The 62,674-nt window shown below is 40.6% G+C and overlaps 1 long non-coding RNA gene and 1 other non-coding gene across 2 annotated transcripts; one reads left to right on the top strand and one right to left on the bottom strand.

Annotated features, from left to right (window-relative positions):
- The first annotated feature begins 11,828 nt into the window (after positions 1 to 11,828).
- On the top strand, positions 11,829 to 12,038 carry LOC112615005. The gene has a single exon (XR_003117246.1). It is a non-coding gene; the product is annotated as a small nucleolar RNA U3 (small nucleolar RNA).
- A 15,822-nt stretch (positions 12,039 to 27,860) lies between these two features.
- Positions 27,861 to 44,516, bottom strand: LOC112613151. The gene is made up of 3 exons (XR_003116923.1): positions 44,425 to 44,516; positions 30,767 to 30,879; positions 27,861 to 28,453 (listed from the first exon to the last, which is right to left on the bottom strand). It is a non-coding gene; the product is annotated as an uncharacterized LOC112613151 (long non-coding RNA).
- Positions 44,517 to 62,674: the final 18,158 nt, after the last annotated feature.

Consider the following 62,674-nt stretch of genomic DNA (forward strand, 5'->3'; position numbering starts at 1 on the left):
GTAGAAACTAAATGTCTTTGTGAAATGAGGGGTAACCTAGGTTTGGGATGACTGTTACAAGGAAGGGTTGTGGGTAGAGTTGATGACAGGACACTCAAAGGGAAGAGGGATGGTGAATGGTTTGGAAACTGCAATGAGAAGCAAGGAGGTTGACCATCCCACCTCCAGATGAGTGAAGAAAACAGCCACTATGTGAAAGGACACAGAGGAGGCAGTGAAGTCAAGAGAGAGCCTGGGTTTAATTTAGAACCAAGAACTGAACATCTGGAGGAAATATGGAGTATGAATCCTTGAAAACTCAAAAAAGGGCAGTGGGTTCCGAAGGGCAAAGTGGAAGGAGTGCAGAGGCTAGGAATATGTAACAGAGAGGACCTCATGCAAGTTAAAGAGTATGGGAGTCTGGGACTTACCACAGTGACTGACATAAACAGCCGTAAAGGAATATAATGACTTCTTCCAGGTGAATAATGGTGGAGAGTGTGAGTGTTATGGGACAAAGAAATGTGGGTGTCTAAGGTGGGGGTGGTCCTCCCTCTTTACTTCCATTGAGGGAGGTTTGGAGACAAAAAAAAGAAACAGTTCAACTTCCTTCCACAGGGGAATTGATGAATGACATTAAATGTTTACATAATGAATATTACAGTTCCGTAAAGGAATGAATCAGGATTATGTTTTTCAACATGGCTAAAACAAACACATAATGTTGAGTGAAAAAAGCAAGTCACATAAAACAGGTTAGTTTTGAGATCAAAAATGCAATTTGATAATACTTATGTAAAAAAATTGAAATATAATGAATAATAGTGAATACTAGTAATGAATATATGAAGATATAATGAATACATACCTTCTTTAAAAGTTCGCAATTGATATTCACTATTTTAGGAAATTGGTTACCTCTGGAAGAGAAACAAGGGGAAGAGGAAGATGGAGTTTTAGCTCTATTTGTAGGGCTTTTTTTTTTTTTTTTTTTTTTTTTTTGAGACAGAGTCTCGCTCTGTCACCCAGACTGGAGTGCAATGGTGCAATCTCGGTCCACTGCAACCTCCGCCTCCCAGGTTCAAGTGATTCTCCTGCCTCAGCCTCCCAAATAGCTGGGATTACAGGCACGTGCTACCACATCCAGCTAATTTTTTTTATTTTTTATTTTTAGGAGAGACAGGGTTTCACCATGTTAGTCAGGCTGGTCTCTAACTCCTGACCTCGTGATCCACCTGCCTCAGACTCCTAAAATACTGGGGTTATAGGCATGATGTAGGGCTTTTTAAAAAATAAAAGGAGAGCCAGGCGCGGTGGCTCACGCCTGTAATCCCAGCACTTTGGGAGGCCGAGGCGGGTGGATCATGAGGTCAGGAGATCGAGACCATCCTGGCCAACACAGTGAAACCCCATCTCTACTAAAAATACAAAAAAAAAATTAGCTGGGCGTGGTGGTGGACGCCTGTAGTCCCAGCTATTCAGGAGGCTGAGGCAGGAGAACGGCGTGAAGCTGGGAGGCGGAGCTGGCAGTGAGCCGGAGCTTTCAGTGAACCAAGATCACGCCACTGGACTCCAGCCTGGGCAATAGAGCGAGACTCCATCTCAAAATAAATAAATAAATAAATAAATAAAATAAAAAGATCTGAAGCAAAAGTATAAAATATTCACATCTGTTCTTTGGGCACACATGAGTGTCTGTTATAATTATTTGAAGTGGTTTTCATTTTAAAATATTACACTAAAATGATAGATAATGGAGAAGGGATTATAATTTACCACTGAGCCTTGGAAGATAGACATTGAGGTTCTTTCAAAATAATGACATGGTCATTTTATCCAGCTACCACTTCTTTAAGTTATAGCCATACAGCCCATCTCAATCCTCCCATGTTTGTCTCTCTTCCTCTCCTTCTCCAGAAGTGTTAAACAGGGTAAATCCTTCATATTTTCTTATGCAGAGCAATTAAGCTTTTAAGGTGTTCCGCCCTCTCCTTCTAAACTCTTCCTGGGACATATTATTTTACAACTAAATGGTATTTTACTATATAAATGGTATTTTGCCTTACCTAGACAGTTTCCTTCCTGAAAAGGAATTTGATGCCATTTGTTAAGTGGTAAGGGGAGGGGGAAGGTAATAACTATATAACCACAAAAAAATCACAAACACATATGTAAAAGCCAAATGTTCCATCCTTTGCAAACAAACATACTGAAACCACTTCTTCCGTCTCAATAGGGTGTCAGATTTTGAGCTTATTTTTCGGTGATGGTGATGATAGAGTTGAGAAATATTTGAGAGACCCTTTGCTGGAACTAGTCATGGCCACAGGACTTACTTTTTTCTCAGTACAGCATCAGGGATGAAATACATGGGCTTATAAGTCAAAAACCAAAGTCAAGTGAATTTATTAATCTGCCTTTGTAGGCATTCACACAGAGCACAGCTTATAAGCTGAAAGCCCCACATCTGCTGAACAAAATTCCCCCCTTTGCCTGGCTGAAACTGTCCTTCAGTATCAATCATGGAACTGCAAATGCCAGCCATTGAGATTTATCGACATGTCACAATGCAGAATCAACTACTTTAGTTTGAAAACATTTTTGTCTGTTTCATCACAACCCAATAATCAAATTTCTTTAATAAAACTTATGAACTTTATGTAAACCCAAAATATGTGCAGTATGACAGCCAAAACAACAAATGCAGTTTTGACCTGCATTAATATGGTGTCCAGATCAAGGAGCAATGTCATATAGCAGTGTTTCTCAATTCTTTTGTCATTATCACTCTCTAAGGAGCTTTTTAATACACGTCTTTATAATTGTCACTTGTCCCATGAAATGTTTTGTGTATATGTCTGGGATTTATATTTAAGAAGTATGTTTTTTTGCCCACCAAGAACCAATTTTTACCCCCTTGGGAATGATAGCTCCCCTCTTGAGAATACACGCTGAATGGCAAGGCCTCCAATTATATTAAACTTACAAATTGATTTTAGAACCTATATTTATCCCCCTTCTTGTTTAATTCTCATGCAACAAAATAATTAATATATATTATATTATAGAGCTTAATATTTAATCACAATGAACTAATATTTCAGGCAAATAGAACCAATTGAGTATTTTCTTCATCATCACTGGTGATTTGATTATTACCTTAAAGACAGAATGTTTTAAATGTGCAGGCATATGCATATGAACTTTCCTTGTTTTGCATTATTTAGTCAACATAATGGCTCTCAAATTTTAATGAGCAGAAGAATTTCTGGACAGAATTATATACAATATCTTATGTACTCTCTATTATGAGTCAGTTAGGGCTTTTTCAGAAGTAATTTTGGTTATTCTCAATTCTCACCTTCCAGGCTAATTTTAGAACCAACAATTACATGATTCCACACAATTCTATACATTCTTCAGAACTTAGTGGAGTCTGGGTTCAGTTCTGAGCATGGTTTTAAGAGAGACGATCACAAACTAAATTATGCTTTCCTAGAAGATCACAACCATGGGATGAAAAAAAAAAAATGATTGCATTAATTAGAGACAGTTAGCCTGAGAAAAGAATGCTTAGGGAAACCCTAATAACTGTCTTCAAATATTTGAATAAGCAGCAAGAGATATTAAACATTAGAGTGAACAAGTGAAAGATAGCACAATATGCTACCCCAAAACTTGCTACTTTGGCATAAGGATTATTAAGAAGCAGATACAAGAAAAGCTCTTGCCCTTCCATTATTTGCCTAAATAGCAAGACATAAATTTGTCAAGGTGTCCTCCTTCCCCTCTCTACCACAAAGGAAGAAGTTAATCATCAGAGACAGTGCTAGACCCTTCTCAGTCCAAAGGTGGGCACCAGAAAAATTTACATCACCAACTTTGCTAACCTTAGCCCTTACTTACTACTAGTTTCCCCCATATATTTGTGTTCTCACCATTTATCACCTCGGGAAACTCAAAGTCCTTTTCCTTTGTCTTGTCACTTCCCTCAAAAAACATGTATTGTGTTTTGTTAAGGTGCTACATAAACCCAAGTTCCACCTCCCGCTTTGAGTTACTCATCACTGGGTGCTCCCATGTATATGCACAATGCACATACTAATAAACTTATGTTTATTTTTTTCTTGTTAATCTGTTTTTTTTGTTTTTGGACTTGTTGTTGTTGTTTTTGAGATAGAGTTTCGCTCTTGTTGCCCAGGCTGGAGTGCAATCTCGCCCAGGGCGTGATCTCGGCTCACTGCAACCTCCACCTCCCAGGTTCAAGCGATTCTCCTACCTCAGCCTCCCAAGTAGCTGGGATTACAGGCATGTGTCACCACGCCCGGCTAAGTTTGTATTTTTAATAGAGATGAAGTTTCTCCACGCTGGTCAGGCTGGTCTCAAACTGCCGACCTCAGGTGATCCGCCTGCCTCAGCCTCCCAAAGTGCTGGGATTATAGGTATGAGCCACCATGCCTGGCCTAATCTGTCTTTCAGTAGTCTAACTTATAGGACCCAGCAAATGAGCCTGAAATGGGTAGAAGAAAAACCGTTGTTCCTTCTCTACACTAGTTATGAGCTGATACTAGAGTAAGACCACCATGGTTCAAATCCTTTGGCCTTACGAAGGTTACATAACCAACTCATGCCTTAATTTCCTCATCTAAAAAATGTGGGCATTAATAGAACTTACTTTGTTATGTGGACATTTTATCCATGGAGTTAAAGTGAAGATTATATGGGTGAATATCTCTAAAGTGCCAAGAACACTGGCTAGTAGATATTATGCACTATCCCAGGAAATTGCAACAGCTCTAAGATACTGATTACTAATTTCAGGAAAAACTTCCTTGCAGTGTAGTGAACGCCCCTTTGCTGGAAGCTGTCAAGGAGAAACCGGTTGATTATCTGTCAATAATAGAGTGAAACAGAATAGATCATAGGCCGAGGGCCAGGATACATGATCTCTCAGAACTCATCAAGTCTAGGACTCAATGCATATGAAGAACCACCTCCCTAATTTTCTCCAAGCTTAAACTACTTCAATATTTGGTCTGAGGGAAGTTGTTTGCAAAACTGACCAATAAACAAAATCCCACATGGCAGTGGCCTGAAAATCTTCCCTATGCGGTTAGTGACGTGTCCCCATTCCTGTTCAACCACATCGCTGAGCACATTGGCTACCTGAACGGTGGAGCTGACTGACTACCCCCCTTCGTCCTTACACTGAAAATTCTTTGTTAGCCACCCAATGACTGAACAACTGCCAGTTCCTGCTGAAAATATGCCTCGACCTTAGATGGACTATGTTTCCCTTGATGCGAACAATGAAGAGCCTTCACTACTAGAAAAGAAACTATATCGCAATCCTTGTTGTGATACAGCTACCCAGGGTCCATACTCCATACAGCATATTAAAAACAACAGACCAAGCAGCTTTATTTTACAGTATATACATAGCTCCAACTAACTGGGGGCAGGCAACTATTTCCATTTAATTTCTAAAACTGATCTGACTAGTTATTAATATGTCACCTATTCATGACCGCAGACACAAATTTTATAAATCCAGTTTGAAAATGATTAATCTAATGAACTTTTCTTGTTTTTTTTTTTTTTTTTACCTTTCTTTGGTACTTGACAATTCTTTCATTACCTGCCTATTGAAAACTCTCTTCCCCCTTGACTTAGTGACTCACAAGTCTTATATTCTCCATCCTTTAACTGCACCATCTCTGTTTCCAGCCCTCCCTGCACTCCTCCTGTTGTGGTCATTAGGCTTCTGCTCTTTGCACTCTTCTCCCTGTGAAGTTATCCCTTTGTCTTAACTCCAAACACCATCAGTCTCAAGCAATCTAAAAAGGCTCCTTAGGGAGTGATAATGACAAAAGGTTTGAGAAGCAATGCTATGCAATATTGCTCCTTTCTTTGGATACCATATTATTGCAGTTCAAAATTGCATATTGTTGTTTTAGCAGTCACATTGCAAGCATGTTTGGTTTAAATAAAACTCATTAGTTTTGCAAAAGAAATTTGATTATTGAGATATGATAAAACAGACAAAAATGCTTTTTTTAACCTAAAGTAATTGATTTTGCATTGTGACATGGCAATCTTAATGGCTGACATGTGTACTTCCAATGATTGATGAATTGAGGTACTTTTAGCTCTGGCTTTGACCCAGACACCAGTTGGAGAGTTGTGGTTTCAGGATGTCTCCATGCAAAGGCTTCTCCCATGACCCCATCCAAACATGCCTAAAAATAATACCATTCCTGCTTACTTTCCACTATTTGAATACTCTTTGTACTCAGATCTGAAAACCCAACTGTCTTTGACTCTTTTCTTCTACTTCATCTTAATAGTTTCCCTGTAGCCAATGAGCTACAATGTCTCACTGACATTTCCCATAAGCCACCACTTCCCTGCCCTTTTCCTTGTATTCTCATTTAAACTTTCACAATCTAAGGTCTGGATTACAACAAAAGTTCAACTGTTCTTGTTGCCTCTGGCCTTCTTCCTCTCAAATCCAGCACATTAGCCTCCTAAAACACAAGTTTTTACTAATTCATTAATTCTTCATCCAATAAATATTTATTGAACACCAACCTATATGCCAGGAAGACACTCCAGAGTGGTAGCCACACAAGAGGTACCCAATAAATCTTTGTGGAAAGTTTGTAAAATTCTTATATTTATTTAGATTTAGTGAAGATTCTTTGAGCAACTTGACACTGCTGATGCTTATTAGAGGGGATTGAGTCAAATGACCTGGTTTGCAAACTTTCTTAGCATAACAGTGTAACATATTGAAAATTGTTCCTCAGGGGCCACTGTGAGAGGCTCACACTCCATATTAATGCTTCAATGTCCCCTTCCAGTTTGCCATGGTACAAAGGACAAAGTCAAGGGAATGTGAGAGGAATAAAGGTGTTCTTATTCTTGTTATTTATTTGCCTAGTCAATACTCCCACATGGGGTCAGGCTTACAAATGAAAGAAGTATGGAGTTGTTATTTCTTAAGGCTCATCAAAAAAGCCTTTGACCAAAAATATATCACGTTCTGGGCCAACTTCATAGTGAAATTTCACAAGTTATTTTTTGGAATTAAAACATCAAGAGCACAGCCTAAAATGTTCTTAGGGAAACTACATATTAAACCATGGTCTGCCTTTAATTTCTTACTACCCAATAAGCTATGTTCAACAACACTTCAAATATTTGTAGTCTCTTGCACATCTTCACTTTCTTTTCATTCCTGCTGCTGCCATGTGAGGTCAGGCTCCACCAGGACTCCCATGCAGATTTGTACAGGTTGAACACTGGACATCTCCAGGGTATACCATTACCATAGACTACAAAACAACCTATACTTCTCAATCAGCCTTTTCTTCTCTCATTTCTATTGTAGTTTAAACAAAATTTACTTATCTAGCATATGTATAAAGTATAAGGCCCTTCTTTTCCAAACAGAATTTCCATAATATAAAACTTCAATCCTCTTATTCCATATAGCTCCACTTGCTGTTCACCTACTGGCCTCATGTTGAACATGATGACATTTGATCAATCAGTTCCTCTAACCCAAATATTCTTTACTTCTCTTTGTTCTCTCCCAATTCATATCTGTCCTCTAAGTTCTAGTCTAAATCCTGTCTCTTCCATAAAACCTTCCCAGACTATTCCAGCTCAATGTTCTCTCTCTGCTGTACTCTTCCAACAAATGCCATACAGTCTACTTATTTCACACATGTTTTTTGCAGAATAATTTTTATGTACATATTTTCTTTTAAAGAAGCTGAAAAATTATCAATGACAGAAGCATGATTTACTATTATTTTTATGTTTTTTATTAAAAACCAGACAATGTTGATGTTGAGAAAACTCAGTGAGCTGCACATTTTAAAGCATCTTTCTGTGTGTGTAATATAATTCAATAATTTAGGCCAGGCACAGCGGCTCACGCCTCTAATCCCAGCACTTTGGGAGGCAGAGGCGGGTGGATCACTTGAGGTCAAGAGGAGACCAACCTGGCCAACACAGCAAAACCCCATCTCTATTTTAAAAAATAGAAAAAGAATTAGCCAGGTGTCATGGCACATGCCTGTCGTCCCAGATCCTTGAGAGGCTGAGGTGGGAGAATTGCTTGAACCCAGGAGGCAGAGGCTGCAATGAGCTGAGATCATGCCACTGCACTCCAGCCTGGGCAACAGAGTAATATGTCTCAAAAAAAAAAATCAACAATTTGACAAACAGAACAATATTCGGTTATCATTTGATGGTGTCTCCCAAAAGTTAATATGTTGGAGAGAATCTTTCTCCCTTGATGAATGGACTAATATCACTAACACTGGAGGGTTTATTATTACAGAAGTGGCTTTGTTATAAAAGCGAGCACTCTTTGGCTCTCTTGCTTTTGCCTTCTCACCATAATATGCCCTCTGCCTTGCTATGACACAGCAAAAGGCCTTCACCAAATGCCAGCACAATGCTCTTGGACTTTCCATCTTCTAGAACCATGAGCTAAATAAACTTCTTTTCCTTATAAATTACCCAGTCTATAGGATTCTATTGTAGCAACAGAAAACAGACTAAGACAAATACATATAACTGATACCAAGTAACTGATTGTTAGTTCAAGTCAACGGAATAAATATGAAGGCATACAACACAAAATTGAAAACATTCAATTGAAGTGGGTGTGAGACTCATGAATTGAACATAAAAAGTTTTTGAATATTAGTTATTGCTAGGAGGACAATATCACTTGAACTGCTAAATTGGAAAAATTAGATAGATAATGGGAAAAATTTATTGCAAAAATATTTGTTGAGTATCTACTATGTATAAGTTCTGTTCTAGGCCCTGAGCAAAATATCTATAATTAAATAGCCCTCATGGAACTCACAAGTTAATGGGGCTTTGTGACAGTATATGTTACAGAGTTTCAATCAATAACTGTCTTTGGGTTCAGCCAAATTGTGTATTCAGACATTCACAATTATCTAGAAGTTTCAAGCCAGTTTTACAAAATTGGTAAGGGTTTAGACTAAAATTTGCGATATAACAACATAAGGAACAAAAAGTAACAACTTGATTGCTATTCAGAACTGTTTCAATTTATGAGAACTGAAGGAAACCATTGGCTTCCAAGGACAGATTTGAAGCTGCCAAATATGAAAGAACCTACGTTCTCATTATACCTCAGACTCAAACTGGCTGTGAGACGCTGGGAAAGTCACCCAATCTCTCGGAGCCACATTTCTCTCTACGTAAAAATGAGGATACTGGACTACATGATCTCAAAGAGAACTTCTATTTATAGTGTTCTAGGAGTCTTTATTTGCTGTGGGCTGGCATTTAATATAAGGCTGCCCTGTCTTGGATCTCACTCATTAGAAGTTAATAGGGAGCCAAAAAAATCATCCTCCTTGAAGATGAGATTTCCCAGGAAGTCAAGCAATGTGTGTCTATCAAGGGCCAAAGACTGTGCTTTCTCCTCTACAACATGTTTCCCTCTATCAAGTTTGATAGATAATGTTTGATAGAGATAGTTTTGAATGCCTAAAAGTAAGAATATGCACATCTTATTTCTACAATCTCCTGAGGTGGTTCCAAGGTGCCCCTGTGGTTACAGTTTGAAGAAGACCAAAAAGTGCTTATAATACTTGTAGCATCGTTTTCAGGGGTTTTCTGTGTACCCTCAGCAGCAAAGACATGGCAGGGCACATCTTCAGTTGTGGACATGCTGGTACCAGAACTGTCACAAATGTCCAAGTACACAGTTCTACAGAGACGCTTTGAACCAAGGGGAAGCACAAGGCCTGACAAGGCTAGGGGGAATGCCCCCATATAACTCCCCTGTATTTGAAAAACAGAGATCCAAAAAATGAAACTTCTGCTCATAAGTTGGCAGCAGAGCTGTGGGAAAAGTTTTGGATGGAAGGAAAGCCAGTGAATATTGATCTTTTGGCTCTTCCTTTTCATAAAAGGCAAAAATGACTCTTCTCTTAATGAAGGATGGCTGGGAGAAGCTTAGAAGATGCACTGATTTGGTTTCATTCTAGTCAGTTTATCTAAACCAGATCCAAATGATCTAAGACTTTCTGGGTTATAAAATGGGACTGGAATTCTTAGGGCAGACATGTACAATTTCCAAGGCTCCCTATTTCTTGTCATCCTTTCAGCAGTGTGGTGCCAGCAAAAACCAGCTAATAGACTCTTATGATCCAAAATTAATTTGGAAAAAGAAATAACCCGCCAGCATTTTTTAACCTAAAAAACCGGGCGGCAATTTAGGTTGGATTTGCATTTTCGGCAAAGGTTCACATTAGTCTTATTTTTATGTTTGTGGATTGACTCAGGTCTAATCTTAATAAGGACAGTTTTAGAGGCCTGGGCAGATTTTGAATGACTGATGGGCACCAATAAAGCTGGAAGAGTGCTAGAGTCCACCGGAAGTTCCGGGAGAGTCGTTGGAATCATCTCCTTAAACACCCAGGTTTCTACCTAGAAGTGGGTACCTTCCTCATTAATTACCCTCCTTTTTGGAAAAGGAGAAACTGAAAGGACAGGCTGTTTTGTTAATAAGATTTATTTTTTACTAAACTCTAAAAGGTTTAACTTCTACCATGGAGCCTACCCTGACTCTAATTCATTTTATTATTTTGCTTCTCTGAACTACAATATTTACCAGACACTTTACTTTTAAAATTGGTAATATCACTCTTTTTGTTCCCTTATAGTCATATAAGAGACAGGCTAATAGAAACAAATTGATCCAAGTTTGTGTTTAGTTAGATAAAACTTAGGTAGCAAGATGAAGCTTAGGTAGTTAAGATGAAGATAGGTAGTTTGCATCTTTCAACGATAACATTTGCCAGAAATTTTACTTTTAAAATTGATAATATCACTTTTTGTAGCTTATAGTGACAGGAGAGATAGGTTAATAGAAATAAATAATCCAAGTTTGTAGTTTAGCAAAATGAAGCTTAAGTAGTTAAAATTAACACTCAATTAGAAATTCATGTTCAATTGACATACAACTCATTTCATTACATTTGCTAAACATGATTTTCATAACAGTTAAATCAGTCAGCTTTTAAATTATGTTCAAACAATAATCTATTATTAAGTTGTTAGTGTTTTAAAGAGAGGCATGGATTTATTTTTGATTTTTAAAATAACATCTTAAAGCCAACACTTATGTTAATTCCCACTTTAGTTTCTTCTAAAATATTTCTACTCTGATAACAAATTGGGGCATACAAATTTGGTAACATTGTTTCTTATTTTTAAAAACTTAAATGTGAAATGGTGTGATTTATAATAATAAAGAAATACCAGTAAAAATGTAATTTTTCATTGGTACACATAGTAGCTATTTTATTTTATTTTATTTATTTATTTTTTCAAGATGGAGTCTTGCTCTGTTATATAGGCTGGAGTGCAGTGGCACTATCTCAGCTCACTGCAACCTCTGTCTCCCGGGTTCAAGCAATTCTCCTGCCTCAGCCTCCTGAGTAGCTGGGATTACAGGTGCCCAACACCAAATCCAGTTAATTCTTGTATTTTTAGTAGAGATGGTGTTTCACCATGTTGGTCAGGCTGGTCTCAAACTCCTGACCTTGTGATCCACCCACCTTGGCCTCCCAAAGTGCTGGGATTACAGGTGTGAGCCACTGTGTCTGGCCTAGTAGCTAGTTTATTTTTAATCACATTAAAACAGCATTTAAATGATATATATTTAAATTAATCTTAAAACAACCATCCTGATATACCTAGGATCTACCTACATTTTAGTTACAACTTAATTATCAACCAGATGGACAAGTTATCTGTCTTTGTGGAATCAATAAAACTATGCTAAGACTATACTTTCAGGGATTATTTCAGATAAGCTTCTAGAGTTTTTCTGAACCTGTAGAGCACCAGAAACCATGAAAAGAGGGTGTAGCATTCTCTCCTGAGTGTGAGGCCGGCTCTTGGTGCTACCTCACTGAAACCACCATAGCCACTGATGATCATTCTTCTCTTACTCTGAGAGAGTAAGGAAGAGATGACACAGTCTGAGTGGTTCTCTTTCTTTTCTTTTCTTTTCTTTTCTTTTCTTTTCTTTTCTTTTTCTTTTTCTTTTTCGTTTTCTTTTTCTTTTTTTTTGAGATGGAGTCTCGCTCTGTCGCCCAGGCTGGAATGCAGTGGCGAGATCTCGGTTCACTGCAAGCTCTGCCTCCTGGGTTCATGCCATTCTCCTGCCTCAGCCTCCCGAGTAGCTGGGACTACAGGCGTCCACCACCAGGCCCGGCTATTTTTTTGTGTTTTTAGTAGAGATGGGATTTCACCGTGTTAGCCAGGATGGTCTGGATCTCCTGACCACGTGATCTGCCAGCCTCGGTCTCCCAAAGTGTTGGGATTACAGGTATGAGCCACTGCGCCCCACTTGAGTGGTTCTCATTTTAAAAATAAAATAAAATTCGTAAAGAAATAAAAGTGTGCTTTTGTCTACTTTATAGAAAATCTAGTTCTACTGACAAATTCATACCTATATCTTTAATATACATGGACATATCCACATATGCATGCACACACACACACACCCCCCACACACACACACCAATCAGTAAAACTCAAGTAAGGGAATGTTGCTTTGTAAATGGTTTATACTCAATATTCCCTACTCAAGTGAGGCTTTGGTATAAAGCAGTAATCTCAAGATATCATTCCAAAATATGCAGGAAAACAGTAAGAAAATAGATATGTTTATTTACACGAATATGTAAATATTTATATTTATTATAAAGCTGCTTAAATATTGAAACCTCAGAATTTTGTGCTATAAAGTACAGAAGAGGTAGTTAACCATGTTTTCTTGTTGTTTATTTTAATGCATTCCTTCATTCTCTGGACTATATTTTTGAGGAGTTTTTGTGGTTGGCAACTGATAAATTGTATAAAACTTCATAGATAGGCCAGGTGCTGTGGCTCATGCCTGTAATTCCAGCACTTTGGGAGGTCGATGTGGGTAGATCACTAGTTCAGAAGATCGAGACCATCCTGGCTAACACGGTGAAACCCCGTCTCTATTAAAAATACAAAAAATTAGCCGGGTGTGGTGGTGGGCGCCTATAGTTCCAGCTACTCAAGAGGCTGAGGCAGGAGAATGGCATGAGCCCGGGAGGCAGAGCTTGCAGTGAGCCGAGATTGTGCTACTGCACTCCAGCCTGGGTGACAGACCAAGACTCCATCTCAAAAAAAAAAGAAAAAAAAAAAAGAAAAGAAAAGAAAAAAAAAACTTCGTAGATATCAGAATGTCAACTTAGCCCTTTCTAGAATTTTTAGATCAGCTCACTTTTTGAAAAGGCTCTGTAGCTATTGCCACATAATTGGTTGTTTCAAAAAGATTCCAGAAGTCACTCTCTTAGTTTGCTTGGACTGCTACAACAAAATATATTAGATTGGGTAATTTATAAACAATATAAATTTGTTGCTTACAGTTCTGGGAGCTGTAAAGTTCAACATTAAGGCACCAGCAGATTTGGTGTCTGGTGAGCAGTCATTCGTCATTGTTGGAGAACAACAGGGCAGAAGGGTAAAAGGGTAAATAAGATCCCACCGGCCTCTTTATAAGAGCATTAATTTCATTCACGAGGGCTGATGACCTAGTCACCTCTCAAAGCCTCCACCTCTTAATAACAACACGTTGTAGAGTAGATTTGAACATGCAAATTTTGAAGAAACGCAAGCATTCAAACCATAGCATCCCACCCCGGCCTTCCAAAATGTACGTCCTTCTCACATAAAAAATACATTAATTCCATCCCAATAGCCTTAAATGTCTTAATTCATTCCAGCATCACCTTGGAAGTCTAAAGTCCAGAGTCTTATCTGACTATCATCTAAATATGATATGTGTGAGACTCAAGGTACAATGCATTCTGAAGCGAATTGCTTTCCAGCTGTGAACATGTGAAATTAAACAAGTTATGTGCTTCCAAAATACAATGACTGGCATAGGATAGACATTCCCTAAAGGGACAAATAGGGAGGAAGAAAGGGGTAGCTGGTCCTAAGCAAGTTCAAACCTCAACAGCGCAAACAACATTAAATATTGAAGTCTTGAGAAACATCTCTGACTCCATGCCCTGCCTTCTGGACACATTGGGGTAGGAGTTGGGCCTTCAAGGCTCCAGGTGGTCCCACCTCCATTACTTTACTAGGCAAAGCCCACACTGCAGCTCTCACAGATTGGAGTTCAGTGCCTGCAGCTCTCTGAGGCTAGAATTGCATGGTTGTGGCTTTATAAGAATGGGGTTATGGAGGAGCCCTGCATCCCCAGTTCCACTAGGCATTGTTCTAGTAAGGGCTCTCTGCTGTGGCCCTACCCCCATGGCTCCACTAGGCATTGTCCTGGTGAAGGCTGTCTGTGGTGGCCACACTCCTGTGGCAGTTCTCTGCCTGGGTCATCAAGCTTCTGGGTCATTCTTTGAAATCTTGGTGGCTCCAGGTGGCCCCACCTCCGTGACTTTGCTAAGCAAAACCCACAGTCACACGCCCACGACCAGTGCACTCTGTGACTGGTGGAGATGAGACTGCATGGACACCACCAAGATTTCCACTTGGAGGAGCAGCCAAGGCTGCACCTGTACCCACTACAGTTGAACCTGGGGTGACTGAGGAGAAATGCAGGGAGCAGAGCCTTGGGGCAGTGTAAGACAGTGAACCGCAAATGTCCATAGATACCCTGGGACCCTCTTTTGAAATTGTTCTTTTCCAAAGGCCTTGGCGTTGGAGACTTGTAATGAGCAGGGGCAGTTCTGACAATCTCTGAAATGCCTTTGGGATTATACTCTGATTGTCCTGATGAATAACATCTGGCTTCCTTATATCTGTAGTAATCCTCTTATCAAATGTCTGCTTGATCATACCTTTGGTGTTCTCTCCTGAACACATTTTATCATTTTTTATAGGCTGAGAATTTTCCAAAGCTTTAAGTTCTGCTTCCCTGTTAATTATAAATTCCATCTTTAATTCATTTCTCTCTTCTCACGTTTTACTGTCAAACGAAGCCATGCTATACCCTCAACACTTTGCTTAGATATTTCTTCTGCCAAATATTGTGTTTCATCACTTGGAAGTTTTATCTTCCGTAAAGCACTAAGACTTGGACAAAATTTGCCAAGTTCATTGCCACCTTATACCAAGGATCACCTTTCCTTCAGTTTTCAGTAACAACGTCTTTATTTCTGTTTGAGACCTCATCAAAATGGCCTTTAGGGTCCATATTGTTTATGACCACTTGGGTAATTTCTAAGAGGACTGAAGTCTCTACATCTCTCCTATTCTGAGCCTCCACCAGAACCATCCTTAATCCTCCATTCACAGAAATGTAGGTTGTTTCTAGCATGTACCTCCAAACTATTTCAAACCCTTGCCATTACCCAGTTCCAAAGCCACTTCCACATTTTTAGGTATTTGTTACAGCAGCACCTCACTTCTGTCTCAGTCTGTTCAGGCTATTATAACAAAATACTCCAGCTAGGTAATTTATAAACAACAGAAATGTGTTGCTCACAGTTCTGTACCCTGGGCAGTCTACATCAAGAGCAAGATGCCAGCAGATTCGATGTCTGCAGAGGACCTGTTCCTCGTAGGGGGTGCCTTCTGTGTGCTTACATTGCGAAGGAGTAAACAAGTTCCTTCAGGTCTCTTTTATAAGGGCACTAATCTCATTCGTGAGGGCAGAACCTCCCAAGGGCCCCACCTCCCAAAGGCCCCATCTTTTAATATCAACATTTTAGGGATTTGATTTCAATATGTAAGTTTTGGAGGAACACAAACATTCAGATCATATCAGTCACCTAAGACCACTGTAGATTTTTTAATGGTAAGCATTGTTTCCTCTTTAGGGCAGTTAGAATCTTCCTTTATACTTGAAGCTTCTGAATATGTATTTACACACACATTTTATTATGTGAATCTCTGTTTGCTAATGCAGACCAAGAAGGTAAACCTATTAGTATCACATAATCTTTTATCTCTGGGAAGGTTTCTTTGTGTTTTTTGTTTCTTTGTTTGTGAATGAAAATACTTATTATTCAGGAGTTGGATCTCCATGAATTGTCCTTCATATGTGCTAACAGTTCTCTCATATTTTTATCTTTATGCTAATTTATTCTGAATTCTGAGATTGTTTCTAAGTTTATTGTTTAATTCATTCTTTAAATTTTCTGTAATATTGAGTCTATTTTTTCCCTATTTTAAGACATATTTTACTTTCATTAGAGTTTTTGTTTTGAAAAAATTCTTATCTCAGCCTGTTTCAAAATACATGTCCTCACTGAGAACAAGATGTTTTCTAAATACTTCTTATACTTCATTAAATAAACCTATTTAGGAGGAAGCAGACTTCTGAGTAACTAATGCTTTGCTCTTCTCTCTTGTTGCAACATATTTTCAATGTCTCATATCTTTCTGTTTACTCATTCTTGAGTAATGTAATGACCATGCTCTGAAATGCTGGTTTAAAACACTCATTCGATATTCTTTTCATATATAGAAAAATACTTAGGCCTGGTGTTGAAAAACAATACATTTAAAGGACTTTACTCTCACCAATGCCTACCTGTTGGCCATTTACCTCCATGCTAAGCTATAACTGGAAAGCAAATTGTTGCCCAGTGGGTTCGAAACAAATGCAAAATCCCTCACCAGAGCAGAGGTCTTTATTCTCATCTTTTAAGCCATACAAATAGATTCAGCCTGAATTCCAAAAGTAACAAAAGAAAGATAGGAGAAGCATGCAAGTGTCAAGCTCCTGTTGTGTAGGAGAGAGTTCTATGCTTTTCATTGTCCCCTATGCCTTACTTACTACAAAGATGTTTTATGATGAAGTTTGTAAGGCTTAAACTTCAAGATCTCTCACTTTCACAAGGCCCTTGCAATGTCTGTGAGAGTCTCTAACAAAGTGATTAGCATGGTCAAATATTTTTGTAAAATTTGTAAAACTTAGATATTTGATCCACTCAATCTTCCTGTATGTCAGGTGACTATGAAGTAGCCATAGTCACCCGAGATCCTAATAAAAAATTAAGTTTGAGATAAATTTAGTTTGCTTTTGGTGGAATATATTTGTGTAGATCACAGACACTTTCCTAAACAGTTAAATCATTGCTAGCCATGCACCAAGACGGTGAATGACTTGGAAATAAACCCCACATCACTCCTAAACAGAGGTCAAACTTTTGTTAACTCTCCAATTACTATATCACAGGAAAGGTGGAGTTCCTTCTATAGCTTACAGTTGGTAACTTCCTCAAACTCTTAGGGATTTAGAGGAGCTCACACTCACTTTTGCCATTGGTTCTTCCTGAATATTAACAATCTCTGTTGACTTTAAAGAAAATGTACTCCATATGTTTCAGAATCATTTGTGCTTAAATCACCACATGGGAGACATAAATATTCAATATACACATGTAGAAATGTATTTAGATGTGGAAGAGACTACTTTTTATTTTTAAAATGAATAGTTCTTGTATTGATCTCTGATGAGGAAAAAAGAAAAAAAAGATTCTTTCCCAGGTGTGGCTGCTCATTCTACAGGTGATTCAGGCTCTGGGAAGGTGTCCTCCCATTGACCTTGAGTCATTATAGCAAATATTCTGGCTACAGCTGTACAAGAAGTTAATTTAGCAGGAAGGAGTTCAGCCTCTTAGTTCCATGCTCTTTAGCCCCACTGAAGACCAAGGCATCATGTCTTCTGTGTCTTAATCCAAGGCCAGGAACCATATATTTGGTCTAAAAGTAGTGAGACTCTGTTCTTCTCCTGACTCTTCTACTAGGCAGCCATTCAACTTTGAAGAAGCAATCTACTGAGATTCAGCCTGTTTAATCACAAAGGAATGATGCAGATACTTCTATCTTAATCTTTTTAATGTACATATTGAGAAAAAAAACTTTTTTTTTTTTTTGAGATGGAGTCTCGCTCTGTCGCCCAGGCTGGAATGTAGTGGCGCGATCTTGGCTTACTGCAAGCTCTGCCTCCTGGGTTCATGCCATTCTCCTGCCTCAGCCTCCCGAGTAGCTGGGGCTACAGGCACCTGCCACCATGCCCGGCTAATTTTTTGTATTTTTAGTAGAGAGGGGGTTCACCATGTTAGCCAGGATGGTCTCGATCTCCTGACATCATGATCCGCCTGCCTCAGCCTCCCAAAGTACTGGGATTACAAGCATGAGCCACTGCGCCCGGCCCCGAGAAAACAAACATTTTTTAAAAAGAGCAAGGCCAGGTGTGATGGCTCACACCTGTAATGCTAGCACTTTAGGAGGCTGAGGCAAGAGGTTCACTTGAGCCCAGGAGTTTGAGACCAGCCTGGGAAACATGGTGATACTCCATCCCTACAAAAAATACAAAAATTAGCCGGGTTTGGTGGCATGCACCTGTAGTTCCAGCTACTTAGGGGGTTGAGGGTGGGAGACTCGCTTGAGCCCAGGAGGTTGAGTTGGCTGTGAGCCGTGATCACGCCACTTTACTACAGCCTGAGTGACAGAGTGAGACCCTGTTTCAAAAATAAAGGGGCAAAAGGCAAAACAATTTCTATCTCCCTTATATGGTTTTCTGGTACATTTCAATAACTATAATAATAAGGCTCAATAAGGGTTTATGGATGGAATGCCACTTCAAGGAGAAGCTAACACTCGAACTTGCAAAAGAATAGTTCTGATACACAAGCAACAGCATAAAGGTCCTAGCAGTCATAGAATGAAGCCCCAGGAGACCCACTGCTCACACCCAGCTGCCTTTACCCCCGCCTTGGATTAGTCTTATTCTCATTTAGTGCTGTGTCACTCCACAGGGCGTAAATGGATCTGGCCGTCGGTGCGGTTTCATCTTTCTCCTAACACCTACCACAGCCTCTTTTTTTCATGCTTACCAAGCAGAAAGGTGGTATAGCCCTCTGTGCCTTTTAGTGCTAGGGGATTTAACCACATAGAGATCCAGATGGATAAATTCTGCTTGACATCACTTAAATTTCTCAAAGGCACCAAAAATCAATATATCAAAAATGAACTCTTGATCCTACCCCAAATTCTAGCTTTCACCCAGTGTTTTCTATCCCAGAATATGTGACCACCTTCTATCCCCTTGACAGAGAAAGCTACAATCACATAGATCTCCCTTTCCCTCAAAACCCATACTCCATCAGCAGATCCTGTTGGCTTTGCCCCCTACATAATTCTAAAATAGTCTTTCCCCTAACATTTTCAGGGTCCAGAGCAAAGGGAACACATAACATATGTGGAAATAATTTAAAGGTATAAATAAAGTGAACATGCTGTTAGGTGAGATAGTTCTATGTCTCCACCTTACCTTCATAATGACGAGGAGAGCAGGGTTCAAATTAAAGATTCTCCATCTCCTTGGAGTTCTGTGACCTTAATTAGAGACTAGGGATTGCTGGACCACATGTCATAGATGGCAGACAACAGGCTACCCCTTATTGTCCCATCCCAGCTCCAAGAGACCTACTGTGAGGGACCTTGTGAACACACACATGGGCACTCAGGCTACATGTCCAAGTTCTGTAAGCTCTCTTCACAACCTCTGTACATAGCTGCTGCTTGTTGCCTACTAAGTCCGTTCAAGCTGCTATAATACAATTCCATAAGTGGCTTATAACAACAGAAATGCAATTCTCACAGTTCTGGAACCTGAAAGGTCTAAGATCAAGGTGCCAGCAGATTCAGTGTCCGGCGAGACCTGCTTTCTGGTTCTTACAAGGTATCTCATTATGTCTTCACATGATGAAAGGGACAAAACAGTTTTCTGGGGGCCTCTTTTTATAAAGGCACTAATCCCATTCATGAGGGCTCCACCCCTGTGATCTAATTATATCCCAAAGGCCCCACTTCCTAATAATATTATATTGTGATTAGGTTTTTGACATGTGATTTTGGAGGACGCAGACGTTCAGACTGTAGCAGAAACTCTGGAGGCTAGGGCCAAATACATACTGGGGACCAGAGAGTGGTCTAGAAGCAGTGGGGGAGGGCGGCTCTCTGTGAGTTAATTCTGTTGAGAGGGGCAACAGGAAGAAATAGGCCAGAATGAGACCTGTGAAGTGAAAGGATCAGGTAGGGCTTCCTTGCCTGTCTAGGGATATTCCTTGGTTCTATTCATTGTCCCTTCCTTCCACTGCCACCATCCTGGGCTCTTGCCTAAACTTCTTCAATAGCCTCCTAATTAATCTCTGAACATCAACTTTGTCTCTGCAGTACATTCTTCACATTATAGCCAGAATGACTTCTTGTTTTAGTGATTCAAACATCCTTGGCTTAGACTTTGGAAAGTCTAATTACCCTTGAAGTTTAGGTAAATCCTTTAATATGGTCTACAAAGATACCCCAGTTCTGGCACCTACCTACTTGTCCACTCCACTTGTCCTGGCTTTCTCCCAGTCCCTTATACTCATCTTCCTCCCACCACAGGTGTCTGTCCTCTTCCCTCTGAGTGAAATGTGCTTCTCAGTTCCCCCATTGCATCAGATTACTCCTATTTGGCCTTCAGAACTCAGCCTCCACAGGAAAACCCTGACCTGTTGGCTGTGCCCATCTCATACCACCAGGCACCCCTTCTGAACTTCCACAGTTTTATCTTCACATTGAATGGTGTAGAGTGTAGGTGCAGGGTGCTCTTGGGTCACTTAGCTGCACATTGTATCTACTGGACCACTCTCTAGCCAGGACTTCTGAAGGAAGTGTCTAAATTCCCACTGCCAGCAAGACCAGCCACATTTCTAAAGTGGGAATGACAATATCACTACACTACCTCATAAAGCTGGAAAGGAGATTAAATAAAATAATACATGTAAATCACTTCTGATGATGCTTGGTACATTTTAAGAACTAAATAAAATTTGTTATGCAACTCCCCTTTCTCAGTCTTAACACACACACAAGACTGTATGCTCCATAAAAGCAGGAGCCAGGGCCGGGTGCGGTGGCTCACACCTGTAATCCCAGCACTTTGGAAGGCCCAGGTGGGCGGATCACGAGGTCAGGAGATAGAGACCATCCTGGCTACAGTGAAACCCTGTCTCCACAAAAAATTAGCCAGGCGAGGTGGCGGGCACTTGTAGTCCCAGCTACTCAGGAGGCAGGAGAATGGCGTGAACCCAGGAGGCGGAACTTGCAGTGAGCTGGGATCACGCCACTGCACTCCAGCCTGGGTGACAGAGCGAGATTCTGTCTCAAAAAAAAAAAAAAGAAAAATCAGCACTGGCCAGATCAGCTGATTCATAACAGATGAATGAATGGATGAAGAGTCCCTGGCCTAGGTTTAAATGCCCTTAAAGCAAGACGAGATATTGATTTATAGGTAATTAGGAAGCCCAATATCTAGCAAAGGCCTGAATTTTACTTGGTGTTTCATTAATATTTGATAAAAGAATTATCATTAAATTAATGAAATTTCATCTTTTTGTCAACCCACAGTCAAACTGGCATGCCTTGGCCCATTGCAGGAAACAGTGCACTCCTGTTGGCATAGAATGAAACACACTCAGTCCTAGGCCCTGTCCTGTTGTACCTTTCACAGAATGATTTGGATAGAAGCAAAGGGAATGTGTTTGTTGAATTTAAAGATGATACAAAGCCAAAAGGTATGGGAGGCGCTAATAGAGTGTGTGCCAGAAAAATGATTCACCATTGTCTGCAACGATGACGTAAAATGATTCCATAAAAGCAAAAAGAGGCTTCATTTAAATGACCACTGGCTCCACTTTTGTGTAAATCCTTCCAAGATTTTTTTGTTCATATTTATCTCTCTCTCTACCCTTATATAAATATATAGAGAGAAAGACAAATATGCACTTTTATTTTTTAGAGAATAAGCATCACATGCAATTGTAAAGCTTAATTTTTTTCTGACTAATGCCACGTTATTAAATATTCTTCTATAATGTCACTTTTCAATACCACAGTAGGCATTCTGTAATTTATTTAACCATTGCATGATTGGTTGCAATTTTGTTATTTTTGACATTGTTGCCATGAACATTCTTATAACTGAATGTTTGCCCATAACCATTAATTCCTTAAGATAGTTTGTGAAATATGATTGTTGACATGTATATATATGTTGCTAACTTGCTTTCCAAAAAAGCCATATATATATTACTCTCCCACAGTGGTATGTGAGGGTCCTTGTTTTCCTGCTCCTTTGCTAAAATTCTTGGTTTCATCTTTTGTTAGTCTTTACTCATGTATACGTTCTAAGTGATATCTCATTGATTTAACTTACTCTTTTTATTGCTGCTAAGATGGAATTATTTTGAAAATTTTATCAGCTATTTGTATTTCTCCTGACAAAATGAAATTTAACAAACGTAAATATGAAGTTCTACATTTGTTTTCCAAAAACAATCATATAACTGTAAAATGGGGAAACTTGGCTTAACTGAAGGGTACATGAAAAGGAAAATTAACAGAAAAAAAAGCAAAAGGAATGTGATAACTGTTTTTAAATGTTTGAACAGTTATCATATAGAAAAGAAATCATGTTCAGTTTATATTTTTCCAAGAGGAAAAAGTAGGGCAAGCAGATGGAAAGTTATTGCTTGGCAGATTTTAGCTCATCTTAAGAAAGAACTTTTTAACTGTCTCAGCTAGCCAAACATGGAATGGGTTGCCTCATGTAGTGAGATCCCCACCGCTGGAAGAGATCAAGAGTATAAATGGTCTACTGTGTGGAAATTGTAGAAGGGCTTTCCGAGTTGGGTTAGATGGATGACTTCGAACGTCACTGGAAACTCCATGATTCTTTGTTTCTATGAACATGAGCTCACAGTAATTCTCTTAAAAATGCATTATTATTCACTCATTTGCTGTCAATTCCTATGTAAATGAGAATAAAAATACCTTTAAAAGTACCATTTTTATATCACCTAATCAAAAGATTATGAAAGTTTGTGTTTTTGGGGTTTTTTGTTTTGTTTTGTTTTTTTCACTCTTGTCTGAGCACAAAAAACTGAAACTCACTACATTTTCATATCTAGTCAACTTAAAGTATGTTTATATTATATTATAAATAAGATTACTATGGTTATTACACTTTAAAGTAAATCATTTTATAGAGCATAAACAGTTTAATAACAGACTAACAGAAATGAAAGAATTGCCTGGTTAGCAGGCCTGCTAGAATTTGGGAGCATTTCACTGACATTTAGTTTAAGTAACATGTGCTCTTAAAAGGAATACACTTATGTTAAATGAATCTATAGATTTTCACTGTACTAGCTGTGTCTGCAACAGAGTTCAAAATGTCTAGTTATGGAGGGTTGGCTTTATTTGAAAAATACAGTTGATTCGATCAAAATTATGAAACATTTTCATCTTTCCTTTAGCTATGTTCCCTCTCCTTTCCACTCTTGGTTCACTTAGTAAAGTAACACCTATATTTCTTTCACTGTTTTCCAAGTTCTAAAGAAAGGACTGTACTGAACACCTCTCATGCCAACCCAGAAAAGTATAATCATTCCATAGGGCAGCCCACTTTGCTGCATTAAGCTGCAGAAATCAGTCTTCACGTTTGGTTTTATGAGTGAGGGCATCACATTGCAGAGCCCAGGGATTTAGAGTCAATTAGTCAGATCTAAAGCTTTAACTCATCATAATACAGTAAGGAGCTAGACATGCAGTGGTATGCATTAGCACCTCTTTCCAATACTATGCCATGGGTTTTGTTGTTTTTTTTTTTTTAACTCAGCTTGTTAAGTGATACCAGCCTACGCTGTGTTATATGATCTTGCTGATACTGCAGATAAAATATAGCTGCTATTTATTTTAGTAATTTAATATGGTAGAAAGAGTTTGAGAAAACTGTGGTGTTCACATGCTATTTCAGGATAACAGTGACCCACCCTGATCCAGAGAAATCGAGTTAAACAGGGCCTGGTGTTTTCCGTTCTGTTTTGTAGCAACATGTTTCTGGGCTATGTATAACCCCAAGAAAGCTGAAAACACTAACCAGGTCAGGGAGGAAAGCCCACAGCTTGACTGTGATGTAAGAGTAAGCCTGACTTCCGCATCAGTGCAGCATGTATTTTTGGGAAGTCATTTATGGTGTTCCCACTCCCATTTCCAATTTAGGGAGCTAATAGTTCCTTTTAGGAATGTTTTCTTTCTAAAATTATGTGGCAGAAAGGTGACTGTCTCTAGCTTCTTCATTTGGCTAATAATGGAAGTGCACACACCCACTCTAAAGAAATTTCAGGAGATAGAGAAAATTAGATGCCACCCAGACTTTTTCTGTCTTGTTCTGACAGTCCATTCGAGGAATGTAACTAAGAGTTCAGGAGGAGAAACTGTCGAAAATCCAGGCAATTCAAAATAATATACTTTCTTAAAATGAAGTTTATCTGTTTTCCCAAAATGCTATACTTCTTCAGTTTCATGCCTTTGGATATTCTATTCTCTTTACTAGGATATGAATCCAAATCTTTTGGGGGTGGTTTGGTGGGTTACATTGGTTGTGATTTGTGTGGAGAAAAGAAGGGTATCTCATAATTACCTGGATAATTTTCCAAATGCATATTACTTTTTCCTCTGTACTTCCTGCCCACCCCCCATGGGAACTCTGGTTTATTGCCAAGTAAATACTGACTTGGTCGAGGTTTTTATGCATTTGATGAAAAGGAAGATAAGTGAAATAATGAATATTTTTCAGTCATTCAAACTAACTCTGCTCTTTGTTTTTTTTCCATCTACCCTTCTGTTCATTCTGATATTTCATGAAGAAATGTTATATGTCAAGACCTCTGGTGCGTGCTGGAGATGGAGAGAGAAATCCTACTTCGTTCTTGCCACTGCAGAGCTCATGAAGATCTAATTAGAAAAACAAATATCTGTCTATCTACATGCATAAACAATTCATATAGTGGAAAAAATAGATATAGTGTTTCACTGGAATGGTCTAATTAAGACTAAAGTGAAATGTAGTCTAAGTGCCAAGAGATGCAAAAAGAAGGAGCAAATTCATAGAGTTGGGTTTGCGTTACTATCCCTTGGTTGGTGTATTGGGTGCAAACCTTGTGTGTCTTTGCAGTTGCTCCACTGTTTCCTTCATTCATTCTTTGTCAGTATCCCATGCATGCCAAGCTGTTCCTCCCTTTCCAAACTTGGTTGGAATGCCACATTGTGGAGCATGGGCTCTGGCTTCCTGAGAGGCTGCAAGGAGGCAGAGGCTGCAGCTAAAACTTCAGGAAAATTAACTCCCCAGAGATTGAACCTTGACCAATGGGAAACAAGAGACTGGAGAGAACACAGCTCACAATTTCTCTCTCCATTACCCTCTCCATGAACTGCTCTGAGGTATTCTCCTTGCAAATCTACCAGAAATGTCTTCTCCATGAGATGAGTGTACATACATTTTGAGTGACCTGCTATATATGTTTGCAACTTGTTGTGAAGCAGTGGTCGCTAAAGTTATCCATCACATCACATTGATTCTCATCTTTCCTTTTTCTCAGTGTGCCATTCTCCCTCACTCCTATTGTCCTATGCTTGCACCTCCAAAGTAACTTGTTGATGTAAGCAACAAAAAATCATTGCCTCAGGCTCTGTTTACTAAAAGATCCAGAATATAACAGCTGGAGATGAGAATATCCAGTGATCCCTCTTCAACTTTGATTTTAAAGAAATTGTTAAAGAAAAGAAAGAAAACTAATTCTTCTTTGAAATCTTGTCTGCGTATTTATATATTAAAGCGAAAATAACTTAAATACCGACAAACCATTTGTTAGTGGTTACACAACCTCAAATGAGCAAATGTTTAGCCATTTTCTGGTAAGGGGGATTAGTCTATTCTTGGTGTATTTATGGACCCGTCCTAGCTCTGCAGATTATATAAGATACTGTTGCTATTTATCTTTTCTTCCATAGTTGATCTTCCTGTGTGGATTCAAGGGTTGTGTAAGACAAAAAACTTGAAAGTTACTTGCAATGCATCAAGAGACTAATTCGCACATTCTCAAGTGGCCACTAGGATAATTTTTCTTCTAAATCTAACCTTCTGCTTCCTAATCTAACCCCATACACTTCATATTTCTTCTGCCTTGCATCAAGTACTACAAGTGATGCAAGTCATTTCATTCCTATTGCTTTAATTCTTGTTCTTTACCTCTGGTGGAAGCTAAAGGGTTCTTAACCACTATCATCTTCATTTCTCCTCAATTTATTGACAGACTGTACACAATCCATGTGCTTTTTTCTTATTGTTTATTTAGGAAATTTAAGTACTTCTATAATTTTTGCTTGAAGTTTTATTTGTGCATATTTGAACTTTATCTCAGCATTTTCCCTGACACCTACTCTAAAATCTTCTAAGAAGTTCAAACTGATTAGTTGGAAAAACAACCTTGCTCCATTTGCAGCAAATACCAGTAGTTTAAAGTCAACAAATGTTTGAAGAAAATAAAATGTTCAAATACCACCACTCCACCCTAACAAAATATCATCTTGATGGAGAATATTTGACTCTTTGGTTCTATGCTCCACCCCCAGAACCTAGAATACCTGCAGTAGCATAAACATTTATTAAATGAGCAAATGTGTCAATAAATGTGCAGTGTTCTATTGAAAATTTATGCAAACCTATTCAAGATCATGTCTCAATCCTGTCAAATCTTAATGGTGCATTGTAAATACTATTTCTTTAAGAAGACTCTATTGGACCTCATCGCGTCTAAATCATCCCTCCATCCTTCAAACTCTCATATTTTATCTGCCCATATCTGTGACATTTGTCACTTCCTTTTTTTTTCTTTTTTCTCTTTTTTTTGAGAGAGAGTCTCGCTCTGTCACCCAGGCTGGAGTGCAGTGGTGTGATCTTGGCTCACTGCAAGCTCCACCTCCTGGGTTCACACCTTTCTCCTGCCTCAGCCTCCTGAGTAGCTGGGACTACAGGTGCCTGCCACCACGCCCGGCTACTTTTTTGTATTTTTAGTAGAGATGGGTTTTCACTGTGTTAGCCAGGATGGTCTCGATCTCCTGACCTCGTGATCTGCCCACCTTGGCCTCCCAAAGTGCTGGGATTACAGGCGTGAGCTATCACACCCGGCCGACATTTATCACTTTCTACCTTGAATTACTTTTTGCATTTGTATTTATATCTTTGAATTCTATTTCATCTTGTTCCTATTCTCCACTGCACTTAGCACAAGGCCTGGCCAACCTTCATGTTGTTGAATCGGGTGCGTGTGTGTGTGTGTATGTGTTTGTATGCGTGTGTGTGTTTAGACCATGGATTATGAAATCAATTCAAACCATTACCTTTGGGAATGCCATAATTATCACAGTCAGAATAATCTGCATAGATAACAGGAAATTAATCCTAATAATACTTGGTCTAAGCAACCAAACAAATTTTTCCTCATATGCTCAGCAATAGTTTACTAAGTCATATAATCTATCCTAGCAGTTGAAGGGGGAGAAAAAAAAAAAACAACAAAGCAAAAATTACATGACTATCACATTTCCCCAGAGTAAGTACCTTAGGCATTCATCTGCTGATTTATCTTCTACCACGCACATAGTTAAAACTAACTGTGTTATTATTATTACTTATTAAAGGAAAACATAGGATTTCCCCCTTATACATTTCTTTGGGTTGACCCCAAATTTGTTTTGAGTTCTTTGCTCTAATATGCACTCTAATTTTCCTCTAAACTTCTGAGTCATAATTTACCCAGATCATTAGCAATTTTCTTTCCGTATTGTATGATTTCTGTCTGCCTCTGGGTGGCTTTATTTTAATTAGAAAAAAATAGAATGGAAAAGTTTCAATTGTAAACACACAGAGGTTCTGTTGGCAAGTAGGAGTTTGGCAGAAGAAAGACCCATGGTGAGCTTAGCTGCAGTTTATTGGCTCAAAAACAAGAACAATTTTGAAGGAAATTAGGATAGTTTTTTAAAGTGACAATTTTCTCCATCAGGTAGATTACACTATTTCCTGTTATTTTATGATACTGATATTCTACTTATACATTTTCTCCAGAGCCCATAAAATTTTCCATCTGGGGTGCAGTTTTCTAATCCCTTTGTAAGCCTTTGGATTCAGTTTCTCCTTTCCTTCTTTTCCTCTCTTACTTTCTTTTTTTCTTCTTTTTTTCTTTTTCTTTTTTTAAAGTGTCAGTCTCCAGGAACCTTTATCAGATACCAGGGAACATAAGTTTACATCTTAGCTAAAGAGCTTATCCACTCACAGAAAGCTTCCCATATAGCCTTGGAGGACAGAGGGTGGAAGTAAAAATCAGACTTAACTACTAAAATTACTTCTGCCTGAAATTTTAGCTTATACCTTGAACAGCTTACAACTAAAATCCTTGAAAATGAAGTCTCAGCGCTTCCAGCCGATAGATGTTTTCCACACAGGAGATGAAAGAGCAGGTACAGCCTGGGTTTCTTTCAACAGGAAGGAACAGCAATTGGTTGTGGTCTGTAGGAAAAGAAAAAAAGCAAATGTCCTTTAAAAGCTTAATAGTACCAAGAAGAACTTTTTCTCCCTTTCTCTCCCAGTGGAACCATAAAGTCCTCCCAGGCAAAGACCAGGCCGACAAAAAGAAAAAGAGATAACAAAAAAACTGAAGTATCATGTGGATAGACTTACAGACTGATCACAACTCACGTGATGACATTTTATTACTGATGGAACAAAACGGGAAACAGTTATTTCTTAACGGACATTATTTCCTGTTTCTGGAATACAGTGGTTTGTTTCTTTCATTCATACCACATAGCAGGTCAGTTGGCTTCCCAGCGCTCACCTTTGTTTATTGGCCATGCAATGGTTTGACTTTTCTCCCACTGGACATATCCTTGCTCTGTCTCCTTCCTGTACCAATAGTTTTTGTCATCGCTTTTAGAATTTTAACAGCATTCTGAGAAAGTTTGTTTAGAGAAAATATGGGAAGGATAATAAAGGAATTTTTAAGTAGGAAAGCTGGGAGTGAATATTGGGTTCTAAAAGGTGAAGAGCTTCTTCTGCTCAAATGAAGGGGAGGATAACCAGGCTGCTGGCTGTGGGATCACATCAGTGACCAGCAGCGAGTTTGGCACTCAGGCAGAGCGCACATGGAGAGGGCTTGAGAATATCCCCATGAGTGTGCAATGAGACAGAAAAATGTAAGCTATGGCCAAGAGCCTCTTGTGGGCAGGATGTCGTGGCATTTAAGCATTGATAACATTGCTTTCTTCCTTCTCAATGTTCTGGAGTATCATTTCAGTGTTAGGACTCAGACTATCTGCTTCAATATACAGGCAAAGCTAATATGAAGTTTTACCCAATTATCTAGATAATTCATACCAAAAAGAAAACTACCAGGGAGGCAAAACTTCACAGTATCTCCATTCAAAAGGCATCCCTGACTGCTCATCTACCAAAATCAAATTCAAAATACTACCTGATATAGTAAATCCTTGGTTCATATCTGCCCAGTGAATAAATGAATGGGATGAATGAGTAAACGGAGTAAATCACTGACTCTATTTTATTCTCCACTTTACTTAAACCAGTAGCACCTCATCATATGAACTGAGATATTTTATACTGAACATTTCACATTTCTTCCCTAAATACTTTACACAAGAAACCAAAAGTTGTCAGCTGTTTGAAGAATCCAGGTTACTTTTACAAAAGCAAAACCACTTCTTAAAATTATGGCGTTAGCCAAAAAACTGCCCAGTCTTATGGCTGCAAAAGTGTCAAAATGTAGGCTTCTTCCTGGGTACTGAAATTGTCTCTTGGAGAAAAATATCAGGTGAGAATTATCTGGAGAACAACTTACTAAAAGGGAGTCATTAACATCATGTTAAAGACATTGTTTAAGGGAGTAGCATATTGATCTGTAACAATTACAATAAATGACGTATTCATTAATTTAAATATCATTTTATCATTGCTCTAAATGGTTATATTTGGAGTCTGACTTTTCTCATTTATTTCTGTACCCCATTTAGAAGTTAAATATTCTTCTGACTTTGTATAGCAAGAACAACACATGTAAGTAAAACCAGGAAATACAAAAGGAACACAAAAGAAAACTGCATTTTGTGCAGCTCCTACTAAGATAGCTAGTCACATTTGTTTTCCCCAGTGCTGTCAGAAATCCTTATCCACACAATCCACACATCTCCCTTACTCCTCTAATTTGTCAAAATGATGGGTAAGTAAGAAAATAAACCCTTTTTCTCTATCTGTAATCAAATTATTAAAGCAACATGTTTGTAGTTATTGAAGCTGAGACGAGATAAATCCAACAACCAAGGGAAGGATGAGGTAAATGTCCAATAAAAAGAGATAGAATAGTTCCTGTTTTCAAAATGTCCTATTAATTTTCTAACTAATTGAGTAATCTGATGTATTTATCCAGTCAAATAATTTTTAGTGGATGAGTTAATAATACTTTTAGACAGCTTTAGAGAAGAAAAAAATAAAGAAGCTGGGTTTTCTTTTGTTTTTGTTTTTTTTTTTTTCATTTTTCAATTGTGGTAAAATACACATACAGGTTACCACCATAACCTTCTTTAAGTGTACAATTTGGTGGTGTTAAATATATACATTATATTGTGCAAAAAATAAAAAGTCGGCTGAGTGAGGTGGCTCACACCTGTAATCCCAGCACTTTGGGAGGCCGAGGAGGGTGGATCATGAGATCAGGGGATCGAGACTATCCTGGCCAACATGGTGAAACCCCATCTCTACTAAAAATAAAAAAAATTTAAAAAATAAAATAGCCAGGCATAGTGGCACCTGTAGTCCCAGCTACTCAGGAGGCTGAGGCAGGAGAACTGCTCCTGGAGCAATTGCTCCTCCCCAGGAGGCGGAGTTTGCAGTGAGCCAAAATCGCACCATTGCACTCCAGCCTGGCAACAGAACGAGACTCTGTCTTAAAAAATAAATAAATAAATAAAACAATTAAAAAAAAACTCACATCAATAAACAACTTTTCATTTCTCCTATCCCCCTAGCCGCTGGCAACCACCATGTTACTTTCTGTCTTTACGAATTTAACTATTCTAGGTACCTATCTAGAATATACCTTATCTTACACATATAAGTGAAATCATGTGATATTTGTCCTTTTGTATTTGGCTTATTTCACGTATAATGTCTTCAAGGTTTATCCATGTCATGGCATGTATCAGAATCCCCTTTCTTTTGATGGCTGAATGTTATTCATTCTGTCTATCTATCTATGTATCTATCTATCTATCCGCATATGCGAAACTGTCCCATTGATGGACATTTGCGAAGTTGTTCGTTTTTATTGACAGGCGTTTGTGGATCTGTTCACTAAACTGTTGCCACCATGTAGCCATACTGTCCCTTCCGCCTAAAATGAATTACATTTTTACATTAAAAAAATGGGAAATAATTGCTCACATTGCATTTCCCATAAAATGATCTTGTATGACCCAATCAATATGCAAATATTTTTACTTTTCACAATTCAGGTGTATGAATCATTAGATTCTGTCACTCATTTGATGTAAATAAAAAGTTATTCGATTCCTAAGGCTTTATTCGCAAGCCAAACTCAACGTCCATGCTTTTGGAAATTCAAACTATAATACTATGGAGCTAGCTTTTGGATATTAAACTTTAAGGAAACCATGCTTCTTAAAAGGCATATTAACTTAGCCCTGGTCCACAGCTGCATTGCTCAAAGTACTTGTATACTAAAATTTGCTTAAGTAAAGGAGCCAATTTCTTTCTTTTCCATATGTCATCTGTTACACTAGCTATATTCTGAGTGTAATGAGGGGCTTGAAAATGAGAAGATCACCAATTTGGATCTAGTATTTATTGATAAAATACAGGACACCCAATTCAATTTGAATTTTAGATAACCAATGAAGAATGTTTTAGTATAAGTATGTCCCATGCAACATTTGAGACATACTTATGCTAAAAAATTCTTCATTATTTATCTGAAACTCAAATTTAACTGGACATTCTCTATTTTTATTTGCTAAATGGGACAGTCCTATGTGATTCCTGATCTGTAGGAACTTGAGCCAAGAGACAGATGGAAAAGACAATTGAATGAAAGTGTGCCAACACTAGGGGGCGCTGCAAGAAACAGCGTGAGGCCATTCTGGGAATTAAAGAAAGAACAGTAAGGTTCTCCTGGCTCCACTGTGAAGAGCACTTGAGGAACACATAGGAGAGGAGTGACATCAGCATGTATAACCATCAGAGCCACATAAACCAGCCCCAGCAGGGACGGGGCGCAACCAGGCAGGCCGGGTCACTAGCAATCAGGAAGCCTCCAAGTCCAGCAGCCAGGGCAACAGAAGCAACAGCTATCGCTACTGAGCAGCTGATAAGACGCTGGCCTCCACAACCACCAACAAAGAATTTTACTGGCTTCCAAGAAGGACAACTGAGCCTCCCAGGGATCCTGCCAACGAGGGTTGAGTGGATATCTGGGAACTGAGTTTCTAATAATTCTGGTGCAGTGGTGGGGGTACAATTCAAAGCCTCTTTTTAATCCCACTGGTGTGGCCTCCTTCTTGCTCCCACACAAGACACACGCACATTCCCAGAGTGATGTTCTCAAACGCCAAAGCTAACCAGACTTCTCAACAGAGGAAAATATATCATTTGAACCCCCACAACTTCCCAAAGTAGCCTTCTCCATGTTCTGCATTACTCTTCCCAACTTGCCTTCCAATGTAGACATCTCCACCAACACAGATACCTCACTGAGCCCCCCATCTTCCAGATATAAAGGAAAACACTTCAAAGTTAAAGAGACATTTGTGATTCCAAAGATAATAAAAATAAAAATAATAAACAAAAAAAGTCTGTGCCAGAAATAACAGCAACAAAAAATGTGTTAAGATAAGTCTTACTGACCAGACACAGTGGCTCACTCCTGTAATCCCAGCACTTTGGGAGGCCAAGGCGAGTGGATCACCTGAAGTCAGGAGTTTGAGACTAGCCTGACCAACGTGGAGAAACCTGTCTCTACTGAAAATACAAAAATTAGCTGGGCATGGTGTCCCATGTCTGAAGTCCCAGCTACTCCAGAGGCTGACTCAGGAGAATCACTTGAATAGAGGAGGCAGAGGTTGCAGTGAGCCAAGATCACGCCACTGCACTCCATTCTGGGCAACAGAGCGAGACTCCATCTAAAAAAATAAAAAGCAAGAAAAGTGAGTATTACCAAATGCCAAAGTATCAGTTCTAAGCAAAATGTTCTTTTAGTCAGACACTTCCCTTTCTGGATCCTTAAGAGAAATATAGGAATTGTAAATAACAGAGTTGAAAAGCGAATAATCTCTTCGCATCTTCCCTCTGGCTTCAAACTTCACTCACTTTCTCTGTTCAAGAGACTTGGCAGCTTGGAAACCAGATACTGAAAGTATGAGAAGCTATAGTGTTATAAGTGTTCACACGTACTATAAGTGTGTACACATACTATAGCTATCCGCCAGCTACACATACCTTTCCTTAGAAAATGGCAAATCCATTTGAAGTCAGAGCAAAACGTTGAGATAGGCTTAACACTTATCTGTCCTGAGTCTCTCTTATCAGAGGAAAAAAATATGAAAATAACGAATCCTAGATTTACACAGTGACCTGAGCCACAAGCTGGGTGCAAAAACCCAGGCTTTGGGTTTAACCAACAGAGGAGAAATACTGGCTGGCTCTTCTGAAGAAAATTACTCACAATGCATTGCTAAAATTCATTCTTGAGAACAAAACCAGAAAGAAGGGATGAATTGAGACAGAAAAAAAACTTAAGCTTGATTCAGCTATCAACTGAGAGGGCCTAGAATTGATGGCAACAGAGCAGACAGCGATTGTCTAGGGAGTACTTAAAACACCTCTATGTGCGATCATTGCCTCTATGATATGATTTCAGGGTTCTGGGAAATGTTTCTCATGTTGTTTGGCCATATATACCAGGCACTGCCAATATTAAGTAATAGAGACATCTTTAAAAAAATGTATAAGGAAATAGAAAACAAATACACAAATACACCATATTATTGCAATTTATGTTTTCACGAAAAATTCCTGTCACATTGCAACTTTGGTCAAAAAGATCATCAGAGCATAACTCTGTGCAGAACTGCTCCTGCTACTGGAAAAGTGAACCACAGTTTACAGCCAACACCCCAGTCAGAATATCTTGCCTTTGTCCAGTGCTTTGTAGATTGCAAAACTGTTCTGTGAACATTTTCTCCTTTGATTGTCAGGATTTGTATCTGTAGTGGACATTATTATTACTATTTTGTGTTTAAAGAAACCAAAGATCTTACCTACTTCTTCCGGCTTATTTCCCACCACATTTCTCTTATCTCTGCCCCCCAACCTCTCCAGGCTCCCTCCGGCCTTCCTCACACATCATGTTTTCAGCAAACTGAAATTCTCTGAATTCAAGTTCCCTGCTTGCAGCTCTGTTGTCTCCCTGTCTAAAACGCAGTTCCTTTCTTGCAAAACACTTGTTCCTCGAATATTTATTTAACCTCTTCAGACTCAGCTTAAACCATGGAAAGTTCTCTCTGACCCTTTAAGACAGATGTATCTCCTCTGCACTGCCATAGGCTCCTTCCTGTAGGTCCCCTAAAATAGCACTTATGGCACTTGGTTTTAATGACCTGCTTAATGGTCTGCCTTCCCCACTCAGCTTAGAGTCCATGAAGGCAGCAATCATCTCCAGTGCTGAAAAGATGTAGGTACCTAATAAATATTTATTGAAAGAATGAATAAAGTGACTTCCCCAGGCTCACAGAAAGGTGAGTGCCAGACCTGGGATGAAAATTCTTATCTGATTCCAGTAAAGGGCCAGTTGTTTATGTGGTTGACTGATGTATGTGTTTTCAAGATGAAAGAGAGTATAACCATGTCAAAGAATGTTCAGGATAACTAGGACCAGGTGAAGAACTCTCAGTAAATATTAATCAACAAAATGTTAAAATTCACTAGACAAATCTGGGATGTATCACCAAACTATTCACAATATACCAAAGTCACACTCTTGACCTTCTTCTAGTGGAAACCACAGCTCCAAGAGGAAAAACACATTATGTAATCTAAATGTTGGCCACAATGTGCCTCAAAAAGCATCAAACTAGAGCTTGACCATCTTGTCCCTCAATTAAGCAACTTTGTGTTAAATGCAAAGATGGAGCTGCTGGCTCACACAAAGTTCTTTGCAACTTGAACACATGAGCTTATTCCTGAACAAGGTGAAAGTTGCTTCTGATGTTGTCTCAGCATCAAAAACTTGGCCAAATTAGTCAACATTCTTCACCAGCATCAACGTCATCTTTAACTTACGTATTTGTCTGCAGCTGTTATATCATCTTTCTATGTCTTTCTCCTTTGCTGTTCCTTTGCTCATCTAAATTAGCATTCAGGCCCTCCTTCTCCACCAAATGTTCTGACTGGTTTCTTTTTTCCCCCTTGGAACAGAAGCATATGGCTTGCATCTGAAATCTATCACTCTCATTTATTTTTTGGCCAATCCGGTTAAACAATTGGCTTCACTGCTTTTCTCCACCAAAATGACTGGGTGTTTCACTTGCTTACCCAAAGGGTAGAGTTATCTGACTTTAAGCAGAGGAGCCAACATTAATTTTGCAATTTGGAAGCTAAAGGACTGTCTCTGATCACAAAGTTTATAGGCGTTAAAATCAATTCAGCTCAACCAGAAACCATTTCAAATCTTTTCTGCGAATTCAAAACAAAAACTTCTAAAAAGACAGTTTCATTACTTTTAGGGAGACATTTAAACTCTACCTCTTCATATTTCCTTGGAAGGGAAAAAATTCCATTTCATTCCAAAGAAGAAAAAAATGGGAAAGGTGTTTTGTCCTTTCTACCCATTCTTTACTTCCTAAGAGCAAAAGAGTAAATTATCAGATTGGCAAGAATGGAAGAAGGAACTGAACACTGGCAAGAATGGAGGAAACGGGAGTGTAACCAGCCCCTTCCAACAGATTCCAACATGTCCCAATTTCACTCCTTCCCAGGGCAAGCAAACTGGGGCAGGGGGAAAACCTGCAGTATTCTTTACTGTGCTGTCTGCAGCTGGGTGAGCACATTGGTTCAACTCATGGGGAAGCAATTAGGAAACCTAATTATAGCCTCTCTTCCAAGCCATGTTTTTCAATCTGCTATTTCCAGTACAAAAAAAAAAAAACAACTGATATTCATTTATCTTATCCCACTGTCTATCTGGTTTAGAATTTAGAGGGAGACAGGAGATGATTCATTACCAAATTTCAACATGTGTCTAATTTTCTGTTCCTTGGCTGATTACGTTGCCTACATCTCACGGCCACCAGAGAAATGCAGGCGTTTATAATCTTACATACCATAGTCTGAATCCTGCTGCTTACAGGATTTGTGAGCATGGGCTAAACAAATTAACTTCTTTCTGCCTCAATTCTGTCACTTCAAAACAGGCCCCAAAATAGCTATCACATTCTGTTTCTACAAGAATGTAATGAGTGAATTATATACAGTTTCTATCTAGCTTGGTACCTGATACAGATAGGTCTTGGTAGCTCTGTCACTTACAAACTATAAGACGCTTTCCCAAAGTACCCATAATGATCAAACTAAGCAGAGAATAGAGGATGTTATCGGCATATAGTGTGGAACTTTTTTTTTTTTTTTTTCTGAAGAGAGGGTGTGTTATCTAAAAGAAACATCCCAGGTGGTTCATATTTACTAAATACAGTTCAGCTCCCTCTGTCTCTCCTTCTGGGGATCTCTTGCCATAGTGCTACTGAGAAAAGAGTGTATAAGAAGCTCCTTTTTATTGTAAAGCTAAAAGAAATGGCATAGCACCTGGTCACCCATTCTAGTGGTAACGAAACTAAAAACTATGATCTTCCTCTAAAGCCTGCAACAGGATCTTTTGAGAACCTCATGAGGAAAGCCTCTGAGATTTTCAGCTCACTTGAGCAATCCAAAGAGTTAGATAACTGAGATAAAGAACTCTGGTAGACTAAGTGGAGGCCATTGCATTTGAACAAATACCTTTGAAAGGTAGGAATATTCTTTGAATTTTTTCCCCTCCTAGAAACCGAAACTAGGGATATTTAGGATTTCTTTATCCTGCCCTCTTGTGCAATTTCCTTTTCACTCTCAACTTCGTTTTGCTGTGCTTGTCATCACTTCATATTCTATGGACTGTATAAGCTCTCCTTTGTTCCTGCTGTTTTAAGCTTCCTCCTTATCGCGGGACTGACGGTCTTAGCATCAGGTTTGAAACCCCTAGACATGCTGGAGCCGCACTGCAGAATCACAGCAGAGCTGAAGGGGTCCTTTTTCTTTCCCGAGGTGTTCTCAGTTTCTGAGGTTCAAATCATGAAAACAAAAGAGTTATTTCCTTTAACAGAGGCTCTAAGAGCATTTTTATTCTAACAAAATGCTATGTTTTAGTAAAAGAGGCTGGTTGGAGATTGCCCCTGTAGTATTTTCCTATGAGAAAAACTGGCTTCAAATGGAAGTTGTGTGTAGCGTGTATGTATTTTGATTTTTCTGATGCTATGTGTCCATATTAGAATGACGGAACATAGCTTCAGTTTGAACACAGGGTCAATCTTATTTACACGTGGCAGCTATCTAAGGCACTTTAGTCTTTCTTACCTGCTTGCTGGTATCTGAGGTTCCCTCAGTAGAAGAAACAGCCTTTCAATTCCCAGTTAGCAATAAGGATTAACATTGAAAATGCAAAAACAGTGGTTCTCCACCCGGTCTATTTCCACCTCAGTACACCTGAAGGATATGACACACATAGTAGGAGCTTATGGTAAGAGTCAATCTCACCATGTTGAGGTTAGGAGAGCAAAAAGCTTTCAGAGAGTAAGATTTGATAGGGAGATAGACACTGGGAGAAAGGAGCCATAGAATGGAGAGGTCAGGAGCATTAAGACAAATCTGGAAGACTCCCAATTCCTGTCCAAGGCTTACCCTGTCAACAGTAAAAAGCAAAAAACACTTACATGAGCCATAGTTTCTGTATCATGGAGACTCTCATCTAGTACTTATATACCAATTGTTCAAATCACTAGCCTCCCTATATCTGCTTTTAAGTGGGTCTGCCAAAATCCACAGTTTGCAGCAACCCCTGCCTTCTCAGATGCATAACTCATCCAGCTGTCTCTGCAGAGCAGACAGGGACTCCATGACAAAGTTATAAACACAGGAACTTAGTCACCGTTTATTAGGAAGTATTGGGTGTTCCATACAAAAGGAAGGATCTTATACACTTTTAATTCTTATACCTTCTTCATGAAGTATTAACATACTGCTTTTTGTTTTTTTTGAGATGGAGTCTTGCTGTGTTGCCCAGGCTGGAGTGCAGTGGCATGATCTTGGCTCACTGCAACCTCCACCTCCCAGGTTCAAGCAATTCTCCTGCCTCAGCCTCCTGGGTACGCTGGGATTACAGGTGCACGCCACCACACCCGACTACTTTTTGTATTTTTAGTAGAGATGGGATTTCACCAGGTTGGCCAGACTGCTCTCGAACTCCTGACCTCATGATCCACCTGCCTTGGCCTCCCAAAGTGCTGGGATTACAGGCATGAGCCACCGCGCCTGGCCAATATACTGCTTTTAAGAAGAGAAAAATGAGTCTTAGAGTGTTTAAATAACATGATCGCACGGCTGCTGACTCCAGAAGTCTTTAGTCTTTCTATAACATCCTCCTCTCCTCTGCCTTTATATCCTACAAAAATGTTCAAGACCCACAGGTAACAGTCCAAGTACTAAGGAGATGGGCAATCCTAACCCTGTTGACTGGGTTGGTACTTTTCAATGGTCACATATTTGAAAGTATCCCGGCTGGGCGCGGTGGCTCAAGCCTGTAATCCCAGCACTTTGGGAGGCCGAGACGGGCAGATCACGAGGTCAGGATATCGAGACCATCCTGGCTAACCCGGTGAAACCCCGTCTCTACTTTAAAAAAATACAAAAAAACTAGCAGGGCGAGGTGGCGGGCGCCTGTAGTCCCAGCTACTCGGGAGGCTGAGGCAGGAGAATGGCGTAAACCCGGGAGGCGGAGCTTGCAGTGAGCTGAGATCCGGCCACTGCACTCCAGCCTGGGCGACAGAGCGAGACTCCGTCTCAAAAAAAAAAAAAAAAAGAAAGAAAGAAAGCATCCCTAGAGCTTTGAGCATAATGTTTCTGTCCTAACATTGTAATCAAGTATGTTAAACATGACTCAGAGACGAACTAATAAAAGTGCTCATGTTTAGTGCTCATGAAACAGACAAAGCAGCTTGTTCACTCCCATGGACATACGAAAGGAAGGTTGGACCACCACTCTCTAGAAATAAATTATGGTCAGGCTGTCAGACCCTTGCAACTCCACAAGATCCTGCTCTGTCTGCCAATCTCCCAAAAGACAAGCCAAATTCCTGGTACAGTTGTGGGCAGTGATTCTTTTTAGGTTTTTTTTTTTTGTTTGTTTGTTTGTTTTTTTTTTTTGAGACGGAGTCTCGCTCTGTCGCCCAGGCTGGAGTGCTGTGGCCGGATCTCAGCTCACTGCAAGCTCCGCCTCCCGGGTTTACGCCATACTCCTGCCTCAGCCTTCCGAGCAGCTGGGACTACAGGCGCCCACCACCTCGCCCGGCTAGTTTTTTGTATTTTTTTAGTAGAGACGGGGTTTCACTGTGTTAGCCAGGATGGTCTCGATCTCCTGACCTCGTGATCTGCCCGTCTCGGCCGGGCAGTGATTCTTAAAGTGTGATCCCTGGAGCAGCAGCAGCAGAACTTAAGAACCTAAGAACCTAAGCAGCAGAAGAACCTAAGAACTTGTTAGAATGCAAATCTGGCCGGGCGCGGTGGCTCACGCCTGTAATCCCAGCACTTTGGGAGGCCGAAGCGGGCAGATCACGAGGGCAGGAGATCAATCCATCCTGGCCAACATGGTGAAACCCCGTTTCTACTAAAATACAAAAAATTAGCCAGGTGTGGTGGAGCATACCTGGAGTCCCAGCTACTTGGGTGGCTGAGTCAGGGGAGTCACTTCAACCCGGGAGGCAGATGTTGCAGTGAGCTGAGGATCACACCACTGCACACCAGCCTGGCGACAGAGCAAAACTCTGTCTCAAAAAGAAAAAAGAGAAAAGAAAAGAAATGCAAATCCTCCCACCAATCCCAGGTCTACTGAATCAAAAGTTCTGAATCAAAAGTTTTCCAGGTGATTCTAAGCATATTAAAGCTTGAGGACCACTCAGCATCACCTCCTGTACCTTGATAATTTCAGCTCTCATTGGTCCAGTCAATCAGCTAAGCCACAAAAATTGAGCCATCACCAGCTGTACCAGTCTTGCGTACATAAATCCTTATGTACAGTGCCTATAATCACAGCTACTGGAGAGGCTGAAGTGGGAGAATAGCTTGAACCCAGGAGGCAGAGGTTGCGGTAAGTCTCTCCCTGTACCATGCTATCTCTAGAAGATAGAATCTTCTCTATCCTCAAGAAGTTACATATAGACTTAAAACAAGTAAAAAAAAAAAAAAGTTAGTACATAATACCATGCTGCACTGTGTATAGGCCAGACTCATACAAAGAACCATGTGCCTATTACATATGGTTAGTGTAGATCAGTCAATTCCAATTTAGGTGTGCAGGGAAAATGCATAATTTCTTTCTTTCTTTTTCTTTTTTATTGAAACAGTGTCTCACTCTGTCGGCCAGTCTGGAATGCAGTGGCACAATCTCAGCTCACTGCAACCTCTGTCTCAAGCAATTCTCCTGCCTCAGCCTCCCGAGTAGCTGGGATGACATGCGTGCCACCATGCCCAGCTAATTTTTGTATTTTTAGTAGAGACAGGGTTTCACCATGTAGGCCAAGTTGGTCCTGACCTCAGATAATCTGCCCACTTTGGCCTCCCAAAGTGCTGGGATTACAGGCTTGAGCCACCACACCCTGCCAGAAAATGCATATTTTCAAACAATGCAAAAGATCTATGAATCACTAAACATCTATGGCAGCCAATGGCTATCCTGTTGCTAATTCCTTGAAAATAGGGTGGCTCTTGGAGAAAGCATTAAAGACATGAAACTCAGAATTACAAATAGCTTCAGATTTTACACATAATTGCCTTTGGCTGCCAACCAAAGGCTTGTGTGTTCAGTGAGGGTAGTATTTTTGATCATCATCAAGTCATACTCCTGTCTTCAGATAGAGATCTCCACATTAAAGAATTTCAGTCTCAGGGTTTAGACAGATGGCTATGCAGGCCAGTCACTATAGTAGATAAGAGAGTTATATCTTGGACTTGGCTCAGGCAGAAAAGATTTAAGTATTGTACCAACAGAAAACTGGATATTAATTAGCCATTTATTGAGTGCTTTATGTATACAGAACACTTACTGGTTATAAGAGGTAGTTAAAACCACACTCACTTTTGAGAAGCTCAAAAATGCCATTAAGATGTCAAAAACCACAAATAAACAATTAAAAAAGTAAAAAAGAAAGACATGTGAGTACAGAATAACTCTCTGAATTAAGTAGAGTTATCTAAGGAGTGACTAGAAACAAATTATGTTAGTTAAGGAGAATGCAACTAAAATATAAAAAATTAACAATAAGGAAAGGAAAATAGAAAGGATGATGATTGAAGACAGGAGGAACAAATGATATAAAGAATGTGGAGAAGCTAGGCACAGTGGCTCACATCTGTAATCTCAGTCCTTTGGGAGGCCTAGGTGGGTGGTTCACTTGACATTTGAAGTTCGAGGCCAGCCTGGCCAACATGGTGAAACCCCGTCTCTACTAAAAAAAAAAAAAAAAAAAATTAGACCAGTGTGGTGGCAGGCGCCTATAAATCCCAGCTGCTGGAGATGCTGAGGTGGGAGAATCACTTGAACCCGGGAGGCAGAGGTTGCAGTAAGCCAAGATCGTGCCAGTGTGCTCCAGCCTGAAAGCCAGAATGAGACTCTGTCTCAAAAAAAAAAAAAAAGATGGAGAGTGTCAGTCTACTTGAAATCTACAGAAAACAGACCAATTTCTAAAGAGAAATGGGAAAGGACCTGTAAAGGTCAATGAGTTGGTAACCTTGAGTTCTGTTATCTTAATTGTATTTATTTAAAGTAGACATTCAGAATTCAATACAGAATTCTGGATAGAATAATGCCTCGATAGAAAGTATGCTTGAAGACAACTTCCTGTTGTGTATCAACTAGATAGAGCTATAGGAGAAAAACAGCCTAACTCTGTAAAAGATTCTACACAAATGTTGAGAGTAAGAGGATCACCATCTTGCTTTGTGGTTGTGCAGTGGAAGCAAAGGAGAGAGGACTGAAGAAATGCACAGAGAACAGTGAACAAAGCCGTGTAGAAGAGCAGCCAAAACCCAGGGCTTAGTTAGGTTGTCTTAACCCTAGCTGTACAATAAAATTACAAAACAGTCCAGGCAGAGTGGCTCATGCCTATAATCCCAGCACTTTGGGAGGCTGAGGCAGGTGGATCGTGAGGTCAGGAGATTGAGACCATCCTGGCTAACACAGTGAAACCCCGTCTCTACTAAAAATACAAAAAAAAAAAAAAAAACTAGCTGGGCATGGTGGCAGGCACCTGTAGTCCCAGCTACTCTGGAGGCTGAGTCAGGGGAATGGTGTGAACCCGAAAGGTGGAGCTTGCAGTGAGCTGAGATAGTGCCACTGCACTCCAGCCTGGGCGACAGAGCGAGACTCTGTCAAAAAAAATAAAAAAATAAAAAAAATAACCAAATAACCAACCCAGACCAATTAAATTCTAGTCTCTTCAAGTTGACATGATATTGGTCCTTTAAAAAAAAACTCCTCACACACCTCACACATTTCTACCATGCAGCCAGAGTTAAGAGGCACCAGCCTAGTGCCCAGGAACACTGCAGTGGCAAAGATTATTAGGAGTCAATGATTTTATTAAACTGACCCATTCAATGAGTTGGTGGCAAATTCTTTCAAGGTAGATTATCTGTAGGGAGAAGGAATATGGACGTTCAAGGCAAGAGATAGAAAGTGGAAGTTATTAACTTACAGGGGATTTTTTTTTTTTTTTTTTTTTTTGAGATGGAGTCTCGCTCTGTCACCCAGGCTGCAGTGCAGTGGCACGATATCGGCTTACTGCAACCTCCACCTCTTGGGTTCAAGCAATTCTCCTGCCTCAGCCTCCCGAGTAGCTGGGACTACGGGCATGTGCCACCAAGCCTGGCTAATTTTGATTTACAGGGGATCTTTAAAGCTGTGTTAGCAGGTACCTCTGAGAGACTGCAGAGAGAACAGAGTAACTAACACAGATTTGTGGACCACTGCTTCCATGGTTTATCAGGGTAATGAGTGGATTATGGGTAAATAAAATGGGAAATCAGCAAACAGGAATCAAAAAGCAGGGGCGAACCTTCAGTCATCAATCACATGCAATGAAATGATTCCTTGTCAATACTGAGCTCTGACTTTTTGCATTGTTTTCTTCCTTCCCTCCCCTTCTAAATGGGCTTAGCTTTACCAGGGAGTCTCCTAGCTTTGTAGAATTTTTCCTATAAAATGCTTGCCAAAAGAAAGAGAAACACTTGCCTACCTTTTCATGTCTGCCCTGAGACATGTGAGCGGCCCTCCCAGTGGTATTTTCCTCTGTCTCTGCTCTATTTTAGTTGACTATTTCCTGCTGCCCCAAATTAGCCTGCCCCTAACTGTATAGATTACTTAGGTATGGCTTGCCTAGAGTAATAGATCCTAGTATTACAAACATTTGAATAATTCCTATCCACTAAAGTTATTTGATTTTAATTGAACTGAGCAGAATAAACTGACCTCTCCCAAATATTAATAAGTCAGATTGAATGAATCTTTCTGGGTTTTATTCTGCCTCTTAGCATCAAAGCAGAATTTTCCAATCTTGAAAATCTCAAAAAGAGACCCTCTGTTATGGCCTGCTTTTAATGTCTGCTTAACTTAACTCATTCTTAAATAAATAAGTGGTAAAAGGAACAGGACTACCATCATCGGCTTAGGTTAATCATTGGTAGTGGAAAAAAGTTGCTGAGTCAGCCACAGTGATGACTGTGCTGGTTAAACTCTCACAGATCCTCACGGTTAATGACCAAGATTGGTGAAGCAGTTTCCAACATCACCTTTATTGTCTGTATGAAATCCTTCATATTTTGTAAGAGATGTAATTTCCCTCTGTGTTTGCATGGTATTGTCAACCACCAACAGTCAATGAGAGACAGACAGCATAAGATGGACAGAGATGGGACAGAGAAGATAGAGACAGAAACCAGGGTCACTCTGTGGGGAAGAGAGAGTGCAGCGTGGGTTAGTTCCATAAGTGGTCAGTTCAATCGTAAATATTTTTACTTTATGATCACTCATTCTTTCCAGTGTAATCTTGTAACTTCTGGGACTCATACAATTCATTTTCAAATGAAAATGTACTTACGCTGTCCTATATATTGTAGTATTTGCATTTTTGAGTATATACTTCTTGTTCTCTAGTTAATTTCATCAAACATATATTTCTGATATGACCCCTGTTTAGAAAAAAAAATGTGAATCTTTTGAAACTCGGGCCTATTTAAGCTACTTCTTCCTTAAAAGACTTCAGTGGTTTTCCACTGGTTTTTAGGAGAAACATCAAAATCCCTAATAGGGCCTAAAGCCAAGCAATGCATGACCACTGCCTGCCTTGGAACATACTCTACCTTGTCCTTTATATTCCAGAATTTGTAAAATGGCTCAGTAACAAGTTTAGTCACATTATTACACTATGTTCTCTCTTGTTCTCCCAAATTTTCGTGTAAAAATTCCTTATACAGTTATAATGCACTTTAAACGCAAGGCATTAGTTAAATTCTTATATGTTCCATATTTTTATACTAGACTTTTTAAAAAGTTTCTCAAAAAGAACTTTTCAATTAAAAATCATTTTATCACACAGTAGGTTAGTCCTAAGGAAGAGTGTTCATGTTGCTATTTAAAATGTCATCTTTTTCTTTGCCAATTTTGTTTTGTTTTGTCTCCCTCACCATCTTTTCACTTTTCATTATCTCTTGCAGCACTCAAACTTGTTGCTAAAATTTGTTGAAAATGTTTGACAGACTCTATCATGAATCACAAGTAGATCTTATTAAATTTGAATTCTGAAGTCTGATCTTGGGTGACCTCCTTTCTCTAAGCATTCATTTTTCAATTATGCCAGACTTTGGTAGGGGAGAGGGTAAGAGGTAGTATTTGTTTCCTGTGATTACACAAGTAATTTATTCTTTGTAGAAAATGTGCAAAGACTAAAAATATATAAAGAAGCAGAAAAATAGACCATAATCTTAACACTCAGAGACAACCACTGATAATACCCTGGCGTGTTGACTGCTCCCACTCTGGTGCTAGTCACCAGCACCCCACACTGAAACCAACCCAATAGTCCCATAGATCAGCAGTCTCCCAACCTTTTTGGCACTAGGGACTGGTTTTGTGGAAGACAATTTTTCCACAAACTGTAGGGGGTGGGTTGAGGGAGTGCCGGCAGGCGATGGTTTCAGCATGAATCAAGCACATTACATTTATTGTGCACTTTATTATGCTGGGGAATTGTTGGCATAATTGTGTTTTGAAATGTGAGAAAGGTAAGATTTGGGAGGGACCAGAGGCAGAATGATATGGTCTGGCTCTGTGTCCCCACTGAAATCCCATCTTGAATTGTAATCCAAATTGTAATCCCCACATATTGGGGAGGGAACTCATGGGAAGTGATTAGATTATGGGATGGTTCCCTCATGCTCTTCTTATGATAGTAAGTGAGTTCTCACAAGATCTCATGGTTTTATCAAGGGCTTTTCCCCCTTTGTTCGGCACTTCTCTCTCACCGCCACGTGAAGAAGAACATGTTTGCTTCCCCTTCTGCCATGATTGTAAGTTTCCTGAGCCCCTGTGGGACTAAGAGTCGATTAAACTTTTTTCCTTTATAAATTACCCAGTCACAGGCAGTTCTTTATAGCAACATGAGAACAGACACAATTATGCCAACAGTTCCCCAAAGTTTTAACTGATTTCAGCATTAACCCAAAAGTCTAAGTCCACAGTCTCATTGAGACAAGGCAAGTCCCTTCTGCCTATAAGGCTATAAAATCAAAAGCAAGTTAGTTACTTCCTAGATACAATGAGGGTACAGGCATTGGGTAAATACATCCATTCCAAATGGGAGAAATCGGCCAAAACAAAGAGGCTACAGGTCCCATGCAAGTCCAAAATCCAATAGAGCGGTCATTAAACCTTAAAGTTCCAAAACGATCTACTTTGACTCCATGTCTTACATCCAGGTCATGCTGATGGAAGAGGTGGGTTCCCACAGCCTTGCACAGCTCTCGTCCTAAGGCTTTGCAGGGTACAGCCCCCTTCCTGGCTGCTTTCATGGGCTGGCATTGTCTGTGGGTTTTCCAGGCTCATGAAGCAAGCTGTTGGTGGACCTACTGTTCTGGGGTCTGGAGGATGGGGGTCCTCTTCTCACAGCTCCACTAGGCAGTACCCCAGTGGGGACTCTGTATGGGACCTGTGACCCCACATTTCCCTACCACACTGCCCTAGCAGAGGTTCTCCATGAGGGCTCCTCCCCTGCAGCAAAATTCTGACTGGACATCCCATATATACTCTGAAATTTAGGTGGAAGTTCCCAAACCTCAATTCTTGATTTCTGTGTACCTTCAGGCCCAACCCCTTGTGCAAACCACCCAGGCTTGTGGCTTGCACCCTCTGAAGCAATAGCCTGAGATGAACCTTGGCCCCTTGTAGCCACAGCTGAAGCTAAAGCACCTGGGACACAGGGCACCATGTCCCAAGGCTGCATACAGCAGGGGTCCCTGGGTCCAACCCAGGAAGGCATTTTTTCCTCCTAGGCCTCTGGACTGTGATGGAAGGAGCTGCCATCAAGGTCTCTGACATGCCCTGGATATATTTTCCTGTTGTCTTGGTGATTAACATTTGGCTCCTCCTCATAATTTATGCAAATTTCTACAGTTGGCTTGAATTTCTACCCATACAATGGGGTTTTCTTTTCTATTGCATCCCCAGGCTGCAGATTTTCCAAACTTTTTTTGCTCTACTTCCTCTTGAACACTTTGCTGCTGAGAAATTTATTCTGCCAGATACCCTAAATCATCTCTCTCAAGTTCAAAGTCCCACAGATCTCTAGGGCAGGGGCAAAATGCCACGAGTCTCTTTGCGTAACAAGAGTGACATTTACTCCAATTCCCAACAAGTTCCTCATTTCCATCTGAGAACTCCTCAGCCTGGAATTCATTGTCCATATCACTATCAGCATTTTGGTCAAAACCACCATTCAACAAGTCTCCAGGAAGTTCCAAAGTTTCCCACATTTACCTGTCTTCTTCTGAGCCCATCAAACTCTTCCAGTCTCTGTCTGTTACCCAGTTCCATAGTCACCTCAACATTTTTGGGTATCTTTACAGCAGTGCCCCACTCTCTGTGGTACCAGTTTACTGTATTAGTCCATTCCCACACTACTAGAAAGAACTTCCTAAGACTGCTTAATTTATAAATGAAAGAGGTTGAATTGACTCACAGTTCTGCAGGGAAACTTACAGTCATGGTGGAAGAGGAAGCAAACACATCCTCCTTCACATGGTGGCAGGAGAGAGAAGTACTGAGAAAAGGGGAAAAAGTCCCTGATAAAACCATCAGCTCTCATGAGAGCTCACTCACTATCATGAGGACAGCATGAGGGGACCACCCCTATGACCTAATCACCTCCCACAAGATCCCTCCCCAACATGTGGGGATTACAATTCAAGATGAGACTTTAGTGGGGACACAGAGCCAAACCATATTATACACATATGTTTATTACAGCACTATTTACAATATCAAAGACATGAAATCAACCTAAAGACCCATTAATAATAGACTGGATAAAGAAAAATGTGGTACATATACACCATGAAATACTATGCAGCCATAAAAAAAAAAAAAAGAATGAGATCGGCCAGGCACAGTGGCTCACACCTGTAATCCCAGCACCTTGGGAGGCCGAGACGGGCAAATCACGAGGTCAGGAGATCGAGACCATCCTGGCGAACATGGTGAAACCCCGTCTCTACTAAAAATATGAAAAATTAGCTGGACGTGGTGGCGGGTGCCTGTAGTCCTAGCTACTCAGTAGGTTGAGGCAGGAGAATGGTGTGAACCTGTGAGGCGGAACTTGCAGTGAGCAGAGATCGGGCCACTGCACTCCAGCCTGGGCGACACAGCGAGACTCCGTCTCAAAGAAAAAAAAAAAAAAGAATGAGATCATATCCTTTGCAGGGACATGGATGGACCTGGAGGTCATTATCCTTAGCAAACTAACAGGAACAGAAAACCAAATACTGAGGGTTCTCAGAAGGACGCAGAAGGGAACAACATACACTGGGGTTTTTTGGAGGTTAGAGGGTGGGAGGAGGGAGAGGATAAAAAAAAAAACGACTAATGCATACTAGGCTTAATACCTAGGTGATGAACTAATCTGCACAACCAACCTCCATGACAGAAGTTTACCTATGTAACAAACCTGCAATGGTACCTCCAAACTTAAAAAAATTAAAAAAAAAAAAAAAAGGAAATTGACCTTTCTGGTGTTAAAGCTTTAAACATTTGTTTTGTCTGAGTTCCTTCCTCAGGAAAGGGCCTTCAGGTTTCTCTAAAAAAGTATGAAAAAACTGAGGCTCACCAGATCACCACATGAAAACAGTGAGATGCTGGACCCCTCATTCATCATGATTGCTTCTTGCCCTTCCATAGTTCCTGTTTTCTTGCACATTGTTACATTTCTTCCCGGCTAGAAGCCCTAGTTTTAGTCCATCATGGAGACGGATTTGAGACTGAGTTCTCATTTCCTCTGCTGCAGCACCCAATTAAAGTCTTCTTCCTTGGCAATAATCGACATCTCAGTGATTGGCTGTGTGGCAAGGCCAGCAGTAGGACCTAAACCAAACCCCTAATGTTTCAAGTACAACACCTGGACTATTGCACCAGGCCTCTGAGCTACCCTGTCTCATTTTGTCATCCATGGAATCTTTCACATGCTGTTTCTCAAACAAGCCATGCAGATCCTGTCTATTTCGCCTGCTACTACAGAAGCTTCTTTCTCCAGAGAGACACATGTTTTACTCCCTTATCTCCAGGTTTCTGTCCTAATGTGTCCGAAATTTGTGGATTCTTGGTCCCACTAACTTCAAGAATGAAGCCGCAGACCCTCCCGTTGAGTGTTACAGTTCTTAAAGATAGTGTGTCTGCAGTTTGTTCCTTCAGATGTTCAGATGTGTCCAGAGTTTCCTCCTTCTGGTGGGTTCCTGGTCTCGCTGGCTTCAGGAGTGAAGCTGCAGACCTTCACGGTATTACAGCTCATAAAGGCAGTGCGGAACCAAAGAATAAGCAGCAGCAAGATTTATTGCAAAGAGCCAAAGAACAAAGCAAGCTTCCACAGAGCGGGTTGCCACTCTTGCTGGGGCAGCCTGCTTTTATTCCCTTATCGGACCCCACCTACATCTTGCTGTTTGGTCCATTTTACAGAGAGCTGACTGGTCCATTTAGACAGAGTGCTGATTGGTGCGTTTACAATCCTCTAGCTAGATATAAAAGTTCTCCCCACCCAACTCAGGAGCCCAGTTGGCTTCAGCTAGTGGATCTCATGCAGGGGCTGCCAGCGGAGGTGCCCACTAGTCCCACATGGCATGCCCGCACTCCTCAGCCCTTGGGCAGTTGATGGGACTGGGTGCTGTGGAGCAGGGAGTGGCACCCATAGGGGAGACTCAGGCTGTGTGGGAGCCCACGGGGTGGGGGATTCGAGCATGGCGGGCTGCAGGTCCTGAGCCTTGCCCTGCCTGGAGGCAACTGAGACCTGGCAAGAATTCAAGTGTGGAGCAGGCAGGCCAGCAGTGCTGGGGGACCCGGTGCACCCTCCGCAGCTTCTGGCCCAGGTGCTAAGCCCCTCACTTCCTGGTGCACGGCATCAGCCTGCTGCTCCTAGTGTTGGGTCCCCCGAGTCCATGCTCACCTGGAACTGGCGCTGGCCTGCGAGAACCATGTGAAGGCAGTGAGCACAGGTTCCTGGCCGCACCTCTCATTCCACATGGCCCCTGCAAGCGGAGGGAGCTGGCTCCAGCCTCGGCCAGCCCAGAGAGGGGCTTCCACAGTGCAGTGGTGGGCTGAAGGGTTCCTTGAGAGCCTCGAGTGGAATCCCAGGCCAAGAAGGTGCCCAGAGCCAGCGAGGGCTGCTAGCACGTTGTCACCTCTCTCTGATGTTCCCTTATCAGACCTTTTCTAACTAGCCTATCTGAAATAGCACCCTCCCTATAAGCACTTAGCACTATCTGATTGTATATGTGTTTATGTACATGCCTGCTTACTTACTTACTTACTCATTTGCTAATTGTCTGGCTCCTCTCACCATAATGGAAGGTTTATGAGAGCAGGGACTTAGTTTTTGTTCGCTGCTATATTCACAGCATTTAACATAGTGCCAGACAAGTCACAATTGAGAGGTGACAATGTGCTAGCAGCCCTCACTTTCAGTGCCTCCTCGGCCTCGGTGTCCACTCTGGTGGCGCTTGAGGAGCCCTTCAGCCTGCCATGGCACTGTGGGAGCCCCTCTCTGGGCTGGCTGAGGCCTGAGCCTCCTCCCTCTGCTTGCGGGGAGGTGTGGAGGGAGAGGCACGGGCAGAAACCGGGGCTGTGCTTGTGGGCCAGTGTGAGTTCCGGCAGGTGCTAGTGCGGGCTCGGAGGCCCTGCACTCGTAGCGGCCTGCCAGCCGGCGCCGCCAATCCAAGGCAGTAAGGGGCTTAGCACTCGGGCCTGCAGCTGCGGAGGTTGTGCCGGGTCCCCCAGCAGTGCTAGCCCACCAAGGTGCTACAGTCAAATTCTTGCCGGGCCTTAGCTGCCTCCCTGTGGGGCAGGGCTCCGGTCCTGCAGCCTGCCATGTCTGAGCTCCCCCCCTGCAGTGCACTCCCCTGCGGCCTGAGCCTCTCCGATGGGCGCTGGCCCCTGCTCCGTGGCACCTGGTCCCATGGACAGTCCAAGGGCTGAGAAGGGCAGGCGCCGTTGGGGACTGGCAGAGAGCTTTGCCTGCAGCCCTGGTGGAGGATCCACTAGGTGAAGCCAACCGGGGCTCCTGAGCTGGATGGGGACTTAGATAACTTTTATATCTAACCAGAGGATTGTATGTGCATCAATCAGCACTCTGTATCTAGTTAATCTAGTGGGGACTTGGAGAACTTTTATGTCTAGCTAGAGGATTGTAAATCCACCAATCAGCACTCTGTGTCTAGCTCAAGGTTTGTAAATACATCAATTAGTACTCTGTGTCTAGCTCCAGGTTTGTAAATACACCAATTGGTACTGGGTATCTAGCTAACTCTGTGTCTAGCTATAACCTAGTGGGGACTTGGAGAACTTTTCCATCTAGCACTTTGTGTCTAGCTCAAGGATTGCAAACGTGCCTGTCAAAACGGACCAATCCACGCTCTGTAAAATGGACCAATCAGCAGGATGTGGGTGGGGTCAGATAAGCGAATAAACACAAGCTGCCGGAGCCAGCCAGCGACAACCCACTCCGGTCCCTTTCCACACCGCGGAAGCTTTGTTCTTTCGCTCTTTGCAATAAATCTTGCTGCTGCTCACTCTGGGTTCATACTGCCTTTATGAGCTGTAACACTCAATGTGAAGGTCTGCAGCTTCACTCCTGTCAGCCAGCCCACGAGCCCACCAGAAAGAAGAAACTCCAGACACATTTGAACGTCTGAAGGAACAAACTCTGGACCCGCCGTCTTTAAGAACTGTAACACTCATCGCGAGGGTCAACAGCTTCATTCTTGAAGTCAGTGAGACCAAGAACCCACGAATTCCGGACACACTCCCACCATAATGCAAGGTTTATGAGAGCAGGAACTTAGTTTTTGTTCACTGCTATATTCACAGCATTTAACATAGTGCCAGACAACTTACAGGCCCTCAATAAATATTTGTTAATGATTGAATGAAACAATTGGTATTTTTATTACCGTGTCTTCTTCCAATACATATTGAAACTTCAGTTCTCCTTGAATGATCTCAAGTGTAGCTCTAAATTTGGGCTTGGTTTACATAGCTATTCAGGCTGAGGTGCATCTATCTGCAAATGGGCAGGTTTCTAGATGGGCTATAACAAATACAGTTAATTTATTTTTATTTATTTATTTTTTTTTGAGATGGCGTCTCACCCTGTCACCCAGGCTGGAGTTCAGTGGCACAATCTCAGCTCACTGCAAGCTCTGCCTTCCGGGTTCACTCCATTCTCCTGCCTCAGCCTCCCGAGTAGTTGGGACTACAGGCACCCACCACCATGCCCAGCTAATTTTTGTATTTTTAGTAGAGACGGGGTTTCACCATGTTAGCCAAGATGGTCTCGATCTCCTGACCTTGTGATCCTCCCACCTCAGCCTCCCAAAGTGCTGGGATTACAGATGTGAGCCACCGCGCCTGGCCACAGTTGACTTTTTGCCTGTCTTAGTCTGTTCTGAATGCTATAAGAAAATACCATAAACTGGGTGGCTTATCAACAACAGAAATTTATTTCACACTGTTTTGGAGACTGGAAAGTCCAAGATCCAGGCACCAGCAGATTTGGTGTCTTGTGAGGGCCTGCTTCCTGGTTCATAGATGGCACCTTCTCAGTGTGTCCTCACATGGTGGAAGGGGAAAGGCAGTGTTCTGGGTCCTCTTTTATAAAGACGCTAATACCATTCATTACTGCTCTGCCTTCATGACCTAGTATTTCCCAAAGGTCCTACCTCCAAATAGTATCATTACATTGATAAGTTGTTTTCAACATAGGAATTTGGGGAAAGCACAAACAATAAAATGGTAGCAATGCTTTTATGCAAGCTATTAATTGTTCTATTCATTTTTCTGTCAGAAACAAGGCTCAACAACTTAGAATAATCAAAGTAGGCCAGGCGCGGTGGCTCACGCCTATAATCCCAGCATTTTGGAAGGCCGAGGTGGGTGGAGCACGAGGTCAGGAGATCGAGACCATCCTGGCTAACATGGTGAAAACCCGTCTCTACTAAAACTACAAAAAATTAGCCGAGCCTGGTGGCAGGGGCCTGTAGTCCCAGCTACTTGGGAGGCTGAGGCAGGAGAATGGCGTGAACCTGGGAGGCGGAGCTTGCATTGAGCCGAGATCGCGCCACTGCACTCCAGCCTGGGTGACAGAGTGAGACTCCATCTCAAAAAAAAAAAAGAAAAGAAAAGAAAAGAAAAAAGAATAATCAAAGTAATCAGCAGTAAAAGTGGCAGCACCCCAATGTCTGGAAGATCTTCATTGCATCCTTTGTGGATGGTAGGCTCATTTCTCTTTGGCAGGACTCCTGACTGGCCCAGAACTTTTAAACTTTTATTCTTTTCTCTGAACAATCCCAGATTATGCCTACTTCACTTTTTATTTATTTATTTATTTATTTATTTATCTATTTATCTATTTATTTATATTGACGCGGAGTCTTGCTCTGTCGCCCAGGCTGGAGTGCACTGGTGTGATCTTGGCTCACTGTAAGCTCCACCTGCCGGGTTCAAGCTATTCTCCTGCCTCAGCTTCTCAAGTAGCTGGGACTACATGAATGTGCCACCTCGCCCGGCTAATTTTTTGTATATTTAGTAGAGACGGGGTTTCACTGTGTTAGCCAGGATGATCTCCATCTCCTGACCTCGTGATCCACCCACCTCGTTCCCCCAAAGTGCTTTGATTACAAGCGTGAGCCACCACGCCCAGCTGACAACTTCACTTTAAAACTGACATTCTGTAGTTTCACATTAGTAAAGACTGTGATGATGATGATGATGATGATGATGATGATGATGATGATAGGTGAAATGACATTATATTACAAAATTACATGTTTGTGTCCCCACCCAAATCTCCATAATCCCCATGTGTCATGGGAGCGACTGGATGGGAGGTAATTGAATCATGGGGCGGGTTTTTCCCATGCTGTTCTAGTGATAGTGAATAAGTCTCATGAGATCTAATGGTTTTATAAAGGGCAGTTCCCCTGCACAGATTCTCTTGCCTGCTGCCATGTAAGATGCACCTTTGCTCCTCCTTCACCTTCTGCCATGATTGTGAGGCCTTCCCAGCCATGTGCAGCTGTGAGTCCATTAAACCTCTTTTTCTTTATAAATTACCCAGTGTCAGGTATTTCTTCATAGCAGTATGAAAATGGATTAATACATTTATCTAACTATTTAAATCTTCTGGAAGATGCCATTTTGTCAGTCAGAGCATTTATTGACCATCATGTGTAGGACAGTATGCCAGGTGCTGAGGGAAATCATAAAGGTTTGTGTTATAATGTAATTATCTTGGCCATGAAAATGTTCAATAAATATGTGTTGATTGATTCATTATTAAACCCTTTGGTTTCTTTGTTCATAATCCTATTCAGTTTTTTTCTGTTAATTTTTATTCCAAATTCAAGGCATATTTTACAAAATCTCTGGTTACAACCCAAGGAAAATACCTAATGGCACAAATTAGGAAATTAAAAAAACAGATAATAAAAGAAGCATAGTAATATTTCATTTGAAAGCATAAAATAACTGGGAAACTAGCTCACTGTCACCAAAAAAGAACATTTTGTGGCTGCAGCAACACAAAAAAAGGTTAAAAAAAAAAAATCTGTTCCCCTTGTGCAGTCAAATTCTGTAACTTACACTCAACTTATTTAGACTATGTGATAATTCAAACAAAGCCTGAATTGAAGTGTATTTTTGCCCTATATATATATTTAATCTATTCTGTGAGAGTGAGTGGTATAAACAAGAGTTTAAGTGAATATTTAACCTACTTAAGGGAATGTGGCAGACAGTGCTGGCTGCATATTCAATATGCATTCTTCCAGTCTTCATTACTAACAGAGCCCAGATTTTGTTTAGGGCAGCAGTTTAGCCCAGTAAAAGTAGTCAGCTTTCCAGACTCTTTGCAGCTCAAGGTGGTTTTCTTACCCAGCACAGGACATTGAAATGAAAGTGCAAGGTGATAGGGTTCTTTTTCCTAATAAAAACACGAAGCACAGCTGGCAGGCATCTTTTACTCTCAGCTCTGCTCCCTTTTTCTCCATCTTGAATAGAGATGCAATAGCTAGAAGTGAAGTAGTCATCTTGCAACTACATAAGGATGCAAAGCACATGGTAAGAATGATGGAACAGGAAGTGTGAAAAAGCCTGTGCCCTTGGCTGGACACAGTGGCTAACACCTGTAATCCCAATGCTTTGGGAGGCCAAGACGGGAGGATTGTTTGAACCCAGGAGTTTGAGACAAACCTGGGCAGCATAGCAAAACCCTGTCTCTTCGAAAAAGAAAAAAATTAACTGGGCATCATGCCATGCACCTGTAGTCTCAGCTACTTGAGAGGCTGAAGCAGGAGGATTACTTGAGCTCAGTTTGAGGTTACGGTGAGCTATGATCATACCTGTACACTCCAGCTCGGGCAGTAGAATAAGACCTCATCTCTAAAAGAAAAAAAAAAAAAAAAAGCTGTGCCTGTGATGGCTTCCTTGAGTGATTGCCAGCTCTGAACTGCCAAATTTCTGTAACACATAGCCAAGCACAATTCTAATAGATAGGATAATCTCCTGATCTCCTGAAGGTTTCATTTATGTGCAATTGGATATAGACATGACAGACACATTATAAATAATTCATATTTTCTTTCTGGTCCTATGTGTTAGTCTCTACCACTCTATTAGTCTACTTCTAGTCACTATTATTAACTGTAACATTTTCTTTCTACTTTTTTAAGACGGAGTCTTGCTGTGTCACCCAGGCTGGAGTGCAGTGGCACAATCTTGGCTCACTGCAAGCTCCGCCTCCCGGGTTCATGCCATTTTCCTGCCTCAGCCTCCCGAGTAGCTGGGACTACAGGCACCTGCCACCACACCTGGCTAATTTTTTTTGTATTTTTAGTAGAGACGGGGTTTCACTGTGTTAGCCAGGATTTCCTGACCTTGAGATCTGCCCGCCTCAGTCTCCCAAAGGGCTGGGATTACAGGCAAAAATTTTCTTTCATAAAAACAATGCATAATTTCACATTTTCCACTGAAATGGCCCACATGAGTATGATTGTGGTATTATTTTATCTCAGAATCTAAGTATTACTTACTAATTATTCAAAGTCAGTGATGTGGGCAACTGAAGAAAGAGTCATCAATCTTAGTGCATACACGCACAGATTTCATAGTCATAGACACTGAGATTGAATCCTGCCTCTACCCCTTCCAAGCTCGGTGACCCTGAATACATAGCCTCTTCTTTCTCTGCCCACCATCCCTTAAGGCCTATGCTACCACAATCATCACAGCACTTACTACACTTCACTGAAATCACTAACTTACTTCTCTTTTTCCTCAACCGTACTGTGAGCACTTTGAAGTTCAGGAAGGTGTTTTTAACAACTGTCTTCTCCTAATATTCATCCCAGTAGCTACCACCTAGACGGTATTCAATAAATATTTGTTGAATGAATCAATAAGTAATTCTGAACCCATAATTAAGTAATTGGCTTTCCAAATATGACATTCCCTACAAAGGAAATTTAGAAAACACAAAAATTGAAGATACGAAAGGTGGCTGGAAAGTGACTGCCATGATCAACCAGAGAGAATTAATCCCACCAGAAAGCATTTAAACAAACCAGCATGGTAATGCATCTCAAGTGGGAAGGGCCATGTGCCTTCTAAGTCTCTCTCTTACTGAGTCTTAGTGGAACACGTGGGAATTTAAGAGGCTACTGGATGGCATTTAAAGTCTGTATGAAACAAAATGGTCCCCTGGAATTAAAGCCCATTGCGTTCCTTAGATTTGGCTTCTTTCCATCTGTAAGGACTTTCTGCGCTCTGGACCACATGGTGTGGCGGAAGGGAGAATCCCTCTCTCCACATACAGGACTCCGGTATTAGTTCCACAGAATTGTGTGTCATGTGCACCCATAGCCTTACGTGGGAAGCAACAGAAGCAGAACCGGAAGTGACAGTGCTTCTCTAGATGGCTGTGAGAGATGGCTCTCTGGAACAAGAATCCACACACTGCTATGAGTCAGACTATCAGCTACATACGTGAAACATCCACCAGAAAGAAAGAAAAGGAAAAGAGAGGGGAAGAGAGGGGAGGGGAGAGGAAAATTGCTCTTGGATCTGTGGAGGGAGGAGGTTGTCAATTAATGATACCTAAGATCTCACTATTGAGAGCCGCTTTTATCAAGCACTGTGCAGATCACTTCCCACACACTATCTCACAGCAGCAATCTTAATAAGGTGGGTGTTACTATCATCTCCATTTACAGGTGAAAAAACGGAGGCCAAGATAGATTTGTTTGTTTGTTTTTTGAGATGCAGTCGCGCTCTGTCACCCAGGCTGGAGTGCAGTGGCACAATCTCGGCTCACTGTAACCTCCGCCTCCCAGGTTCACACCATTCTCCTGTCTCAGCCTCCTGAGTAGCTGGGACTACAGGCGCCCGCCACCATGCCCAGCTAATGTTTTGTATTTTTTTTTTTTTAGTAGAAACGGGGTTTCACTGTATTAGCCAGGATGGTCTCGATCTTCTGACCTCATGATCCACCCGCCTCAGCCTCCCAAAGTGCTGGAATTACAGGCGTGAGCCACCTTGCCTGGCCGATGAGGCCAAGATAGATAGATTAAGCAGCATGTCTGCAGACAGTCATGCAGCTAGAGAATGATGGCACCTCGATTTCAACCTTAGTTTCTGATTCCAAAGCCTATGCCTTTAAATATTCTGTTAAACTGCCTGAAAGAGCCTGGAGTCTAAAAGAAAATGCAGTCACATATAGAGGTACACTTATATACACACATATACTCACATACACATACACATGTACATATACACATAAACACACATTCACACATATATGCATATATACTCACATACACATACACATATACCCACATGCATAACATATTCACACACACACAAACATATACACATATACACACATGACTGGGGCTGTGCATCCATGGAAACTCTCCCAATGTATGCTAATTATTTTTACTTCATTTTATTTTGTTTTATTTTGAGACAGAGTCTTGCTCTGCCGCCCAGGCTGGAGTACAATAGTGCAATCTCAGCTCACTGTAACTTCTACCTTCCTGGTTCAAGGGATTCAACGGCCTCAGCCTTCCGAGTACCTGGGATTACAGGCGCCCACCACCACTCCCAGCTAATTTTTATATTTTTAGTAGAGACAGGGTTTCACCACGTTGGCCAGGCAGGTCTCAAACTCCTTACCACAGGTGATCCGCCCCCCTCGGCCTCCCAAAGTGCTGGAATTACAGGCATGAGCCACCATGCCTGGCCTCATCCTGATTTGAGAGAGCACTTTGCCGCATCCAATGCACATCCTCCCTTTTCTCTCCCACTCCTCATAAAGGTCCTTGGAGTTAGCCAAGGACTCTCTCTTACATTTTGTTTAAGGTTCTGCAAATAGCAGAGAGCTAAAAAGACATTCAAACCACGAGGGGATGTTCCTGTGTGGGGATTTTTCAATAATCAATTAGAACATGTTATTATGGACTCCCTGAAAACACTTTTTAACTCAAGGGAGTAGCTTGACTCTGATTGGTTTTGTTAGAAATCAAAAGGAAGAGTACAAACGCCTGACCTCCTATTTCAGGCTTAAAAAAGAAAAAAATAGCCTCATCTCATTTTGTGGATTTTTCCCCTTATCTGTTTGATACCAAGGGAACTTATTTCTTTGTTTTTGGTTACACATATCACAGACAGTGAGGAGGCAGTCCTTCAAGAGCTTCTATTTGAAGTGGTTTAACTAAAAGATGAGTCGCATTCTCAGTGCTGTTTCCCAGGTTCCGAGATATTTTTCACTCTTTTTCTTTCCCACAGCCAACACAAGGAAAATGAACTGTGGGTCAGGTAATATAAGCAACAGACCACAAGATTATTGCCAAAAGTGTAACCATCCAATCAACTTCAAAGGAAAATATTCATTAAAGTGACACATGTTAATAGTATTGAATTCAAAACACTTGTTTGGACACCCAGGTGCCGGAAAGTGCCATATCCTGATTAGCTGAAATATTCTCAATTCTCTCAGATCTTCCTTCCTTATTTTGATTGCAAGTCAGGTTTCAGGGAAATTCTTTCCCACTACTGTTTACTGATCACATCACTAAAGCATTTAAAAATCTTACTGGTTTCCTATAAGAACAAATGGAAAGCACAACCACAGATATTTGTGTAAACGTCACCATTTATTATTGGAGGCTTTGTTCATGCTGTTAGAGAATTATTGCAGCAAGTTCTTGTAGCCGGACTTCTCTTCAGACACTTCCTACACTGAACACACACACTCAGACACGCCCATATGCTCACTTACTTTCTGTTTTTCTTTTTTATGCAGATGATTTTCCATTTCTTTTACCTTCTATATGTAGTCTTCAGATAGAAGGTATACTTTCTACTATGAGTGTTTTCAAGCCTAGGGGAAGAGGAAAGGCGAGGGAGCCGTTATCTCTCATAGAAGGTAGAAAATAAAATCCACAGAAAGAAAGAGAAAGCACTTCCAGAAAGCAACAAGTTCACGTCCTAGCCTATCATTCATCAAAAAGGAAGAACAGAGTGAGGCAGCAATATTGGGCTTTAACTCTTTCCTGTAATGCTCTGAACCAGATGCCCAGGATTTCATTTTTATTGAATTAGATCATAAATGGGACCAAGCTCCCGGTTCAGTCATTTGTCACCAAATAGCAAGAATGTGGTGTCCTAACATGGAAAGAATGTTATGTCCTAAACATTTATTTCTGGCCATGTCTTTCCCAGCCTTGAGATCAAAACCTCACCTAATAGATAAGCATGGGGCCTGGACCCCTTGTCCTACCCACTCCTCGATAGATAGCACCCCACTTGCCCAGCCTGGCACAGTCATCTTCTCCATGTTGTAGCCTGGCTGGGGCTGCAGTGATCTTTAGCCTCAGTTATGTTTATGCATCGAGTCTCCCTCACATTTTCTCACACCCATTCATCTCTCTGGTAGGAGCAGGATTCCTCTCTCTGTTTCCTTTTGCCTTGCTGGTGTTTCTAGGAAAACAACTCTGTATTTTATTAACTGAATAAATATTGGTCATTTGTCCAACTCTATCACTCACTCGTGCTTGTTGCTATATCAGGAGTGTATATGTAGGGTGAGTATGTGGGAGTCGGGGAGGGATCCAGTGGATTTCCAAATAATCCAGGTGCTAGACTGAATTATCTTCAGGCAACATCATGAAATGCTGGAATTGGTCCCATCCCCATTAAAAGCTGTGTATGAGGGGTGATTCACTACAGCAATGTCAAGAGTTTCTGGTCCAATAGTCAAAGGCTTTAGTCTCTGCATTCTGTACCAAGGGAACTATACTTTCTTACACAGAGGAAAAATCTAGATTCACAGTTTTTCCTCATTCTGCCTTTGCTTACTGTGCCTGTCTTTCAATGCCCAGGACTAGCATTTGCCACATGGTTACACAGGAAGAATGCAGTGAATTTATTTGATATCAGATTTTCTGAAACTTAAAAAAAAAAAAAAGAAGAAGAAGAATTCTTAATGATGGAAAGGAAAACATTGGCTAAAACGAGTAACATTTGGATCCAAGCCAAGGGTTAATATTTTTATTTCTATTTACACCGTTGTTATATGATTGATTGCCCAAGCTATTTGTACAGATGAGCTGCTTTGCATAAGAGCCATGGAACCCCAAAATATAGAAATACTGCTGAGAAGAGGGAGGTATAGGCTATAGGGTCAGAATCCCAACTACATCTCTCATTAAGATGTGACTCTGGGAGAGTCACTAAGTTTTCTAAACCTCAAGGGTTGGTTGGTTTGTTCGTTTTTTCAATGAGACTGAATATCTTTTTTAATTTTTTAAAAATTTGTATTTTATTTCAATAGATTTTTGGGAACAGGTGTAAACCTCAAGTTTTAAAATACAGAGAATAATGATGTTACCTTTCATCCTAGTGTGATTGGGAGACAGAAATGAAGTATTTCACATAAAGCCCTTAGCTCAGTACCTGGCACAAAAGGTTTATAAATGCTAATTGTATTATTATTATTATAAATACTAATATAGTAAATCCTATTTTAAGGGACCTATGGAAGTTTACTAGTTCATTCACTTATAATCTTGTGAGGAATCATTTTGTGAAGGAAAAAAAATGTTTTGCAAGGTGAAAAATTATGCCCTTATTAATTGTTATATACATATGAACTGTTTTTAACCCAAAGATATTTACATCAATTTCATATTTCATTAATGTTTTACCAAAAGATGTTTACACATACACAAAGCATACATAAACATGCATATACATATGATATACATGCATAGGTATTATATGTGTGTGTATATATAAATCTATACTTTCTTTTTCTTGAATCAATTATCAGTGCCTCATATATCAGAGGACTTATTGAAGACACACACCAATGTTTTCTTCTTAAGGTTCCAAGAGGGAAAAATCATTTGATAATCAACAGCTTCCTATACTGCAACACTCCAGGCTCCTTTCAGAGGACAAAGTTTAGTAACATTTGTATCATCATTACTCCATCTACATTCTCAGCCTCTAACTGCCTTAAGGGATACAGTCACTGTGAGCACAAGCCTCTGAGGTTACCAGCAGGACAGGGTGGAATTCCACCCTCCCCTAAATGCTCAGAACATAAGTCATCACTGATGTTGACTTGAACTGATTCACACTGCCCAGGACTTCTTCCTTACTGAGTAGCAGTCCTTCACAGGATCAAATGAGATCATCTCTCTCTCGCTCTCGCTCTCTCTCTCTCTCTTTTTTTTTTTTTTTTTAATAGGGATGGAGGAAAAAGTGCTTTTAAAATTGCTGGGTCTTGCAATGTTTTCCAATATCCTAATGCCGTCTGCTTCTCCATTCCTCTCTATTCTAACAAGACCTCATCAAGTTGTGTTCTAAGAGAGATCTGATCTCATTCAAAGAAAAAAAAAAAAACAATTTATAGACAGATTACAGCTTGACCACTCTGTATGATAAAGACACTATCTTGTAAGATTTTTGTTTTTATTTTGTTATACTTTTAGCATTTTTATTTTTGAATACCAACAAAAAATACAGATAGTATTTTGCCTCTCCTTTGACTTCATTACATATCTAACTCTTCTAACTTACTTGTGTATACCTTTCCTATTGAGTTCATATTTTCTTATAAAAATGTGTCCCCAAGAAAGAATGCATAAGAGAAGATAGACAGTATTTTTAGAATTCTTAAACACCCTGTCACTGGAATTTTCACGTGAAAAGCATTTTCAGTTGACACGTGTTATCTACTGCAATGTGTATAGATGTTGGGCCTCAAGAAAGAATACCCCAAAATGACAGCCTCAGCAACAGCCTCAGAAAGCAAAAGTTTTACTCTGACCTCTGCCCTCCTGTCTCACTCTCATTGTCTCCTAAGGCTAGCACAGAAACTGGAATCCCTCTTTTCTAGCGAGTCTTCTGGACAAAACTCCTTTGCTCCAAAGAGAGTCATAAGACCTAAAAATATTATTCTAATTTTCCCTCTGTCTTTCTGTGTAAAAACTGGTCATAAAGAAATGATCTGACCTACCTTGTTTGACTGTAGG

This window comes from Theropithecus gelada, chromosome 1 (genome assembly GCF_003255815.1).
Source record: "Theropithecus gelada isolate Dixy chromosome 1, Tgel_1.0, whole genome shotgun sequence".
NCBI classification, from domain to species: Eukaryota; Metazoa; Chordata; class Mammalia; order Primates; family Cercopithecidae; genus Theropithecus; species Theropithecus gelada.